Here is a 72,089-nt window from a genome sequence, read left to right as displayed (position 1 = left end):
GGCTCCTGCCAGTTCATGACTGCTTCTACTTTAGCGGGATCTACTTGGATACCACGCTCGCTTACCACATGTCCAAGAAACTGGACTTCTCGAAGCCAAAATTCACACTTCGAAAATTTGGCATAAAGCTTCTCTTGATGCAGAAGTTTGAGAATACAACGAAGGTGTTTCTCATGGTCAGTGATGTATTGTAAAATACATCGGTATTCGCGTCGGTTTTAGTCGTTAGTTAGTTAGTTTTAGTGTCGTTTTAGTTTAGAATGTACATACTATTGATCTAAGTTGTGTTTCCAGGTCTTTACAGCCAAAAGGAGTGAAAACGAGCAGAATCTGGAATGGCGAAAGGCTGGCACGGAAACCGAGGAAGTCGGGAGCTGAAACGAAGAAAATTGGCAATTCTGGAGCTTCCAGGCGACCCGCGTTGACTAAACGAGCATTCCCAAGCGGGCCGCCTTGACTTAATGAAGAATCAGGGTTATTTCATTTCTCTCGCGCCCCGCTTAAACTTAGACATAAACTTGAGGCGGGCCGCGAGTGTCTTGTAAAACAATTCGAGTGTTTAAAGCTTAGGCGACCCGCATAAGATCAAGTTAATATTCCACGCGGGCCGCCTAAAGTTGTTCTGTCGGCAGACTTGCGAGGATTGCATGGCAAGTTAGGGTTTTCGGTTATAAAGACACATGTTCGCATCAGCAGCGGATTATTGACGAACTAGGGCATCTTTGGGGCTGTTTTGGCTGCTGATTGAAGGCTGTGATCGTGTCGGAGGCATACCGGAAGCTAGGAATCATCGGGAAAGCATTCTTGAGCATTCAGGAGTGAAGATTCGGGTTTTATACATCTATTTCTTGCATTCTTTGTTTGTTTAGACTTTATTAACGATGAATTCAGTTGATACTTTGATTTTGACTTTGTTTCTGATTATGTTTTCCGGCTAAAACTCATAAACTACCTAGGCGATGACTATGGCATAATGAAGATTGGATTTTTATATGATTTTTGATGTGGTTGTGATTTTTCTTGCATTGTAAACACTATGTTAGTTTGTCTTGGTGCGTTTGTATGCTTGTGATTTCTTAGTTAATCGTTTATTTGTTCCATTCAATTCTTGGTGACGGTCTTTATCACGTAATAGAGTTGAATTAGGGTTTTTGACTTAGGTGAGTGTCTATATCACATAATAGGTCATTAATTCTCTAGGGTGAAAAGTGCACTAGTAACCTTAGGAACAATATTCGGTAATTAATTAAAATCAAGTGTGCTGCTAGACTCGTCGCGGAAAGGCTCGAGGATATTGGTAGGTCTAGGAGTAGTTAAAAGGAATTAACCACCCATTGTCTATCAAGCCAAGTTTAAACCCATAGTTGCTTTAGACGTTCGCGCGGCAAAGTAGAGCGTCTTACATAAGCACTTTCAAGAAACTAGAGGACGGACAAGAAATCTAGAAAACCGGTAGTTTAACAACCTCTAGGGAATCTTAGTGTGCTCTTGAGAGGGATTAGGGGTCCTTAGATTTCCCTAGAGGTGAGAATTTTAAGATCCCGGTTTCACACCACATCATTATCATTTAGAAATCCATTCCGAGTTTAGCCTGCGTCTAGCCTAGGTAGTCTTCATTCTCACTGATCAGACCCTTTGCTTGTGTTCGTGTCTTGCTTGCTAGTAGTATTTTATTATTTTATTTAGGATTTTTAGAAACCCCCCCAAATTAATAAACAATTTAGTATGTCGTGTCAGTCCGAGTCTAGATAGAGTCGTAGCGTAGTCAATAGAGTCTTGTGGGTTCGATACTCGGAATTACTTTAGCTTTACTACATTCGATCGGTTCACTTGCCGATTGTGTGTTTAGGGTTTAGGTCGAGTCTTAGTTTTATAAATTTAAAGCTTAGAGAGTCTAGAATTAGGGTATTTTAGTTAGTTTTATTTGACCCATTTTCAGCACATCAAGTTTTTGGCGCCGTTGCCGGGGACTCTTGGCGATTGCGCTGATTACTTTGTTTGGACTTACTTGACATATTACGTGCTATTTTGTTTCTTTGTTTGAGTCGTAGGTGTCTAAGTATTTTTAGTGTCTTTTTATAGTTAGTCGAGTCGTTTAGTAGAGTCTTCTTACTTGTTTGTTTTCGGTTTTTGCAGTGGATGCCCCATACGCGCTCGCAGGGACCGCCGCCGTTGCCGCTTGCACTCAGGTCTTCCTTCTCGTCATCTACGTCTGAGGTACGTGCTTCTAGCTCTACTTCATTTTCTCAGTCCACCCCATTTTTCGATCTTACACCAAAATCTTCACCCCACAATTCCCCACCACCCACCCGCCCACCTAGTCCACCACCCGTAGCTCACATGGCCCGTAGGACAGTTTACGACCAGGCTACCACCGGCTTCGCCGGTGGTAATTCCCCCATCACCCTTCCTGAGATCCCGAACGATCGGTCTTGGCAGATACCATCCTACATTATGACCGCCATCACAAATTCCTGCCAGTTCCATGGTCGTGACGACGAGGATGCCCCCGCCCATATCAATCGCATCACTCGTCTCTGCAGCACTTTCTCCATTGAGGGTGTCAATCTTGATGCTAGGTATCTTCAGGTTTTTCCGTTCTCACTTGCTGGACGCGCAGCCGTCTGGTTCGATTCCCAGCCTGCTGGCACTTTCCGTACTTGGGCAGGCCTTCGCGATGCATTCTTAGCCAAGTATTTTCCGCCAGCCAAGGCATCTCGCCTTCGTGACCAGATTCATTCATTTCGCATGGAGCCAGATGAGCCGTATCATTTGGCTTGGGAGCGTTTTCAGACCCTGATTTCCCGTTGTTCTCAGCATGGTCTATCTGATTGGGCGTTAGTGGAGAAGTTCTACAATGGACTTACTCCAGAGATTAGGGCTCGTTTCGACACCTCAGCAGGAGGTCAGCTCATGGGGAAGAAGACAGTTGCAGAGTGCAACGATTTGTTTGAGAGTTTTGCCCACTCCGATATGGACTACAGCACTACCAGCAGGACTTCCATTCCTGTGCGTACCACCTCGGCCGGTCGAGGGGTAAACCAAGTTAGCTTGGATTCATCGGTAGCTGCTGCAGTCGAGAGAGCGAAAGAGGAGATTAGGCAGGAGATGAGGCAGGAGTTGAGTGAGATAAAGAAGAAAGTCGATAGGTGTGAAGTTTGCCGAGGAGGTCACGACACCATAGATTGCCCCACGCTCACTCTTGAGCAAGTAGAGTATATAGCTGGTCAGCCTAGGGGTCCCACGAATCCGTTCAATAATTCTAGTTCCAACTGGCGAGGTAGTGGTAATTCGAGTGGGTATCGTTCGTCTGGAAACCCTCCTGGGTTTTCTGGTCAGTATCAGAGTAGAGGGCCCGGTATTTACACGCAGTCTAGTTCAGGGCAGTTTAGTGGGTCGGGGTCTAGTGGTCAGTTTTCGAATAGGGGACCGCCTCAGGAGAGTCAGGGTGGTGCGAAAGCCCCTGAGGTTAGCACGAGTAGGTTAGAGGAGATGTTTGCTCAGATGATGACGCGTAGCGATGCATTCATGAAAAATCAGGAGCAAATCAATAAGAATAATGATCTTCAGTTCAAAAATCAGCAGGCCGCCCTCCTCGACCTTCAGAGGACAGTAGGCGGAATTGCTCAGCAGTTACAGGAGCACCCACCGGGTCAGTTTTCGGGAAACACTTTCCCGAATCCAGCGAATCAGTCAGCAAAGGCAATTACGACCCGTAGTGGGAGGAGTGTAGGAGAGGTAGCTAGAGAGAGAGAGGTCGAAGAGGTAGAGGAAGAGGTTGATGAGGAGATTGAGATGGAGGCTCCAGGCAAGGTGCACACGAGGCTAGCCCCAGCAAGTACAGCACACGCCGAGGAGTCGCCAGTAGAGCAGAGAGTGGAGAGACAGCCGACGAGAGGTCGGCCGGCACCCGTGATTGATCATTCCCGCCTTCCATTTCCCGCCCGTGCCAGGCAGCAGAAATATGCTCAGGAATACGGGAAATTCCTTGAGATGTTTACTCAGTTGAAGATAAATCTTCCGTTCATCGAGGCGCTTCAGTCTATGCCTAAATACGCGAAATTTCTTAAGGATCTTTTGAAGCGTAAGGAGAGAATCGGTGAGCTTTCGAATATTCCACTGACAGGGGGTTGTTCTGCGGTAGTCTTGAATAAACTACCAGAGAAGTTGACTGACCCCGGCACATTCACGATTCCATGTTTCTTCGGGGGAGCCGCTACTCCTTCTCACGCCTTAGCCGATTTAGGAGCCAGCATCAATCTGATGCCATTCTCGTTGTATGAGCGTCTTGGTCTAGGAGAGCTTACCCCCACGCGCATGTCATTGTCCTTGGCTGACCGATCGGTCAAGTATCCTCGGGGGGTAGTAGAGAATTTGTTGGTGAAGGTCGATAGGTTTGTGTTCCCAGTAGACTTCGTTGTGCTTGATATGGAGGCCGACGAGAGAGTTCCTATTATTCTTGGCCGTCCATTCCTTCGAACCGCAAAGGCGATCATTGACGTCTTTGACGGTAAGATTTCTCTTCGTGCGGGTGACGAGGTTGTCACATTTGAGATCGATAGAGCGATGCAGCATCCTAGTTGTGGAGATGATGTTAGTGGGCCGTGTCATTCCGTCTATTTTCTTAATTCATTCATGTCTTGTGTCGACACGTGCTTCGAGTACATTAGTGGAGCCGATCTGGTAGGTGAGGGAGTTGTTGACGAGCATTCTAAGGATGAGGTAGACGAGGTAGAGGAGGAGTGTTTAGATGAGAGCGATGAGGTTAGTGCTGAGCCATTAGGGCTAGATGCGATTAGTGATGAGAGTACTCCGGTAGAGATTCCACCGCCCTTAGAACTTAAGGTTCTTCCATCCCATCTCGAGTACGCGTTCTTAGGAGAGAAGCCGGATATGCCTGTCATCATTTCGTCGAAGTTGACAGAGGATGAGAAGTCGAGGCTGATTGAGGTGCTTAGAGAGCACAGTGATGCGATTGCATGGAGGCTATCCGACATCAAGGGCATCAGCCCTACCTTTTGCACGCATCGCATTCTGATGGAGGACGTCTTCAAGCCTGTAGTACAGCCACAGCGTCGGTTGAATCCGAACATGCAGTAGGTAGTGAAGAAGGAGGTGATGAAGTTGTTAGCGTCTGGGTTGATCTACCCCATTTCTGACTCAGCTTGGGTGAGTCCTACGCAGGTTGTCCCGAAGAAAGGGGGGATGACGGTTGTTCTGAATTCAAAGAATGAGCTTATTCCGTCTCGCACTGTTACGGGTTGGCGTGTATGCATTGACTATCAAAAGTTAAATGACGCCACTCGTAAAGATCATTTTCCGCTCCCATTCATTGATCAGATGCTTGAGCGTCTCGCGGGTCAGCAGTTCTATTGCTTTCTCGACGGGTTTTCGGGTTATTTCCAGATTCCTATTGCACCAGAGGATCAGGAGAAAACCACTTTTACATGTCCATATGGCACCTATGCGTACCGACGCATGCCGTTTGGATTATGTAACGCTCCTGCTACATTTCAGCGTTGTATGATCGCGATCTTTCAGGATATGGTCGAGAGTTCGATGGAGGTGTTTATGGATGATTTCTCAGTGTACGGTAATTCTTTCGATCAGTGTCTAGTGAATCTTGAGAGGATGTTGAAGAGATGTGTAGAGACGAAGTTGATGCTGAACTGGGAGAAGTGTCACTTCATGGTGACCGAGGGGATTGTGCTAGGGCACAAGATTTCGCGAGCAGGTATTGAGGTTGATAGAGCGAAGATAGATACGATTAGCCAGCTTCCTCCGCCGACTAGTGTCAAGTCGGTTCGTAGTTTTCTCGGTCATGCGGGATTTTATAGGCGCTTCATTAGGGATTTTTCCAAAATCACTCGCCCCATGACACGATTGTTGGAGAAGGACGTTCCTTTCGTCTTTGACGAGGAGTGCCTTCGAGCGTTTGAGTTTCTGAAGGAGAGGTTAGTGAGTGCACCGATCCTCGTATCGCCTGATTGGAGCTTACCATTCGAGCTGATGTGCGATGCGAGTGACTACGCAGTTGGTGCGGTATTAGGGCAGCGACGGGAGAAGCATTTTCACCCGATTTACTACGCGAGTAAAACGCTGAATGATGCCCAGGAGAATTATACCACTACGGAGAAGGAGTTGTTGGCGGTGGTGTTCGCGTTCGATAAATTCCGATCATATCTCGTTCTTTCGAAAACCGTCGTGTTCACTGATCATTCTGCTCTTCGCCACTTGTTTCAGAAGAAGGACGCGAAGCCGCGTCTCATACGATGGATTCTGCTTCTTTCCGAGTTCGACATTGAAATTAGGGATAAGAAGGGGGCAGAAAATGTGGCGGCAGACCACTTGTCTCGCTTAGAGGATCCGAAGCATGAGGAGATTCGTGAGGAGGCGATAGGAGATAGATTCCCTCACGAGTCCATTGATGCTGTCACGGCAGGAGCCGTAGACCTCCCGTGGTTTAGCGATATCGCCAATTATTTGGCCGACGGGTTTGTGATGGAGAGTTGGAGCTTGCAGGAGAAGCGCAAGCTGACGAGGGACGCTAGGAAGTACATTTGGGACGATCCCTATCTCTTCAGGATAGGCGGTGATAGAGTCTTGAGGAGATGTGTGAGTAGAGAAGAGGGCGAGAGTATCCTGAGGCACGTGCACGAGGGATTGACTGGCGGACACCATGGCGCGCATGCGACCGCGCAAAAGGTGTTTGATTGTGGTTTTTATTGGCCGACAGTAGTAGATGATGCGGCCGAGTTTGTGAGGAAGTGTGACCGGTGTCAGCGAACCGGTAACATCTCATCCAAGGATGAGATGCCCCAGAATCCCATTCAAGTGTTAGAAGTCTTTGACGTTTGGGGCATCGATTTCATGGGACCATTTCCATCTTCGAGTGGAAATCGGTACATCCTTGTTGCGATTGATTACGTTTCGAAGTGGGTGGAAGCTCAAGCTTCGCCCACTAATGACGCACGAGTGGTGGTGAGGTTCTTGAAGAAGTTGTTTACGCGATTTGGTACGCCTAGAGCCATTATTAGTGATCGCGGCACGCATTTTTGCAATGCGGTTATGGAGAAGGCGTTGGAGAGATACGGGGTTACGCACCGCTTGTCTACCGCGTATCACCCACAAACGAGCGGTCAAGTGGAGAATGCAAATCGGGGAGTGAAGCGAATTTTAGAGAAGACGGTAGGGAAGAGTAGGCAAGATTGGTCCGACAAGTTGGACGATGCGTTATGGGCTTTCCGAACCGCCTACAAGACGCCATTAGGGACGACACCGTTTATGGTCGTCTACGGGAAAGCGTGCCACTTACCGGTCGAGTTAGAGCATCGGGCTCTTTGGGCGCTCAAAACGGTGAATTTAGATTTGACCGAGGCCGCTAGGAGACGGTTTTTCCAACTCCATGAGTTAGAGGCGCTTCGTGACGCCGCGTATGATCGTTCTTGGAGTATCAAGGAGAAGTCGAAAGCGTTGCATGATAGGAAGTTGCGGAAGTTGAAGGAGTTTAAAGTGGGCGATCGGGTGCTATTATTCAACTCAAGGTTGAAATTGATCGCCGGGAAGTTGAAGTCGAGGTGGTCCGGGCCGTACGTCGTGAAGGAGGTTTTCCCGTATGGTACCATTGAGTTGTTTGATGAGGAGAGTTCGCATGTGTGGAAGGTAAACGGGCATAGGTTGAAGCATTACATAGGAGGCCCCATCGATACCACCGAAGAGGAAACCGTTCCTCTTTCGGACCCGCCTAGCACCGCCACGTAGGTTCTTGAGTGAAAACTCAAGTGTAGAGTTTGTATATTGCGTCGTTATCCGTGTCGTGTCTTTAGTTTAGTTTTTGTGCGTTTTTGCGTCATTTGTGTCGTTTTGTGTGTCTTTGCGTCGTGTGTGTGTTTTGAGTGTTTTTGCAGGATTCATCGCCTTTATCGGAGCCGACGTCGATCAACCAACAGTGATGCAGGTACGTTTAACGCTAAAAACTCGGAAATTAACGCAGGGGGTAAAATGGGAATTAAAGAAAATAATTTGTAGTTGAAACATGCTGTTACTGTTAACAAAAGTGCAGTTCTGCACTGTCCAAGCGGCCCGCGTAGGGTTATTCCCTAGTTCACACGGGTCGCCTGGACTTATAAAGAACTTCAGCATCATCAAACGCTCGCGACCCGCCTTTACTTTCCATTATCTTTCACGCGGGTCGCCTGGTGGTTAAAAGATTTAAAAAAAATAATAAAGATGAAGCGACCCGCTTCATATTTGCTTCACACTTCATGCGGGTCGCGTACATCATCTCAGTCGGTTCCCTTTCAAAACCCCCAAAATGCATCATTTGAAACCCTAACTCTTTTGCCCTTCCCCTCCGGCGAATCCCACTTCCATAACCACCATCTCCACCACCGTTTTCCACCATCCCCACCGATTATCTCCGCCACAGCCATCACTACCACCATCCATCCATCCACCTGCCACCCGTCTCAACCACCCACTACCGCCATTTCTACCACCGATTTCCACCACCCTCACCTCCTACACCCCATCACCACCATAACCACCGTTCAGCCACCACCTGTTGCACCGACCGCCGTCAACTGTCCACCGCACACAACCCATCCTGTTGACTCCCCCTAGCACACTACTGTTCACTCGGTTCGGCAAAAAGGTATGATTTCTGTATTACTTATGTGTCGAGTCAGTGTTTTGAGTCGGGTCCGTAGTAAGTCCGATGTTTGGAGTCGAGTTCAGTTTAGTTTTTGAGTCAGGTCAGTAAGTTTTAAAGTTAGGTCAATAGGTTCTAAGTCTGGGTCTAATTTTGTTAGTGTCGTTTTGTCGTTTTCGTAAGTAATTATGGGTCGGGTCCGTGTGTGTTGGTATGTTCAGGTCACGCAGCCTGGGTTGGTTTGTTATGAGGGATTGCTTGCTTGTTTTGAGAGGCGTGCGCGTCGGGTATGATAGATAGATATAAGGGGGGTGGTTTTGTCCGCGGATTGTGCGATCACATTATTAGGCGCGGACAGTTGTTTTAAGATAAGTGTGGGGAGGTTTTTCGCGCCATATCATATAAAAGTACCATTTTCACCCATTTTGCGCGAATGGCCTCCATTGCTTCCACGCTTCGAGGTTAGTCTTGATTTCTCGGCACTTAGGATTGCTCGGGGGCGAGCAAGGTGCCGGGAGGGGGTAATTGTTGTAAATTTTTGTAAATGAGTCATGAAGTGTCGTAGCGTCTAGTTTCGCGTCAGTTAGGGTCCTTTACTTGTTTCGAGTCATAGTCGCGTCTTTTTAGTTTCGTGTCGTGCGCGTACTATCGCATCGCTTGATTTTAGGCCACGTCGCCCGTACTCAATCTCCATTCGGGCGAGGTTGGCCTAGTTTCGAGTTGTTGTGTGATATGCACTTGTATCGAACGACGGCCGCGAACGAAATGCTATACGGTCGTCGCCCGATTGTACAATATTTTAATATTATTTTTATGAAAAAAAAAAAAAAAAAATTCAAAAAGAACAAAAATAGTTTGTGATTACTAACGGTTCACCTGCTTTGCGTGTTTGTTTGACTCTTTGTGAACAGGATGTCAGGTGAAGGAACGTCGTCAGGCACCAAGCGCAAGAGGCGCACTACTCGTTCGCAGACGGCTGCATCGGAGCAGCCGGGTACTCCAGTGCTTCGGGAGATTAGGTATAGGGATGCTGGGACCCCACATGGACAGAGTGATAGGTTGGTTCAGAGTCCGTTGTTGCGGTTTGAGGTAGGATCGTACGAGTTTATGAAATTTGAGGCGCTGAAGAATGTGAGGTTGTTAGAAAGTAAGCGGGTTGACTGGGAGTTACTTAGGAGGTTAGGGCAGGTTGAGAGAGTTCAGGAGTTGCTGGGTGATAAGTTTAGGTGGGCAGTGGAGTGTGAGTGGCCACAGTATTTAGAGCTGACTATGGAGTTTCACTCCACGTTTATTTATAGGCACCCAGGGGGGTTTGATCAGTCAGATGTAGTGTCGTTTGCATTAGGTAAACAGGTTTACAATATGAGCCTGATTCAGTTTGCAGAGGCGACAGGGTTGTATTCAGCTGAGGAGGTTGGGTCAGCTGAGTTTAGGAGTTTACTGAGGCAGGTGATGAGGGACCCAGCGGAGGCGTGTGTTGTGAAGGAGGATTTAGCACGTTTCTGGCACACCACTGCTATTTCACCGTTTTCTAGCAATTTGGTGGCGTCGGACATTAGGGATCCAGTTTATAGGTTCGTGCATAAGATTCTATGTTCTACGCTGATAGGAAAGCACGAGGGAGATAAGGTGAACCAGCACAGTTTGTTCTGCTTGATGTGCATTGTTGAGAGGCGGCCAGCCAATTTAGCTAGTATTCTGGCGTGGTCTTTGGCGAGGCCGAAAAAGGGGGGTAGTACGGCCAGGTTGTATGGTGGGCCGTATATCACTTTGTTGGCCGCCAATTTAGGAGTGTTTGCTAGGTTTCCAGCTGATAGGATGACTGCGGGCCCCGCTCCATCTCTTGTGGAGTTGAGGAGCCTACAGCTAGCCGGGATTGTCACATTCATTGAGCCGCTAGCGTGGACAGAGGTTTTGCCAGCACCACCGTCTCCGGATCCGACTGCCGAGGAGGCAGCGACCACTACGATTCCGGAGCGGTACCAGGTGCCACTTCAGCGACATCAGCTCCCAGCTAGGGAGTATCCATTCAGGCAGCCGCGGTCGGAGCCGCTTACGTTAGAGGGTTTGTATGATAGGGTCGAGCAGGTGAGACATGAGATGCAGCTGGGTTTTCAGGGTCTGTATGACCACTTTCAGTTACAGCTACCACCAGCACTGCAGCCACAGCAGGGGGGTCCCGCTGGTGGAGAGGAGGAGCAGGATAGTGGAGATGCATGAGGATGAGCAGCAGTGATAGCAGCGGTTATATCTTTTGTTTTATTTTTATGCTGTTTTAATCCTCGATAGTCGGTTTGTATAATACGATATATTTGGTTGGTGGGGTTTTTGGGTTGGATGATACTTGTTGGTTGATGCTTGATTGTATATATTATTTTGGGTTTGGTATGTTTGATTTGTTAGGTTGTTTTGCCGCTTCCGTTCGCGTGTCCGAGTTAGTACAGTTTGCTGAGCGCGTTATGGATTGGAGGGCATGTGTGGTATCGACTGGCATATTGACAGTCTCACATATGATTCAGCTAAGTCGTTCCACTTGTATACTTGTATATTATTTTATTATATTTTTGGTTTGGGTTTTTAGGAGTCCGGTTTCCATCCTTGCATTAGGGACAATGCAACATTCAAGTGTGGGGATGGGAACTTGTAGTTAGTGAGTCATAAAAAAAAAAAAATCCAAAAAAATTAAAAAAATAGAAAAATGTCTTTTGAAATAAGAAGTTTGCAAAATAAAAACGGAAAATGATAGAAAAGTCGGGTTTTTGATCGGGTTCAAATAATAATAATATGAGATAAAATATTCGTGCTTGTGTCTAGTTTGGGATGCGCGGGTAGGCTTGATTCGGTTTCGGGTTCCTTTGATATTAATTATACCTAATTGTCGGTCTACTAGTGGGTTCTCATCTAGGGAAAGTGAGGAAATTGAAACCGCCAATAATAGTATAAGGGATGCCGTTATAAGCTAAGATCGTTAGAGTTTTTGGTCATTATCTCGTCGAAAAAAAAAATAATAATAATAAATAAATAAGCGAGCTAGAAACTAAATGAAAGTAGCCATTCTATGTAATCTGTGGTTGGGGATAGCGACTCTACAGCCGGAATACCGCTAGAATGTGTGAAATCGACCTTGCAAAATAAAAAGTACCGAGGCCTATGTAATCTGTGGTTGGGGATAGCGACTCTACAGCCGGAATACCTCTAGGATTAGGGAAAGCAACGTCTACGCTCGTAAATGAAAAAAAAATGAAAAAAAAATGAAAAAAAAATGGAAAAATAGATTTGATTTTAAACTCTCTTGATCTTGGTATAAGGCGGTTAGGAAATAACCCAGTGGTGGTTCCTTTTGTCCTATAAGCTTGAGGGGGGAGTAGGTGGACTTGCAATTCGTAGCGTGAGACCCTAGGTGGATTGACCGAACTTGAACTTAAATTGCATGATAAGGGCTTGAAACCGGGTTGGGTTTAAGAGGATCATTATACTTGCAATCGCGGCTAACACGAGTATCGATTTAATAAAATAATCTAAGCTTTTGTCCCGATCGACTATCTTGACTATGATTCCGTTTGCATTATTCTTTTTCGAGGACGAAAAAAAAAGATAAGTGTGGGGATATTTGATGTATTGTAAAATACATCGGTATTCGCGTCGGTTTTAGTCGTTAGTTAGTTAGTTTTAGTGTCGTTTTAGTTTAGAATGTACATACTATTGATCTAAGTTGTGTTTCCAGGTCTTTACAGCCAAAAGGAGTGAAAACGAGCAGAATCTGGAATGGCGAAAGGCTGGCACGGAAACCGAGGAAGTCGGGAGCTGAAACGAAGAAAATTGGCAATTCTGGAGCTTCCAGGCGACCCGCGTTGACTAAACGAGCATTCCCAAGCGGGCCGCCTTGACTTAATGAAGAATCAGGGTTATTTCATTTCTCTCGCGCCCCGCTTAAACTTAGACATAAACTTGAGGCGGGCCGCGAGTGTCTTGTAAAACAATTCGAGTGTTTAAAGCTTAGGCGACCCGCATAAGATCAAGTTAATATTCCACGCGGGCCGCCTAAAGTTGTTCTGTCGGCAGACTTGCGAGGATTGCATGGCAAGTTAGGGTTTTCGGTTATAAAGACACATGTTCGCATCAGCAGCGGATTATTGACGAACTAGGGCATCTTTGGGGCTGTTTTGGCTGCTGATTGAAGGCTGTGATCGTGTCGGAGGCATACCGGAAGCTAGGAATCATCGGGAAAGCATTCTTGAGCATTCGGGAGTGAAGATTCGGGTTTTATACACCTATTTCTTGCATTCTTTGTTTGTTTAGACTTTATTAACGATGAATTCAGTTGATACTTTGATTTTGACTTTGTTTCTGATTATGTTTTCCGGCTAAAACTCATAAACTACCTAGGCGATGACTATGGCATAATGAAGATTGGATTTTTATATGATTTTTGATGTGGTTGTGATTTTTCTTGCATTGTAAACACTATGTTAGTTTGTCTTGGTGCGTTTGTATGCTTGTGATTTCTTAGTTAATCGTTTATTTGTTCCATTCAATTCTTGGTGACGGTCTTTATCACGTAATAGAGTTGAATTAGGGTTTTTGACTTAGGTGAGTGTCTATATCACATAATAGGTCATTAATTCTCTAGGGTGAAAAGTGCACTAGTAACCTTAGGAACAATATTCGGTAATTAATTAAAATCAAGTGTGCTGCTAGACTCGTCGCGGAAAGGCTCGAGGATATTGGTAGGTCTAGGAGTAGTTAAAAGGAATTAACCACCCATTGTCTATCAAGCCAAGTTTAAACCCATAGTTGCTTTAGACGTTCGCGCGGCAAAGTAGAGCGTCTTACATAAGCACTTTCAAGAAACTAGAGGACGGACAAGAAATCTAGAAAACCGGTAGTTTAACAACCTCTAGGGAATCTTAGTGTGCTCTTGAGAGGGATTAGGGGTCCTTAGATTTCCCTAGAGGTGAGAATTTTAAGATCCCGGTTTCACACCACATCATTATCATTTAGAAATCCATTCCGAGTTTAGCCTGCGTCTAGCCTAGGTAGTCTTCATTCTCACTGATCAGACCCTTTGCTTGTGTTCGTGTCTTGCTTGCTAGTAGTATTTTATTATTTTATTTAGGATTTTTAGAAACCCCCCCAAATTAATAAACAATTTAGTATGTCGTGTCAGTCCGAGTCTAGATAGAGTCGTAGCGTAGTCAATAGAGTCTTGTGGGTTCGATACTCGGACTTACTTTAGCTTTACTACATTCGATCGGTTCACTTGCCGATTGTGTGTTTAGGGTTTAGGTCGAGTCTTAGTTTTATAAATTTAAAGCTTAGAGAGTCTAGAATTAGGGTATTTTAGTTAGTTTTATTTGACCCATTTTCAGCACATCATCAGCTTGGCTCTTCGAGTAGATAAGGATGTCGTCAATAAAGACGATGACGAATTTATCTAGATAAGGCTTGCAGATGCGATTCATGAGATCCATGAATGCGGCTGGTGCGTTAGTGAGCCCAAATGGCATCACTAGGAACTCGTAATGTCCATAACGAGTCCTAAACGCTGTCTTGTGCACATCTTCATCCTTGACCTTTAACTGATGATAACCTAATCTCAGGTCAATCTTTGAGAAATAACTTGCTCCTTGCAACTGATCGAACAGATCGTCGAACCTGGGTAACGGATACCTATTCTTGATAGTGACTTTGTTAAGCTCACGGTAATCGATGCACAGACGCATCGATCCATCCTTCTTTTTAACGAACAAGATTGGCGCTCCCCAAGGAGACGAGCTAGGTCTAATAAAACCTTTAGCTAACAAATCATCCAACTGCGTCCTCAACTCCTTCATCTCCGTTGGTGCCAATCTATATGGTGTTCTTGCTACAGGCGCAGCACCTGGAATGATGTCTATCCGAAACTCCACTTGCCTATCCGGTGGCAAACCGGGTAGTTCTTCAGGAAATACTTCAGGGTATTCTGAGATAACAGGGATATCTTCAATCTTCGGCTTCGGCTCATCAATGGTAACTTGTGCCATATAAATGACACATCCCTTCTGCATGCACCTGGATGCCTTGAGCATGGACACTTGCTCAGGCAATCCATGCTGGGTATCTCCTTGAATAGTAAGTGACTCACCAGACGGAGTCTTCACTACTACTTGCTTTCTGTTGCACACAATCTGGGCTTGGTTTTGCGCTAACCAATCCATGCCTATCACTATATCGAATCCAGCTAGCTTAAAGGGAAGCAAGGATAACGGGAAAGAATGATTCCTAATGGATATAACACATCCATCTAGAACAGTCGAGGCGGTTTCTATGGTTCCATCGGCTAATTCCACCTCATATTTCACACTTAGGGTCTTAACAGGAAGGTTCAACAATTTACAGAACTTATCATCTACAAACGACTTATCAGCTCCTGAATCAAACAAGACTCTAGCAAAAACATCATTTACAAGAAACGTACCTGTAATGACGTTGTCGTCAAGAACTGCCTCCTTGGCGTCCATTCTGAAGACTCTCGCATTAGTCTTCTTCCCATCATCAGCTTTCTTCGCATTCTTTGGGCAGTTGGGCCGAATGTGCCCTTTCTCGTTGCAACCAAAACAAGTTGCATCCTTCATCTTCTTGCAATCTAAGGCCTTATGGTCTGTGGACTTGCAGATTCCACATCGCTTTTCTTGAGACTGGGATTTCGTCTCCAAACGACATTTCCCAAAATGGTGTCTCTTGCAGGTCTTGCATCTGGGTCTCTCACCCGATTGATGATCTCCTTTCTTAGATCCCGACCCTTTCCTATGGTCGTTGTTTCCTCTGTGTCGTTTCTCAGATCTTCGTGAGGTGTCATCCTCACGTTTCCTTTTGTTTTCCTCTGAGCTCTTCATAGCTCTCAATCTGACTACATCTTGAGTGAGGGAGAGGGATAGATCAGCTACGGATCTAAATGTCGTAGGCCTTGAAGCCTTAACACTCGCCTTTATCTCCGGTGCCAAGCCCCCAATAAAACGGGCGATCCTTCGTGGCTCAGGGGTCACCAAATACGGCACCAATCGAGATAAGGTGTTGAATGTAGTAAGATACGCTTGACAATCAAGGTTTTTCATCACTAGGGATACAAAATCCGACTCAATTCTTTCGACCTCATGCTGCGGGCAGAAAATCTCTTTGATCAGTGCTACAAACTGATCCCAGGTCATGCTATACAGAGCGGCCTTACCGGCAGCTTGCAGAAGTGACTTCCACCATGCTAACGCATCTCCCTTGAACGACTGGGACACGTACTTCACAACGTCCCTATCAGCACACCCGCTGATGTCAACAACTGTATCCATCTCATTAATCCACGTCATGCAATCAACTGCTCCTTTTTCCCCAGTAAAATCCCTGGGTTTGCATGAAACGAAATACTTGTACGTACAGGACTTGCTGTGCGTATCATGCTTCAGCTTGACTTCTTGCTTAGGAATACTGCTGTGGTTGGAGGAGTGATTATCCTCCTCATCCTTCTTCGGCTCACTCTTTTTAGAAGGTGGCTTACTATGAGCCTCAGAATGAGTCTTGGGCTTTACGTGCGATACTGTTCGGGTCCTACTCCGAGTACCGCTAGATTCCCTGAATTGCCTATCCATAGCTTTGGCAACAGCGTTATCTATCAGTGCTTGCAATTCTTCACCAGTGACGTGAATCCTGGTATTATCTGGGTGTTCTCCAGAATGACTGTTGGTCTCCTCCGATTTGGCCATGTAGCTTTAAGCTACATAAAAGGACAAGGTCTTATTTAGAAACCTAACAATATTATCGTTCTAGACGATTTATTAACCATGGTATTAAGAACCATAATAGTTAATTTATTTAATTTCATTCAGGGCTTTTATTAGCAACTATATTATGGAATGAAATGTATATTGGCACAATAGGCCTAGTCACTTCGGACAATTACTAAATTATAAATTTAGATTTTTATAGGATTAGAAATTGTATAATTAAACAAATAATCTTTTACTAGGCAGGGAGTCATAAACCACAACTGCCACTATATGACATAGTCATTACCCGTAGCTATCAAGTCATTACCAGACTTGTATACAGATATAATCTGTAGATAATTTATTAAAAAGGGTGGCTTGTGTGATTCTACAGATCACGTTTAGCCAGGAATGTTAACATGTTTACAGATGTTAACAGAGATTTGAATCTTTTCAACCAGGTTTTACCATATTGGCCAGGTCTGTTAATAAGACATTCAAGCTAGGTTTTACCTTACTAAGATTCTTATTAGAATGGCAAATCAAATAAAAATTGATATTTTCCATTTATTTGAATATTATATTCATGCACATAAATAAAACGAGAAATTCAAATTAACCATTTTAAATTTTAAATAAAGTAACTAGTACATCTTTGCCCTAAACGGGACTTTAATTCAAATAACGTGAATAACATGCCCGCGCAGGGGCTAAACCAATAACAACAACAACAAATAAAACAAAGCAAACCCACGCAGGGGTTAACAGAACAACATACCCACGCAGGGGTAGAATAAGAGAAATATACCCACGCAGGGGTAGAATACAGGAATAAATGTCCACGCAGGGATATGAGTAAAAGAGCTAACAACACAGGATTCAATAATCCTTCTTACTCTTACCCTTAATCAAGTCAACCATCTTCTTGAACATACCGCGGTTGTGTCGGCGATCATTTTGCAATTCCCGTCGCACGTCATGTATCCCTTGCAGGATTTCTTGGACTTGCGGTGGCGACATCATCGGCGCCGGCGGCGGTGGCTGTGGAGGCTGCGGCTGCTGGTATCCCTGCGGTGGGAATCCAAAAGCTGATTGTCCCGTAACCCAGGGACCTCCAAAAGTACTCTCCTGATTGAGAGGGTTGTAGCCTGAAGCTAACCAGTAGGGATCTCCCGTATAATCATAACCGGGAGGAAAAGTCGGCTCGAAAGGGTTGAACTGTGCTGCGCTAGCATACGCAGGGATGGGCTCTCCAAAGTTCTGCGGCGGTAGTGGTGCAATAGTCGCAGAAGTAACCTCTGAGACGGGATGCTGAGACTCTCCCATCTCTGACTCCTCGTGGAGCGGCGAGTAGCGGCCGCTACCTGAATGTCGAGGGGTGGCAATGCGAATCCCTCCTCGCGTAGACATACGCGCGTTCCTCCTTGGCCTCTGAGGCGGAGGAGGCAAAACCGGTGGTGGTGGTGGCGACGGAGTAACCACGTCGCGCCAAAAGGCCTCAAATGGGTCCTGCTGCAAAGGCGGCTGCTGAAGCTGCTGCTGCTGAGAGTGGTGCTGAGAGTGCACGGGAGAACCGTGATAAGACTGGTGCATGGGAGAGTTGTGATGGCTGGGGGTGTAAAACCAATCGTGCTGCTTAAACCTCTCCTCGTAGCTGTCAACACCATTGAATGGTGATCCCCTGTATGGTGACCCATCCGATATCTCAATGGGATGGTTAGGCGTGCCGGACGGTGGCAGGGAAGGGTCAGTGTCCTCGTCGACCTCCATCTCGTTACCACCAGAGAAGTGGTCTTCAGGTCCTAGTGGGTTATGACCCACTGGTTCATCCAAGTAAGCATCAGGGTTGTATAGGCCCTGATAAGCTGGTGCTGGGTAGTGATGAGGTGGCTGGTGTAATGGAATGAAAGATCCATGGGAGTCATGGGGCCCATTTTCAGAATGTGGCCCAAAGGAGTGAGGTAGGGATGGCGAGGTGCTCAAAGATACCGAGTGCCTGGCTGGCTCGGCGAATGATCTCCAAAGATCATGGGCTACAGTGTTGTGCGAAGCTGATGGGGCTCGCCTGTGTGAGGGTCCTGCCTCGTGGTCATGTGATGTGGCGAATCCTCCTCGTCCTCGCATACGTGGCGGCATGATGAACCTGTCAAAAATTAAACAAGTTGCACAACAAAATATATAAGACAAAGCTAATAATAAAAATAAAGATAAAATAAACGAAATGTCGAACATTTCCTAAGTTCTTTGTCTAGACTCGAAAATCGAGGATTGTGCAATTGTGTAACTGAGATTAAACACAAAGGACTAGTGTTTAATTCACTCAGCGTTGGCTCTGATACCAACCTGTCACACCCCGATCTCCACGTGTCACCGGTGGGCCCGGTGTGGGGTACAGTGACGTGGTTGGCATCGTCATAGACAAACAACACAATATAATAATGCACAGCGGAAGCAGAATAGATACATTTCAACTTTAATTAAATGTAATAATAACATCATAAGTAGTTGAAACGAATCCACAGGCGGATCAAATAAAAATAAGATAAAATTGTTCAACAGTTTATTTTGTCGTCCGAGCTTGCGAGACTATAGTGGATGCTCTTAGGAAACAGCCAGCCTAGTTCGTATAGTACCTGCACTTAACCTTTTGGGAAAATACGTCAGTTTACACTGGTAAATACAAATCGACTGACTCATTTTGAAAATGATTGAAAATTGATTTAAATGCACATGGCATAAATATTTTTATTAACTTGGGATAATTATGCAATATAAACTTGTGAACGAATTACATGTTACTCGTACATTTGGTGGCCCGGGATCTGCTGTCCGGGCTAAAGATTAAATGACACACCACATTAAAGAGTTATACACGCCGGGTGTACGCCTACACCCCGTGCTCTGGTCGTGGCCATCTCGTAAGATAATGCCAAGGATATCCGGGACACGGTCAATAACCCCCCAAAGCCTAAAGTAAGAACAAGACTGTTTAAACGAGTCGCACAAACTATTCAAGACTGTACACCCATAGGGTGCAGGATTTGTGTGCTCGATCAAGCGGTATTTTAAATACCGTACCCCAAGCCCGTATAGGGAAACTAAGTCAAAATGTATTTACCTGAGCAAGTATGAATCACAAATGGTAAGTGTAGGTAGCTTTTACTGGGCCTCCTAATCTGGAACAAAGGTTTATAATAACCTATTAGATTCCTAACGGGTCTTTTATTTAAGCTTAAGCTTTGACCGGTTAGTTTTAAGGATGATACGGTACAAGCGCACGATTAAGCGAAAGACCGGATAGAATGTGATTTAGACCCGACAAGTTTGAATAATTGTGTAATATGGGTATACTAAATACATTCTGGATTTTGAGACAAAAATGATAACGTTTGACCCGTTTCGGTCAATTTACGCAAACTAGTTACGTAAACCGAACCGAATGCTAAAAGAGCGTTACGGGTAGCCAAAAGAGTCAAATGCAAGTTCCCTGAGATAATATGCTTTAAATATGATATAATATCAGTAAGTTATGTTCTATTATGCCCCGAATAATTTCAAACTCAATTTATGCCTTAGAAGGGCATTTTGGTCATCTAAAAGATTATAAAAGAGTCAATTTAGAAATCTGAGTTTCGGGTCTGGTTTATACAGTAAATATACTTCATTTAACATATTATAACAGTAGGGTATGACCCATATACCAAACTTATCATTTAAAAATCAAACTATGCACCGTAGGGGTATTTTAGTAATTTCACAAGGGCTAAAACTGCCAAAACTGGAAATCTGAGTTCAAACATTTATACTTACTGTTATTATATGAAAATATACTAATTACATCAGTAGGTATGAGTTTTATATGTTTAAAATGAGTATAACACTTACTATGCGTTAGAAATGCTAAAAATGCGATCTAGGGCCGTTTCCGGGTTTCCAAAAGAAAGCTGAGATTTTTATATTTCCAGAATGCTCAAAATAATTTATTTAACATATAAAATCAGTGGAAAAAGGTTTCGGGTCAAAAGGATGTATAAAACTCATTTTATGGCTTAAACGGTCAAAACCGGCATTAACCGAATCGACTAAGCGATCTAAGATACGATCAGCCAAAAATTAAATAAAAATCATCAAAAATCCCAAAATATTATATAACATCAGTGGGTAAAAAGTTTTGTATCAAAACGTGGCCTGAAATAGGTTATACGCGAAATGCGCCGTTTATGTAACTTTAAGATATAGTTTTACGATATCGGCCATAACTCAAAATCTGGACCACTAACTGATCTCAAATTTTCGGTGCAAGTTTATATATTAGAAATAAAGATTTCTACTCTTTTACTTTTCCAAAAAAACATGTTTTATATCAAAAAGGGCAAAATAGTCAACTTTAAGCATAAATCGGAAACATGCAAATGAATCGGCTAAACATAGACTCAAGCAATAAAAATTCCAGAAAGTTTAACCAAAATAAAAATGGTCAAAAATACTCTCTAATACAGATCTCAAACATGCATGTACGAATCCGAATCGATAGTCTACGAAAAAGTCGTTTTACAAGACTTTCGGTTCCGATTCGTATTTATACTAAAGATTGTCGAGTTGATGATGATAAAACACATTCTTATATCCATTATAAGTTATTTTTGATGATAAAACGGATTGCATGTCATCTACATTACCATTTAAGCTTATTTTTGCAAAAACAACTTCTGTTGACTTTTTAGAAACAAGTTTGACTCGACAATTAGCATGCATAAAGTGGGAATCAGAGAATACCCATTTGAGGGTTTGTTTCCCACATAAATACCAACATATTTGTGGTTTCAATTTGAGAAATGACTGAGTAAAACTCGTTTAATCGAAAAGTCAAAGTATAAGAACAACAGTTTGACTTTTAGCAATTAATCTATGCTAGAACGAATTAGAGGTTGATATAACGGATTACCAAGGTCCTAATGAAGCTTAGCTAACGCTTGGAGGTAGCCTTGTCGTTCAGATTTGCTCCAGAAAGTCTTGAGAGTGTTCTTGAGAGTTGAGAGCTTCTTGATCACAATGCAAATGCCCAAGAAAGGAGCTTTTGATCTGATTTAAAGATGAATTCAGAGGTTGGAGGTAGCACACTGTTGCACTAGGCATGCATGGGATTTAATTGGAGCAAAAGGAGGTGATGGCAGCTGTTATGCACTTCAAATTCAGACCCAAAATGCAATTTTCATGAATTCTGGACCTGGGCAGGCCTCGCGTCACGCCTAGGGTCCTAGGTGTGACACCTAGCCCCATCTGATCCTCAAATCTCTTTAATATTGAAGTTTTGGTCCTTGGTCTTCGTATACGAGGTTTCGGCTAGTTATTTTGACTCGTAAACCCCCAAACTTGGTTTTTAAGAACCTTGGGACATTTACCAACATGGTAATGTCCTCGGATAACTTTGCGCTCAACCGAAAAGCCATGAAATTCGACGTTGACGCTTTTAGTCCTTCAAGTACGGTTTTGGCCATAACTTTCTCATACGTTAACGAAACTTCACGAAATTTTTACCATACCTTCTAATGAGTATATTTTAGCATTAAAAAGCTTCGGGTCTGCCAAAAGTTCACTCAGAGGTATAAATTCAACATGTTGACACTTTTGGCCCCTCTAGTTTGTAATTCCTCACTTTTGTGCAATTTCCGCGTCGTATGATCCATGAACCATCCGTTTAAGGTTATAAACATTATGTAGGGTTATCATAGAGTCTATTTATCCATTGTTGACACTTTGGACCCTTACGTTCCATAGTTTTCACTGTTTGTCACTTTTAGTCCCTCTAAAGTTTGTTTTCACATTCCGGAACCTTATGACACATGTCAAGACATTATTGGACGAAATTTTTCGAGGTGTTACACTTACTGTGTTATAAATACATAATGATTTTTTTGTCACCGCTGATTGTGTGTTTTTTTAAAGGTATAACATGATGTTTGTCCCTTTCACTGGGATTGATAATCATAATAGGAACGTGACACTTGGTGCTGCAATTCTCGGTTCTGAAACGGCAGAGACGTATAGCTGGTTACTTAGGGCGATCAAGAACGCATATGGGTACGCGCCTCCTGTAATCGTTACTGACCAAGACCCTACGATGAAAAGGGCTATAGCTGATGTTTGGCCTGAGTCGAGGCATCGTTTATGTATGTGGCATATCATGGATAAACTCACCACAAAGGTCTGGTTTTTATATGGCAGGGTTTTATTTTTCTTATATGTGTGATTTGTACTGTGTTTTAACTTTTTTTTTGTCATTCACGATACAATGTTCCCTTTAGGTCGAGGCTGCCCTATGTTCAAATACAGATTTCAGGAAAAGATTGTCTGCAGTTGTTTGGACTGATTCTCTATTGCCCGAAGCTTTTGAGGCTGAATGGGCAGCTATTATTCATGATTTCGGATTAATCGACCATGAATGGCTGACGTATATATATGGGCTACGTGAATCATGGATTCCAGCTTACTATCGTGAAGAAGAAATGTCTGGTCTTATGCGGACATCATCTAGGTCCGAAAGCGAGAATCACTTTTTTGGCAAGATTAGCAATCCAAAGTGCACGTTGGTTGAATTTCTTAGCCACTTTGATACGGCTATTGAAGCGCAAAGGCGCGAGCACCGAAAAAACGATCATGACACTCGATACACCAACCCTGGAGAGTGGAGTGACTTTGTTCTCGAGAAGCAAGCAGCTCAGATATATACTAGAACTTTATTTTTGGATGTTCAACTCGAGATTCAACATGCTATTCATCGTTGTACGAGTGTCAGATTAGATCACGTCGGTGATTTCATTAAGTTTTTTATAAAGGATCTCGATCAGCCATGTTCTTCGTTCTTCGAGGTTTTTGTTTGTTTTTCTTTATGTGTTCCTTTTTTTTATTATTTATTTTTATATGAACTGTGTTTTATGGATATTAAATGTTACAGGTTATGATACGCGAGGAGGATGTTACTGTTAAGTGTATCTGCAACAGGTTTGAGCAGTTTGGATTGTTGTGTAGTCACATTTTTTGCGTGTTACGGATTCTTGATATAAGGGAGTTTCCGAAACAATATATATTGAGGCGTTGGACGCGTGAAGCTGTTCCAAATAGTTCCCCCGGGTCCATTCTTACGGATGGTGGAGATCCAGATCGTAGTGAGGAGGTTAACCGTTGTGTTCGTGAGATTAGTCACGCAACTGAGTATGTCGTGAACAAGTTGATTTCAAAATTTGATAAGTTGTCTGATTTTCGTGATCATATCAAGCAGTTTATGTCAGTCGCTGATGAAGCTCAAATAAATGCACCTCCCAAGACACGACGTAATCGATTTGCTGAACTGCTAGGAGTTGCTCCAGAGAGCATGGCCACTATCCGTATTCCAGTTGGTACCAGGTTCAAGGGATGTGGTTCTCATAAACGCCTTAAATCTCAAAAGGAGCGAGCCATAAGTCAGTCTGGAAGTAAACGTCGTCAATGTTCATTATGTAAAAAATACGGTCATAACAGAGTAACGTGCTGGAAATACACCGTGGCTGGGACTGAGGCAGGTGCTTCGCAGAATGCTGCAGGTAATGAAGATACAATTCGTGAAGGAGATGCTGCTATGGTTGTTGAAGGTGATGGTCCTGGATCGAACGATGATGATGATGTGTTTTACACATCTGGAAACGATGCAGATATGGATGATGAGGACATGGCATGGTAGGATCTTTTTTATCAATATTCTAAGTCTGTTGATGAACTATTCATTTTTCAGTTTTATTTTTTATCGTATGTTTGTTTTGGATTTGGTTTTGTTGATTTTAAGACTTATTGTATTCGACATTTTATGATAATAGTTGCTTTTGTGTTTTAGTGTTAAGTTGTTTATTTAATAGCCATCTGTGTTTTATAGGATTCCTGATTTGTTCGTGGTTTTGGCATATTGTTTACTTTGTTAAAAAAGTGTTTTAAATGTGTTTTAAACTATAAAGTGCAGTTTTCAACTGTGTCTTAAGTATTCACTTTGTTCCAGAGAAACCAGCATCCTTTTAAATGTGAATGTGTTTTAGTAGCCATCTGTGTTTTATAGGATTCCTGGTTTGTTCGTGGTTTTGGCATATTGTTTACTTTGTTAACAAAGTGTTTTAAATGTGTTTTAAACTTTAAAGTGCAGTTTTTCAACTGTGTTTTAAGTATTAAGTTTGTTCCAGACAAACCAGCAGCCTTTTAAATCTGAATGTGTTTTAACATTTAATGTGGCTTATGTTCCTTATAATCCATCAGCCTGTTATATGTAATGTGTTTTCACAGATATTCGAATCTGAAGTCAATCTTTTTTATACTTGAAGGTTTTGGTAAACTGTTTAGTTTCTGTATTGATATTAAAGTGTTTTAACTTTGTTTTAAGGTATAGATACTTGATGAAATAGATAGGTTGGTTACCAGATCACATTATTGGCACTAAGTATCTAGACTGTGTTTTAAGAGGTCATACAACTGTATGTCTTTTGTAGATTGAAACAAAGTAACAATATCGTCATAAATTCACAAGGTTAAAGAGGTTCAAACTGAACATATTCTACTTTTTAAATTCATTGAGATAACTTAACAAAACGGTGAAACTGGTTTTTTAGAAAATCAGTGCACAATACGTCAACAAACTACCGCTAACAAAGTTTTTTTTCGAGAACATGTCATTTGAAGCTAGTTATCCAATCTTGCAAGGATTGCGTCATAGGCTTTTGCTTCTAGCCTCTTTTTTTCATCGGTCGTCAACTTGTTATATTTAGCAACCTCAGCTTTAACAAAACCTCTGTACTCGTTTCCTTCACTTAGGAGCATCTTCGTAATGTACTTACGCCGCAGATCATCAATTTCTTTGCACTGCTTGTATGAAATCTCACCCACATCAGTGCACTCGTTTGATAATCCGCATTCCCAACCTTTTCCAGATACGCCCTTGTATGTTTCCATATGGCGCATCAGGAAGACGCCACAATCGATTACATTATTTTTCGTACGCCATGGCATCTCCAATCGTCCCGGCTCAACTTTATCGATCACCCCGCCCGCTGGATGCCCATTTTTTCCAAGTACACTGATAAAGCATCACGCTGCACGATAAACAGTTTTAATCAGATTGTGTTTTAAACTGAATGCATTAAAATGCACAACGTAATTAACAAAGGGATAAATTTAAAGTTCTGACTCAGTGTGTTTAAAGTTCTTAATACCGTTATTATGTACAGGCAAAATACACATGTGTATTAAAGTAATACTAGTTTTGCCAACGTAGCATTCAGTAATATTGTGTTTTAATTTAATATTCTATGTTATTATGTTTGGTCATATTACACTGTGTTTTAAACTATTATTAGTCCTGATAACGTATCATTCATTTATCAACTGTGTTTTATAATATAAAGTTGAGCATCACGCTGCACGATAAACAGTTTTAATCAGATTGTGTTTTAAACTGAATGCATTAAAATGCACAACGTGATTAACAAAGGGATAAATTTAAAGTTTTGACTCAGTGTGTTTTAAGTTCTTAATACCGTTATTATGTACAGGCACAATACACATGTGTATTAAAGTAATACTAGTTTTGCCAACGTAGCATTCAGTAATATTGTGTTTTAATTTAATATTCTATGTTATTATGTTTTGTCATATTACACTGTGTTTTAAACTATTATTAGTCCTGATAACGTATCATTCATTTATCAACTGTGTTTTATAATATAAAGTTGAGCATCACGCTGCACGATAAACAGTTTTAATCAGATTGTGTTTTAAACTGAATGCATTAAAATGCACAACGTGATTAACAAAGGGATAAATTTAAAGTTCTGACTCAGTGTGTTTTAAGTTCTTAATACCGTTATTATGTACAAGCACAATACACATGTGTATTAAAGTAATACTAGTTTTGCCAATGTAGCATTCAGTAATATTGTGTTTTAATTTAATATTCTATGTTATTATGTTTTGTCATATTACACTGTGTTTTAAACTATTATTAGTCCTGATAACGTATCATTCATTTATCAACTGTGTTTTAACATAAAACTTACAATTCTCATGAAGTGGGTTTTGAGTTAATATCATTTTACTATCAATTGTGTTTTATCATCAAACTTTATTCATCTATCCGAACACTATTGTAAACATTTTTTTGCAGTTTTTAATTTTTGTGTTATAACAAAGGTGCAATCAAATGGCATGCATTTATATAACACAGGACTTTTGTAGTTTATATATAGAGGGGTGTACCAATTTTTCCGGCCGCTTTTTGTATTTCGCTTGCATTGAGACATCCTTAGTGCTGTTGTCCAAAACTTCTACCTTCATGTCCCTTAAATTAAAGCATACACAATAGAAATGAGCGTCGTGTAAGACTGGTACAAAGATGAGCGACTGTTCAGGTATCTTTTTCACATCAGCTGAAACTAAAACCGGTTCCATGTTGTCTGCGAACGTTTTTGCTCTTGATTTTGCATTTTTAATGTAGTCGTCTTCATTCTGCATTTTCAATTAACCGCATTAAACAATATTACTAAAGTTGACAACTTAAATTGCAATTCCATTATGATCGGCCTTACCAACATATTTACTGAACAGAACAGGCGTGCGATGCTCCCCTTTTGCTTGAATTTTTCCTCGTAATTCAACAAATCCGCCCACGCGCTTATTACCAATACGTGCACCTCGATTCCCGGCAATAATGATTCGAGCGGAGATCTCATCACCGGCACTCCTTTCTTAGTTCTAAACACAACATCCCTAATGCATACAAATGTGTTTTATTAAATGTGTTACAATTTATTCTTCAGAATTAGTTTCAAACTATTGTGTGAAAATATTTTTTGTAGAAACATTCTTATTTTAAAGTGCATTTTTATAACATACCACATCGAACCCCAGGCTGAGAACATGTATGAGCTGAGCGAGAGCTCAGCATTTTCAAGCTTTGCCTTAATCTCTACTGCCCGCTTCACGTAAGGAGACCTTAGAGCATCGGTCAACTCTGTTTGTCTTTCCGGTCTTACTTTCGGCTTTCCAAGGTCCAAATCGTGTAGAAGCTGCCCACGTCTAATCGTATATTCATACTCCTCCTGTGTTTTTTGGGAGATCGGTGTGACGGCGAGTGCGGTCTGTTCCATTTCTTCAACCTGAGTCTTCTGTGCGGGCAGCTCAATTACTGCAAGCTGAGTCGTCTGTGTGGTTGTCTTGTCAACCGTCTTGCATACCTCGTCTACCAATGAAGGTGTCCACTGCGACAACTGTGACATATCCAAATTCTTCTTATTTGCCTCTTTTTCCGGTGTTTTATCATCAGGAGTTTGTGGTTGTGCAGTTGTCGTGCACGTCGACCCGACCTTTTCCAGCTTATCAGTCCACAATTTGTGTACTTCTTTTATTTTCTCACTTTGGGGGTACAATTGGAAACCTTCTGTAAAAGTGTCGTTTATCCTTTTTACACATTCGTCGAATTGATTCAAGAACACTTCCAACATTCCCGCATGTACCTGAATTACATCATACACACTATATCATATTCTTATTTCTCGCATTATGCAACGTGTTTTTACCAGAGTTAAAATGTGTTTATGCCTATCATTATTTGTGGTCCTTTTTTATTTTTAATGTTATTTGTGTTTTACCTACCAGCATTGTGTTTTAGCAATCAGAGTTAAAATGTGTTTTTGCCTATCATTATTTGTGGTTCTTCAATATGTTTTACCATTCTTAAAGTGTTTTTACCATTTTGAAAAATGATAATTACCAATCATTAGTTGGTTTTTTTATTTTGTTCATCATTATTCTGTTTTACCAATTAGTAGTGTGTTTTAATAATACCAAATTCAGTTTTTTGGTATTCTGATTGTGTTTTAAGGTGTTAAGTATAAGTAATTTTTATTTAGTTTTACCTACCAGCATTGTGTTTTAGCAATCAGAATGTGTGTATTAAATGATCAGTATGTTAGTTCCAAACCTTCAATGTGTTTTACCATTCTTAAAGTGTTTTACCATTTTGAAAATGATATTTACCAATCATTATTTGGTTTTTATATTTTTTTCATCATTATTCTGTTTTACCAATTATCAGTGTGTTTTACGAATACCAAATTCTGTTTTTAGGTATTCTGATTGTGTTTTAAGATGTTAAGTTTAAGTAATTGGAAAATTAAAAGAATACCTCGTCGCTTTGTGTCGCTGGTGTCGATCCATATTGAGATGCCATAGGTGAGGTAATTCATGGCTGACTTTGTTGTGTTTGCCCCCACTCGCCTGTTTCTCTGTAGTATCTTTCTATATCAGATGTATCTATAAAAGGCACTCTTTCCTGGCCAGCTTCTTCATTCATGCATTCTGCAAAATCGGTATGGAAACCCGCATTAACCGGGATTTCTTTGACAACACGCGCATTTTCCGGGCCACTTTCATGTTCATTTTTCTTCTTCCCAGCCTCTCCGGCTTTCGGCAGCTGCTTTTCAATTTGTTTTTTTTTTCGGTAACGGTGAGACCGGAGGTTTACCATGCGTTTTACCGGCCGGCTTCACAACAGATTTTTTTCTTTTTTCCAAAACACATTTGCTAATGTGTTTTTCAGTCTTGGGTTCATCTTTCTGTTTTGTTTTCACTTCTTCTGCTTCAATTTCATCATCACACTTTTTTGAAAATGGATACCTTTGTTCCGGTTGCAACTCATACGCATCCACTAAGATTTGATCAAATCTGACCGAGTCCAACTTTATGCTTACTGCCTCGATATCGTCATCATTGATATCTTCGATGAGATGAGTTGCTCTTGGCTCACCTTCTTTGTATATCTTTTGGTCACGTATCAACACAGCCTGTAAAAAACCAATAACAAAACTGACGTCAGATGTGTTTTAAAGTTGTTGTATACATCAGGTTGTGTTTTATCACCTATAATGTTGTTTAACTATTCTTCGAATGTGTGTTTATGGTTTTTATATACATAATGGTCTTCAAAATATGTTGTGAGTATATTGGTGCATTACTATTTTTTCGAAACAACGTTAATGTGTTTTACCAGCAAACATATGTGTTTTAAAGTACATTTATTGTGTTTGACTTAGGAAATTATATATGTATTTAGAACATACCACTAGCAACGGCATTGGTCCAAGGAAGGGTTCCTTTGGTGTCCATGTTTCCACCGTTCGATCCAGACACCTGATCATGTACTCACACCAGTTAAAACTTCTAATATCCTTCCCTCGATGCAAGGCTGGTAAAAACTTCATATTAATTGATGAATTCGTAGTTGTCTCTCCGAGAAGTGTGTTGTAGAACAACAAAAAGTTCAACACAAAGATCCGTCCGCTCGCTTGTTGCCCCTGCATGTATGTTTTGAATTGAACAGGCGTCAAGCGAGCAGGAGCACTTTCGATTTGTCCTTTCCATTCTGCCACAACCTCGTGGAAATCAGCCCTTGATCTCCCAACTTCCTTTATTTTTTCATTCCCTCTTGGTACTCCGAACACATCGTGCACCAATTCCTCTGTTATTTGAATGTGGTGGCTACCGCAATTCAAGACCCGTGTTTTAGTGTCGTAGTTATTTACCAACCACCAACTCAGAGTTGAGGGAATTGGACCCATTCGAAAGCTAAGTATTGACCCGAAACCTATGTTTCTGACAGCCCCCCGTTGATTTTCGTTCAAAGATTCCATTAACTCCCCCATGTGCTTAAGAGCCAATCGCAAAGTTAGTTTCCCATCAGCCACTGGTATGTAATTCTTGACCGGTTGTGGCTTCTTGCGTGTTTTAGAGTCTTTGATTGATATAGCATATGCGGGTTGTTGTGTTTTCTCAACAACTTGTGGGCCCGCACCTGACCTTGTTTTTTTCCAAGGTGGGTTGTCAAAATCATCATCAGAATCTTCTATTGTCGTACCTGACAAAACACCAATATATGAAGCCGGTCAGCAAGTCAGTCTTTTAAGTATCTGAAATTTAGTTCTTAATTTTAAATTTACCGTGTGCTGCTTCTTTAATCGTCTTGACTGTTTGTATAATCGCAGCTTTCTTTTCTTCCGGTTTGATTCCAGCCTTTTTGTGCTTCCTTTTCTTACCGGTATCGTTTTCCTTTTTGCTTGCGTCGGCTGATTTAAAGCCCATAAAAGTTGTTAGTATTATGTTGTTGTGTTTTAAATCATCAAACATATGGTTTCACGTTTGTTCATTTAACTTACATATGGGCATTTCACGATTTTCGTTGGGTTCCGACTGTAAAACGACATTTTTATCCATTACATTCGGAAAGAGATGTGCAATGTCAGACAGAACGGTACCGACAGGCGGTTGTTGTGTGGATGATACTTTGTTGTCTATTGTTTCTTTATGTTTTTTAACACGTTCAACTGTTAGTAACAAAAAAAAAACACAACTGATCAGACAGGTAGCCATATAAGTTACCCCCCCCCCCACCCTTAACTGCCACAGCTAACCGCACCTTGTAAAGGTGATGCTTCTTCTGTGTCTGATTCATCCAGTATTATTGGCTTGTCAGGTGGGTTTCCGGGTACCCTTGAAAGCCATTTTCCTTTTATTCTCTCACTTTTTCTCCGTTTGACTGAAAACACTTGTTTAGGATTTATAAAACACAATTCCTATGCCTTAACTAATAACCTAACCTTAAAACAAAACATGTTCACCGAAAACCCACTACCAAACTGACCTTAAAACACATCTGTTTTACACACATTTCAAATAAAAAACCCATTAACAAACACAGTTTATGGATAACACATTACTAACCTAACCTTAAAACACAACATGTTAAAACCTTCCAATAAAAGACATTTTTTTCAAAACATGTACATAAAACATATTTGTTTAGGAAAAACCCACTTACAAACTGACAGTAAAACACATCTGCTTAACACCCATTTCAAGTAAATCAACATTAACAAACACAGTTTATGGAGAACCCACTACAAAACCTAACCTAAAAAACACATCATCTTACACCGTTCTCATAAAAGCCATTTGTTCAAAAAAAACAGAACATAAAACACATTTGTTCATTGAAACCCTCTATCAACCTGACCTTAAAACACATCACTTTGAAACACACTCATAAAACACATTTGGGGCAAACTCATTAACACAAAGAATTTTTAACATACAACTCACACTCACAAATTGATACTCTATACAGAGTATAAAACCTATATAAACATACCATAGCACACATAACCAAAAACAACCAACAAAAAAACACAGTCATCACCAACAATCGGAACTCATACACACATTTTTTACTCTAAAACACATACCTACGGTTCTCGCTACTACAACTTTGCTCCCGGATACTGTCTTTTCACTTTCACCGACTTCGATTTTGCTGGAATCCATCTTGTTCAAATCCTCCTTTTTTTGAATCTCTTACTTGCAAACATAAAACACTTCAATGTAGAACACTATCGAACCCTAATCGCCTTCTAAAACACAGAACACAATGTCCATTTGATCTTACGTATATAAAAGTTTGAAAATCTCTTATCTTCATCCATGATTCTAGGTATTTTTGGTATGAATTTTTACTGATTTCGTCGAGGGTTTAGAGAGAGAAAGTGAGAGAGAGGGAAATTCGCGTGTATTAAGGAGATGTGATGTGTTGACGGTTATTTTTGATTGTTTTAAAACACTGTTATGACGATTTTACCCCTCATCATTTAAAACATTCTATTAAATTTAGTGGAATATTACAAGATTGCCATTGATTTGATCTCAACCATTAAACACACTAATCCGATGGACCAGATCGCTTCCTAGACTTTCTAGGAAAAACACACTTTCCGTAGGAACCCTACTATATATATATATATATATATATATATATATATATATATATATCTTATAGTAAATTTTTGTTTATAATTTAATTTTATTAACGATATCTTTAGAAATTTGTTTTTATTAGGATTTATTTGTAAAAAAAATTAGAATTGTAATCAAACATTAAAGTTTTTATTAAGATTCTTAAATACCAATAAAATAATAACAAAAAAAGGTAGAGATAAAAGCGGATTATCAAAGAAAGAAATTATCTGTGAATACACCAATAAACCACTGCCTGAGCAAAGGTATTCCAACACAAAAGGAACGAAATTGAATTTTAGGTTAAGATTTAATTACTAATTTTTGTTGTTATTGTGTATTTGGTTGTATGAATGGACATGTTTTAGACATGTACGTTGAGAGGACATAGCCATTGCTTCATACTTGCTTTTCAAGTATGATAACTCTTTTCTACCTTTTTAGATATCCTTTTGAAGCTTGTTTATTTTCAAAGTCATTTACTCATTCTCGGTTTGATGTAAATTCATTTCAGTAGTAGCTTTGTTCAGTTCATTGTTCATGTTGGTTATAAACTTGTTAATGTTTTAAGTGATGTGTTTGTTCATTGAGTTTGTTATAAGTTTGTTGGTCCCAAAAGTTAGTTCTATGACATCAACTATTGATGAATCATCAACAAAAGCTTCATACCCCCTTACACATATCAACTTCTTTCAGAAAAACATTGAGTGCTACAATGTGATGTGTCATCAAAAGGTGGAGGGTGTCGTCCCTAACACCCCTGACGCCCCCTCTCTTCCACATCATCGCCACATTACTTTTTCCTCAACCATCCTTAACCCATTGCAACGGTTATCTTTCACATCCCTTTCATCCGACAATTGTGTAGGTTCTACAATGAGCCAAAATACTTCTACATAAACCATTGATATATGTAGTTCAATCGGCAAGCTCCATGCCACCACAAGCCGCTTCCACCACACCCACCCCTTTTGCCAAACGACTATCAAGCAAAACATATCGGATATATGAATTTTGTGTTCATACAATTAATGCCTACAAGCTTTTATATTTGTATCCAATGCCTAGGATTAGTAATTTGCAATATGGCAACTTTTTTTACAATCTACATTTCATATCCAAAAATGAAGAGAAACCAAACCACAGGATATGTCGCCAAATTAGGCGTAGAAATCGACATATGCATACCATCTATTTTCAACCTATAAATAATAATAAATAATAATTTGCATTCTCTTCAACTAACTAACGGATTGTCGTCCACATCGCCCGATTTTCATTCCAACAACCCTTTTCTTTTATTCCTTTTACCCATCAAACTATAAACAAACCCACGTCCCCTCTTTCTTTCTTCTTGAATTTCAACTTGAACTTTTAACGGTCCATTCATATATCTTTGTTGTATGATTCTTGACACCCTTTTCATTTTGCATGATTAAATCATCATTCAATCTTTTACTGATTAGTTATTTTGAAGATTTACACATTTTTAGAAAAAACAATCATCTGTGGTTGGTTCTGATATGATGAAATTGGAATCCAAACTATCAATTATTATTATCTTTTCATTCAGATCATTTATCTTTGATTCTATTTGATTTGATCCACTTTATTGGGCTGTTTATATAGATTTCAATCTTGAATGCAGCAGATTAATGTAATTGTTTGATCTTTAACGGAAAACCCATTACCAATAATGTTGTTGTTTTGCTGCAGGATTTAAACAATGGCGGATGAAGATATTCAGCCTCTTGTTTGTGATAATGGAACTGGAATGGTGAAGGTATAAAACATTTTGCCAGTTTTCTATAAAAATCTTTATCTTGTTCACGTTCGTAAACTACTCAAAATGGATTTGTTAAAGGCCACGGGCATGGGCGGTTCTTAGAAGGCCTGTTCCAGGCCACGGCCATGGCAAGTTTTTCGGCCGTAGTGCTAATTTTCCGCATTTCGATCGAAATTTTTTATATATACTATGTTCGGCCCGGGCATTTTTTACGGGCATTTTTTAGTGCCCGTGTCTTTCGGCCCTGGGACGTTCAACAGGCAAGATCCGCCACTAGCCACGGGCTTAAACAAACCCGAGCCTAAAATAAACTCGTTTGTTAAAAACAAGCCCGAACCCAAGCTTTCACTTATCAAACTTTATCAAACTTGAGTACTCTCGCGTTTTTAATATTTTAAAATATATATTTACATAATATTTATTATTATGTAAATAATTATGAAAAAATAACTAAATAATTCGTATTACAATAGATATTAAAATAGTTATAAAAGTATATATTAAATTAATGAATAAATAATAAACAAGCATAGCACGAGCTTGAAGATTATTCACAAGCCGAGCTCGAGGTTAGGCGAGCTTGGGCTCAGCTCAGCTCGTTTATACCTGTTTTGGTCATTTTTTGTTGTTTGTAGTGATTTTGTGTTTATTGTTTTCAAGGCTGGATTTGCGGGGGACGATGCCCCGAGAGCCGTTTTCCCCAGCATTGTCGGGCGCCCACGTCACACTGGAGTTATGGTGGGCATGGGACAGAAAGACGCATACGTCGGGGATGAGGCCCAGTCGAAAAGAGGTATCCTTACATTGAAATACCCGATTGAGCACGGTATTGTGAATAACTGGGACGATATGGAAAAGATTTGGCATCACACGTTCTACAACGAGCTTCGTGTTGCTCCAGAAGAACACCCTGTTCTTCTTACCGAAGCACCACTTAATCCGAAAGCCAATCGTGAAAAAATGACTCAGATTATGTTTGAGACGTTTAATGCTCCTGCCATGTATGTTGCCATTCAAGCTGTTCTTTCGCTTTACGCTAGTGGCCGTACGACTGGTTAGTCCCTCATCTACTCATTAACAAATAACTAGAAGTGTCTGTTCGACCCGTTTACTATAAACGGGTCGATCCTTGTTCTACTTTATTTCAAACAAATCAAAATAAAGAATTTAGCCAAAATTATTGTTTGGCTGATATTTGTGTATTTTGTAGGTATTGTGCTGTATTTTGTATGTATTGTGCATTTGTGCTAGAGGTGTCAATTTGACCCGTTTACTTATAAGCCGGTCCATCCTAGTTTCATTTTATTTCAAACCGGTCAAAAAAATGGCCAAAATCATGTTTTGGCTGATTTTTGTGTATTTTTCAGGTATTGTGTTGTATTTTGTTGGCATTATGCTAGATATGTCAAATCGACCCGTTTACCTATAAACGGGTCCGTCCTAGTTTTGTCTTATTTCAAACGGGTAAAATAAAAAAATTTGCCAAAATCATTTTTAAATATTATAGGTGTTGTGCTAGAGGTGTCAATTCGACCCGTTTACTTATAACGGGTTGATCCTATTTTCGTTTTTTATTTCAAAATCCTTTTTGGCTGATTTTTGTGTATTTTGTAGGTATTGTGCTGGATTCTGGAGATGGTGTGAGCCATACGGTACCCATTTACGAAGGGTATGCACTCCCGCATGCCATATTACGTTTGGACCTTGCGGGTCGTGACCTGACCGACGCATTAATGAAAATCCTCACTGAACGAGGTTATTCGTTCACGACAAGTGCTGAACGAGAAATCGTGAGAGATATGAAAGAGAAACTGGCTTACATTGCACTTGATTTCGAACAGGAGCTAGAAACTTCCAAGACTAGCTCCTCAGTCGAAAAAAGCTTCGAGTTACCCGATGGTCAGGTGATCACAATCGGTGCTGAACGGTTCAGATGTCCCGAAGTTCTTTTCCAGCCATCGATGATCGGAATGGAAGCCGCGGGTATTCACGAGACGACTTATAATTCTATAATGAAATGTGACGTGGATATTAGGAAGGATTTGTATGGAAACATTGTGCTTAGTGGCGGAACTACTATGTTCCCGGGTATTGCTGACCGGATGAGTAAGGAAATTACCGCGTTAGCCCCGAGCAGCATGAAGATTAAAGTCGTCGCGCCACCTGAAAGGAAGTATAGTGTCTGGATCGGAGGGTCGATTTTGGCATCGCTTAGCACTTTCCAGCAGGTGCGTTTTTGTTTTTGTTTTTGTTTTCTTGATTTCTTGATTTCTGGTTAATGCAAATCTAACGGTTTTTTTGAATGTGATTGTTGCAGATGTGGATCGCGAAGGCGGAATATGATGAATCTGGACCGTCGATTGTGCATAGGAAATGTTTTTAATCGCGGGAAAAGAAGTCGAAAGGATGAATGTGTACTATTCAGGAGACATTGGTTTCTGGTTATCTCTATTCATTCGGATATTCATTAGGTGAATGAGCATGAATGTTGATTCCTAGAATAATTTCACAAATCTTTGGAATGGTTAACTAGTTTTTGGAAAGACAAAACGTGTCGATGATCAACGTTATCGTTGTGTTTTTTGTTTCAATAATGTACCAACTCTGTAAGGGATTTGTTTCTATGAATGAATTACTTGTAACAATATCGGTTTACTATAAGTTTTGGGGATGTTTTATTTTCATTTTTGGATGATATATGATCTTGAGGGTACGAGTTAACCCGATCACCACCTGTTACCCAGGTGCGTGAATTCTGATACAGAATTCGTGGGTTTTCGTTAAAGCCGAAACAGATTCCGGTCAATTTAGGGTCGAACCCACGAACACGTTAGCTAAATGGGTCATGTTTGGGTTGGCCCGTTTCACCTATTTATTTTCTATGGAATCAAAAAAATTGTGTTTTCTATAATCACTAAACTTATCAGTATGTTCATATCGTGTTCAAGTTCATATGTTTGATATGATTTTCGCGTTTGTGTCATGTTGAGGTTCGTGTTGTGCTTAGGTTCATGCGGGTGGACCCACCAACCCTCAAACATAACCCGTTTAACACCCTGCAGTATACGAGTTAACAAATGGAGGAACGATTCTAACACTAAACGCATCAGGAAACATATTTAAGCATACTTTAATCTTTATCAGTAGACATAAACTAAGATATCTTTGTTATGATTATGATCCTGAAAGTAACTAAAAGAAACATAATTATGCCCAACACATCTTGAAAAAAGTACAAAAATCCAGTTCACTTTACATTATCCAACCCTTGAAATAATTGAAGCCAATAAAATCCCATTATCATTGGATTGACACTTTACCAAAAATACCATAATTGCTACAAAACAAGAAAACAATGATACTGTAAAGAGAATATAACATCTTAAAATATAAAACAAGAAGAAGATCCACCTCGAACCCCCCTCCCCCAACCCCACATTCCCCCTCTCTCTCATCAAATCTAGAATCTTTCTAGAGAGAGAAACATATTATTATTATAACAGCTTAATACACTCTCAAACAGACCCATCAAAATCTTGGAATCAAATGAGAGAAAATGAATCCAATTGGTTTGCAAAGTGGGAAGAACAACTCCCAAATCCAGAAGAACTTATATCCATATCACAAACACTAATCACACCTGATCTCGCTATGGCTTTCGATATTGGGACTTCGAACAACCCGCCTAACAACCATAATTCGGGGGAGTTTGATTCGTCTGAGCTGGGTGGTGATGAGCCAGCTCGGACGCTCAAGCGTCCCCGGTTAGTCTGGACTCCACAGCTCCACAAGCGGTTTGTGGATGCTGTTGCGCATTTGGGGATCAAGAACGCGGTCCCCAAAACGATAATGCAGCTCATGAACATTGAAGGGTTGACACGTGAGAATGTCGCGAGTCATCTGCAGAAGTACAGGCTGTATTTGAAACGTATGCAGGGTTTGTCTGCTGGTGGTAGTGGGTTTGGGTCGGGTGGAGACCCGGTGACAGATCATTTGTTCGCGAGTAGTCCGGTGCCACCTCATTTTCTCCATCAATCACATCATAACTCGGACGGTTTCTTGCAGTATATGCCGGTTGCTGCACTTCAACAGCAGCAGCAGCAGATGGCAGGGAATCATGTTCATCGACATTTCGGGTCAGCCCATTTGAGTAGACAGCCCAATCAGCATGTCCATATGGTGGGGGCTCCGGTTCGGAATGCTTATGTGGATGATTTGGATTCTGCAAATGGGAAAAAAGCTCTGACTTTGTTCCCAGTTGGGGATGATGGGTAACATCTTTATCTTTGTTATAGTCTATGAAATTGGCATATGTTCGATGTGTTGTACAATTCCTGTTTCAATGTATCATGGACTCTTGATTTGATCTTTAAAGATATAATTACATGAAGACATGTTATACTATTCTTGTATTTTTGTTATAATGTTCTTTTGATGCAATAAATCTATCAAAATATGATCATCATCCCCCAACGGATGAGTTTAGTTTATACCGGCCCGAGTCAGTTTCGGGTTGAACTCTTGAACTCCTTTAGCTAAACTAGTCCTGTCCAGTTGCCTGGTGGGTTTATGGGTTGACCTGTTTACGTTATCTTGTTTAAAATGTTTATGGGTTGACCTGTTTACGTTATCTTGTTTAAAATATGTATTTTTTATCATAACTTAAACTGACATATATTTTATGCGAAAATTAAAAAGATAAAAAAGAAAGGGGCAATTTGAAACATCCCTGCTTTTGGTATATAAATGAAATTGTTAAAATACCTAAAACTCTATATAAGGTTTGTTATATTGGGATACTTGTTATAGAAATTGAACTTTTGGATGGAATATCCCTGCTTTTGGTATACAAACTAACATTCACTTGAGACAATTTGTTTAACCCCAAACCTCCCGCCATTTTAGGAGCGGTAACCTTATCCTAAACCACCCAATGTACTTTATTATTACTACTTGTACCAGACCATAGAAGCCTTAAATACCGAAAAGAAATATATTGGAAGACTCTCTAAAACCGCTTTTATGAGCGTCACCCTTTCCTCGATAGATAGATAAAGTAAGTAATATTTGCACATTACCTCTGAATTTAAGTTTGTCATTTTTAGTAGTTGAATTTATCGAAGCACATATATTATATCTAATAATCTAAGGAAAATTAAATACATAATTTTTTTAACAAGAATGCAAAAGGTGGGCAACGATGAAACTTCTTTCAACGAAAACTTGTTAAACTTATCAAAGCTTTGGCGTTCGAGTATGATTTTCAATTAAAACTTACATGAGAATTCTTCGTAATTTGATACTTCTAAAAATATTATTGTAAATGAAAGTTCCAACCATGAGTATCTGTAATTTACAAATTTTGATATGCAGCTGGAAATTAAAAACTAAAATCTTATTGTTTACATCATCTCAATTAGTACCGGTTCTTGTTCCTTTGTTCCTATAACACTGATAGTCGTACCGATTCGGTTTGATGTACACTAGATTAGAGCCCGCGTGTACACGCGGTTTAACAAATAAAAATACTCAGAAGTTTGAACAACACTTTCCAAAGTTTTGTGCGGGTTAGCTCAAATCAATCAAGACTTGGTTTTTAGACACAAAAATGAATTCAGATCTTCACAAAACTTGATGAAAAAATCAACTTGATGAAAATATACACTTTCCAAATGCGAGCTTAGCTTAAAGTTGTCAAGAGCTCGACTTGGATCTCTTGCGTAAGATGTATATAAAAGGCAGAATTTACCTGAAGTATATTAAATAAATATTAAACATATAGTGTCAAACGAATACATAATTATGTGTACAATAAGGAATTAACCACTTACAGCTGTTGATGAAGTTGTCAAGGACTTTAACCCATACATGGGCCTCGAGCAATGTTCAAAAGTCATCAGTTGTTGATATTTGCTCAACATCCATGTACAACCATTATCTACTCGTCCACAAATCTAAAGACAAAAACAGAAGAATCTACTTTGTTGAGTTTTATAATCAATCACCTAAAAGAAAAAAAAAACTTGAACCATTTTATACAAGGAATAAACATATAAAGATGGCAAACATAATAAAAAAAACTTAAATTGATGATATAAAGTTGGGTCTCGGACCCACCGTCACGTTAGCTATATTGTCTATGAACAACACTATATAGGGGTGTGCAGGGTCAGGTTTACGCGGTTTTAGGTAAAACCATGAAACAAACCATTAGTAAGACTTTTATTACAAACAAACACAACCATTGAAACTCAGAATCAAACCAAACCATTACTAATGGTCTTATTCAGGCAAAATCGAGAACTTGCTTAAGATAAAGAGTGAATAATATCTATGCAAAACAACAATAAAAAATTATGCCTAATACAAACAAGTAGCATCAATAAAGTTTAAAATTCAAAACCCCAACCATGTATTACTAATCTTAAGAAAAACAATAAAAAAGGGCTCAGTTGAGTTTACAATAATCCAATCGTTCAGTTATATATTTATTCAACTCCATTAGTTTTATTTTCTAAATGTATATAACCAGCTGGTTGTAAAATTATATTGTCAATTTGTGTCTCGTTTTGTATATTCCACTTAGTGCAAAAGCTAGCATTATCCATCTTCAAATATGAAGCATTGCAAACATGTTAGCAAAAATAATTCGCTTGTAAATGTTGTTACAAAGTTGAGCATAATCATTTAAATGATTAAAATCCAAATATATTTTAAAGGTTTTGTATATGTCACAACTTGTTTAACAAATCGTTCGCCCAGAAGATCTTTTCATGCCAAAACCCTATTTTGGCTAATAGAAATTTCACTTATCGATGTATGACGATCTACTATCAAACCCTAATGTGACAGGATTATCAAAGTACTATTCACGCATATCTCTATATAAATGATAAACTTGAAAGTAAGACTAACAATGGAGAGATTTAGCGAAGGAAACTTCCGGCTCCGATTAGAAGACTCTACCCGATTGCTCAGGTTGAGATGACGGTGCAAGGGATTACACTTGTTGATTGTAAAAGGGAAACGTGAATGGAGAGGAGAGAAATCGGTGTGAAACAGGGGACGATTGGAAAGGAGGGGCGTAAACGTAATGGACTTATGGTTTCATCTGGGTTATAAGAAATTTATAGGATCCGTATAAATGTTTTGTGGTGCGGGTTAGATCCGCGAGTTTTTAAAGACGGGTCAATATATTTGAGCGGGGAAACCTTTGGGAGGAGAGATTTGGTGAGGACACGTGTCCCAAATCTGATTTCCTTTATTATATGTATAGATTTTCTATATGATTAACTAGGTTATCACCCGGGATTGCTTCCCGGGTTGAGAAAATTATTTATATTAGAAATTAGAAACTATTTATGACTAATGCTGCTTAAATGTATAAATAAAAAGACTAAACCATGCGGTCAACTAAAGTCCATAAGGTTTTCCAACAAATGCAGTATCAAAATATGTCGAAAACTTAACTTTTAATTTTTTAACCATTTAATTTATTGTTTTTCCACAAGAACAATGGTGTGTGTTAGGATGAGTCAAGTATGGTAATTCAAATAAGAAATAACATTAAATTGCATGTCTAGTAAATAACTAAAAGCTCAAAGGAGCCACATTTCCATCATATTCTTTTCTTGAAAGAACTTCAAGTGCAATGTAAGTTGCAGCTGACTTTGATTGGGAACGCCTAACTGATTACTGAATGCAAAAAAAAAAAAAATTAAAAAAATAATATGAATATTAACAGCCACTTATTATCCAATCTTTAAATTATGGTATGAGGACCCGTAAAAAATATGAAAACTTAGTAAATTAATTACCTTTGAATACCCAAAATCACATATTTTAAGTATTTTTAACACTAGGAGCTGCACTTCCAACAGTGTATTTTCAAGCTTAAGATATCCGTGACAAATTTCCTGCAACACAATAATCGGTGCAGAATAGAGCTAGAGGCGATACTGTTATGAACAAAGAAATAGTAGAATGGTAAACTGAACAAAAAGATTGTATAACATTGAATGACAGTAACTAACTCATGATATAAGTTGTTGAAAGTAAAATCATGCCTGAGCATATAAGAAAAGAAAACATCAAAAGAACAAATCATGACCACATTTGACTTTTAAGCATTAACTAAATAAGTTACTTTTAGAGGGGTGTTTGGGATTGCTTATTGAACTTTATTTAGTAACCCTTGTTTCATCTTTTAAGTTGAAGTAGCCCCACTACAAAGTCGGGTTCCTTCGAACCCGGAGAACCCGGTCTTGACCATTTCATTCCGCTGGAACCAAAATACATAAAATCTAGCTACAAATAGTGAAACACTTATGTTAACACCTTATCTAAAGCTAAATGTTTTAAATCAAGTTCTAAATTCAAGAAACATACCCATTGTCATCTTCTTTTTTAAAAGATCTTCAGCTCCATCTTTCTTTCTAACTCTTATTCTCATTAGACTACTCAAAAAATATCCTCATTAAAAGACCCTAAATTACCATCATCTAAAGAGAAATTATGTCTTTTACCAGATCTTTTAGACTCTGGCTCTGGCTCTGTTTCTTGATTTTATCTCCATTTTCAACTGTTTCTCAAGCTCACTCACCTGCATTTTCAAGAATCATAAAACCTAAATCAAGATTTATTGCGGCTGGACTCTATAAAAAATAAGCCAAAGATTGAGGCCCATATTTAAGGGCCCTTGATTTTTAGTGTTTAACTTCATTTAGTTCTCATGTATGATCAAGTAAAGCAAAGAATCCATATTCTTGGAAAAGTTTTCTATTCATGTCCAACATTGATTCTTGCTTCTTGTTTTTCACGTAACATGTCCAACAACTCTTTAAAAAAAATTAGCAATTTGGTAAATAATAAAATTGTTTATAATTTGATATGAAAAAAAGTAACTAAATTTTAAAGGATTACATACCAAGATTTGACCCTTTTGGGTATAGTTGAGGAACATCCTCTTCTTCTAAAGGAGGCAGCACACACCAAAACCTCACAACTCAACATCGTCATGACCATTTAGCAAGAAAATTAGTGCAAAGTTTCCAAAATAACCATTAATTACTCACCTTCTAAGTAGCCCCTCATAAGACAACCAAAGCATCTGCAAAAAGTGATTAATGCACATATTAAACAATAACAAATGTTGATGGTTGGTGAAGTAAAATATAATTTAGTGACAAATATCTATGGCACCGTTGTATTATTATTGTTTTCAATGGATGATTATCTTGCACTTTTAAAAAGTCCAAGATAAAGGTGAAGCACCTGCGAGTAAGAAACGAACCCAAACTCCCACTTATGCCTTTATTTTCTTGAATACCCATCTACGCCAAATTGATGATGGCTTTCAACCTGTTAATACAACAAATTACTCATTTTCTTGACATCTAAAACTACAACAACATTGCAACACTACCTCAAGTATGAATACAAATGTAGTATTGTTTGAACCAACATTTAAACTATCTGATCATATACATACGCCAATAAATAAAATACCAATAAGATGCATACCCCATAATCAAAATGTCTTGAACCCGACACAACATATACTTATAGCATAAACATGAATTTATTTTAGTTATTCAAATATGAATCTGATGTTCTTTTCCCCATAATCAAACACTCGATAACAAAAAAAGCAAGAACATAACCCTAAACAGCCAATTTAAAAAAAAAAACAACGCAAATTAAAGCACCAATCAAAACATAAACCTAAAGTAACAAAACCCTAAAACCCCCAAATCAAACCATAAAACAATTGTCAAAGTGTTACATACCAGGGAAAACCAAAGCAGCGATCAAAGAGGGTGTAGAGAGCAAGTAATAGAGAGAAACTTACATTGATGAGATTAGTATATTATAGGATTGATAAATCGATTGATCGGCAGGAAACGTGAAGGGGAAGATGTGTATTCGGACAGTAGGGTTTGAGAGCAGGAATTGGAAAGGGCAAAGCGTGTCTCCCTTATTAGTCGATTCAAGCACAAGCGTATGTTTTCAGAGAAAATGAGATGTAGAAGCTTCAAGCCAAAGGAACACGGAGGCTAGGGTTTCGGTGTGAAGCAGTGAAGGAAAAGAATAGAGAGAGAAAGAGGCGGTTGATAATGTTGAAAGAAGAGAAAATTGTGTTTTAAATGGGTTTTTATATTGGATCCGAATAGATGGGTAGGTTACTAAAACGATCAGGATCCGCGTGCCATTTCTTGACCCGAGCAGTTTCCCGCCAAAACCCATTGTGAGAAGCTCTAAGAAGCTGCCATATCAGCCCAAATTTTTTTCATTTATTATATATAATAGATAGGTGCATTAGTTTTGGGTATTAATTTTACCGTTACCACAACTATTGAACCTTTTAATTATATAGAAAATGTACATCAAACCGAATCGGTACTACTATCGATATTATTGGACCCCAAACTAGTATTCGTCTTTATAGTTTTAGATTGATGTAAAACATGTATCATCTTATTACTGATTTATTTATCACAATTATTGTCCGATTACTAATTTTTTTATATATAAAATTATATAGGGACCCATTTTTTCTACTCGTACAAGGCCTCTAAGTGTCCCTCGAGTTCTTAGGGATGACCATGCTAATTTTGTGAATAGAATTCCCCAATTTGATTAACTAGATGAATTGGGGAATTTTAGGAATTAGGGTTCTTGAACAATTTAGGAATTTTAACCTAGAAAGGGTTATAAACTTAAATAATACTAAATAAACCTAATTTATTGAAAATTTGATCAAAGTTGATAGTTGAAGATCATTTACATAAACACTAGTATGGTTCAACTAGTGATTATGAGTTAGGATGGTAGCAAAATAATTTAGGAGATTTAAAGTGTTTAGGATGTTAACAAAATAATTTAGGAGATTTAAAGTGTAACATGCATATTAGGTTTTTGATGAAATGAGTTACGGAAGAGGGAGGGGAGGGGAGGGGAGGGGGAGGGGGATACAATCTTATTATAATCGAGTTTTATGAAAACTAAGCGGTCAAATATGTAGAATATAAAGATAGAACCACGAACAAGATCACAAGTTAGTGTCGATCATTAAAAGTGTCACGACCCCCGACCCAGTTTCCTGGTTCGAATGCCGCGGGACAGAAACCCGTGGTATTATTATTTAATTTGGCAGCGGAAATCTTAACAGGATCATTTAAAACTGAAAATACCCGATCATTTTATTTCAAGTTCCGGGACAAACCCTGTAATTTACAATAAAGGAATTTCACTGGGAAATCCCCTGTTTACAAAAACATGTTTATTTATTTACTGAGCCACTTTAGCCAAGCTGGTAGTGCTACACGGCATTTTTTTCTTGTTCACAGTAAATTACCCGAAACATGTTTAAAAAGATTTTATCAGCGAGGAAATACTGGCGAGTCATTCAATTTGCACAAAACGACACATTGTTATAAATTACAGTACTAAGGGCGATTACATGTAACACCCGTTCTTATAAACTAAGGTTTAACGTCTCATTTAGGAAAAACAGTCAAGTAATTAAGATTACATATTGTAACACTCTGGTTACTATTTAACTTTTTTTATATATATATATAAATACCAACAATTAGATGTGTAATTAAGTTTACACATACTATGAAAATACGAGTTTATTAAAACTTTTACAAATCATAAGTTATTCAACATAAGTGATCGAGTTTGTCGTTTAAAAATTTACGACGAGGAAATGTGCGGAAGCATGTATCTTTATCGTGTTCGGTCCTTCGATGAGCTTGATCGTCTTCCGGCATCCAAAAAGAACCTACATTTCATCAACATGAAATGCTTTAGTCATACGGGAAATGTGACAATTCTAAACAAATCCGGTAATAATAATGGAAGGAAAAAGAATCCCAACGTTAAACTTTTGATCTCAAAACATGGATTTCCAACTGGCCTCCACCGTAACTTACGGTGGCACCGTAAGTTACGGTGGCCCCTGGTGTGACATGCCCCTACCGTAAATCAGTAGGGGGCTGCCGTAAAGCCTTCAGCTCCACCGTAACTTACGGTGGCACCGTAAGTTACGGTGGTCCCTGCATTCCAGCTTTCCTATTTTGCCGTTTATTTGCACGAAAACTTTCATATCTTTCAACCGCTTATCCCATCTTCACCTACGGTCAAAACCATGTAAATAATTAGTTTTGACACTTTAATAATCGAGTATAAACAAGTTCCGTGCTTAACGTAACAAAACAAGAAATTATTTTTGTTTTGTTTTCAGCCCCTTCACCCGGCCGTGTCAAAAAGTCACCCGCCCGTGTCAGTTAACATATATTTTTCACAGCCCAGCCACCCGGCCGTGTCAAAAAGTCACCCGCCCGTGTCAACTCTGCACGTCTATTTTTCATTAGTTCTTACCGAAACGGACATAACTCTCTCGTTTTTAATCCGTTTTACACGATTCTTTTTCCTACGCGTCCGTAATTTAATTCTCCATCATATGGAGTTAAAATCCGACATCCGGATTAACAAAAATTTAAGACTTTTAAGTCTTCGGCTTATTACCATTTTTACCAAATTTTGACCCGTTCATGAATTCATCTAACAAACTTGATTGTGGCCCTTGTTTCTTTCGTAAACATAATATTATGATTATTTCCTATTGTACAAGGTTCAAATCACGGGTTATTACACATTCTTAACTCGTTTCGCTAATACTTCTATTTTGACCCGTTATGGGTATTTACGCATTTTGGTCTAGAACTTGTGCTTTTCTTTTGATACTACAATATTTTCCATGTCTAATTAACTAGAAATATTCCACCACAACTATTTTGTGGTGGATTTAACATATGAACCCCTTTTTCCCAATTTTACCTATTGGTTGGTCATTTTCCGCAATTAACTATTTCTAGGCGTTCGACCCGCAATTGTTTTTGCCTAGAACTTTTATACACATCTAAGGGTTTCAAACTCATAATATAAGTTTCTAAGCAACCTCTAAGGGTTGTTTACATTGTTTACCTATTAAGGGCTCTTTGGTCACATTTAGTCCTTCATTTTGAAATGAAGGATTTCGGCTAGATGTTAGACCTTCTTGCACTTTTAACTATAAATTCACGTATGCGTACCTGGCTCGGATCATAGTATTGACCCGTTTACATACTTCTTGCTTTAAATTTTCTAATTAAAGCAACGCAACACATGTTATTTCCTGAAATCACAAAACTCAACAAGCGATCGTCAAATGTTATTGCCAAATGGTGTTATCCACACCATTTGACCCATTTAGTCTAATTGACCATTTGTCCGTGTTGAGATGGTATTTAATTACCATTTCACCCCTTTTACCTATCCCGGTTTTCTTTGAACTTGTTTTACTTAAAACCGTTTTTAATTATTCGTCATTACATGACTAATTTACCATTTTCCCCTCATTCCAACTCTCATTGAATCGCGTCGGAATATCATATACCAACCACTTAGTAGCATTCATATCATTACTTGAAATTAAGTAACTTTGCAAATAATGTAAAGGGGCGTAAGCTCTACTTACCTCGCATCCGAATACGTTTTCTTCTCGTGCTTGATTCGTTTGACCGCTTCTTTTCCAAGCCTCCACCTAGCTCGTTAGGCGACAAACTATCATTATTCACAAGGTGGTTAGATTAGTCATTTCAATTCACGACTATTCCACCTTACGTATTTAGTCAAACAAGGCAATTACGCGTTTCATTCGTAATCTCAACATATAACATTCACTTAGGCATTTTAACAAACACCTTGCGGGCATAATTTCTCACAATTTATTAACAAGCTCAATACTTGTCATTTAGCCATGGTTAACATCAACTAAGCATGTTTACATAAATTTTCACATTAACAAAAATCTGAATTTACTTCCTAGAACTCAAATTACACTAGAACCACAATTAAAATTCTAGTGTTTAACATGTTCCTACTACACCCACTTATCACCTTCAATGGTGATTGTGAATTCACAAGAAATAAGCATGATTTCAACATGTGATTGACTAGGGTTTTACTCCTAGACATTATATCATCCCTATTCTATCAAATTAACAAACATGCATCATCAAATTTCAGATTTCCCAAATTCATGAGAATTTCAAGTAGAGGATTTTCATGAATTTTCACATACCTTATGATCTCCTTTCAATGGGGATCACGAATATGCTCGATTTTCGTTTTGGACTCGATTTGATCCTTCAATTGGTGGTTTTTGATGTGAACTAGGGTTTTGGGGAGCTTGAAGTCGCCCCTGCCTTCTGATCGAACCCAACAACACAAACAAGTGTTGTGTTTTAATTTTTTTTTTTTTTGTTTTATTATTACTAGTTTTCACTTACACAACTTTAGTCCCTCAAGTTTCATTTTTCTTTTGTTTTAACATTTTAACTACTCATAAGTTGTCATTTAACTAGGTTAATGCCAATCCTGGTTAGTATATTTTACCAATTTTATTTGTAACTAAATACAAATTTAAAAATGTGTATTTTCGGGATGTTACACCCTTCTTATTTTAAATCCACAATCCCTCTTATTAACTAAACCATACATTTCTAGTTAACTTAGCGGGTTTCGGGGATATTTACGACTAAGTTTATTTTAGGTCCCGTTAACTCAGACCTTTTATAAACTTTATTTATCCATAGACCTTTATTTATCTTTTTATTAAATATTAGGTTTATTTACTTAAGATTCCTAATATTCACCGGGTAAATTTTATTACTAATGGTACTTTACCCGTCTTTTAGTATTAACGGGGTTTGATTACCAAACCCGTTTTCGGGGTGTTACAAGTCTACCCCCCTTAAAGAGGTTTCGTCCTCGAAACCTTTTTCCTTCATAATTTATAGAGTTTAACTCCATGCATATGCTCTCAATAATCAATTGAGCATTGCTCATATTTTAATCGATTGTTAGTATTACCAAAAAATTATGGTAATACCTTTTTGGTTACAAAACATCTACCTTTTTGGTAATACCTTTTTGGTTACAAAACATCTACGTGCCCCATTTGACATAATGCAACTTGAAATAACGTAATTTCGTTATTTCTACTAGTTTAGTTAATTTAGCGATATCCATATTATCGAACCCTTTGTGAATCAGTTTCCTTGACCTGTTTAAAGGTCTTTAGTGAAATCTTTCACTTTTTAACTACAATTTCTTTTGTTTTCAAGTTCATTTATTCGGTTCAGTTATACCGAATCCTCTGCTTATACGCAACCAAATTTGTTTAAATGACCTTAACCGGTCTCACTAACTAGAATTATTAGTCCGGTTACTCTTTACCGCTCGCTTGGTTATATTGTGATTCTACTTCACATTGTATTTCTTGACCCTGATCGGGTCACATCATGTTTAATTTATATCAACCTTTCATTTCTCGAAAATATCTCTTTTCGAATATATCGTCTTGCGCCTATCCGTGTCAAGACTTGTATCTTTTAATATTAACCTTTTCTTAACTTCTCTCATAATACTTATATATTTGTTAAACGTCATTTCTTACTAAAACTAAATTTTAGTTTAATGTTTTCTCTTCACCTTGCCTTATATCCTTTTATTACTCCTAGGAATTTTAAGTCCGAGGATTCATTCTTTTCCGATATTATTTAATTCGTGGAATTAAAATCAGTTCCCACACTTAACTCACCGACCCATAGGTTCTTTTACTCAGCCTTGTAGGCTATTCCTTTAGATTTTTGCACCTTTTTAAGGCGAGGCCCTTATGATCCCTTTTTGCTTCAATTCATGACTCGTGGGTCATTTTGGCCCCGTAGACCTTTACACTAATTAATATCCCGTAGGTTATGATGATCCCGTAGATCATCTTTTATTCTAGTCTTTGTTCAAATGTGTATACGTTTATATACGCATATGGCGTTAAGGCACCCCTTTTTATGTTTATAATTATTCACCTTTACTTTTTGGATTTCATTTGACCTTGACCGTAGTCTAAGGCTACATTGTTTTCTTTCGAATCATCTTTCCGACTTCTCGACTTCCAACTTCGATTTACACGTCGGTTTTTCCATACACTTACCGTTACCCGGTTCATACTTATACCCCTTTACGTCCCATTACCCGGGTTCTTTTATTTTAATGTTTTTAACATTTTTTTTTGTTTCGCTAGTTTGCGTTTTTGCTATGTATATTCCTTTATGAGCCATCACGTAGGTTCATTAATGTTTCGCGCTTCCATTATTCGGTTTGCGCTTACTTGCACTACCAAGTTTTTATACTTTATTTATCTCGTTTGACTTGTTCGTGTGAAATTTCATCACTTGTGAACATCAAACTCTGTTCTTTATTCGACCCGTTCAACTTTAAAATAGTTGAGCGTAGTTATTAACATTTCTGTTTGCAAATTCTCATTGTCTTTTAGTCATGACTCATATTCCGAGTCTTTTGACTTTCTGTTTCGCGTTCCCCTCTCTTGGTTTACGCATTCTTTCCAAATCCTACCCATTCATCGGGTATCCTTACCGTAATCCTTTTCAAGTAACCATTTCTATATGGTTTTAGACGTTATTTTAATTTAATTGGTCGTCTTAGCGAGACCCATCGCTTTTATTCAATCAAGTCCTTTATTCTTTATTCAATTCGTTTGACTTATCCATGTGAATTTCATCACCTGTGACAGTCAAACTTTTATCCTTATACGTTAGCATTCCTATTAGTCGGTCTGTATTTCCATTTACTTTAATCTTTGTCCCTTCTCTCGGGCTCGTTATTCTAACGTAACACGCTCCCGTCATCCGACTTGCGTTTACGTTTGCTATCAAACATCTTATTTGTTTGATTCATTTGGGTACCTCTTTAATTCGTCCCATTCACCCCGTCCCTACTACATCGAATGTAAGTATGTCCATCATAAAAAGTTCATGACATCATGTGTTCACTGCTTACTTGGCCAGAGTAAGCGATCAACACATGACACACATGACCTTTTCATAATTTCCGCACTACACCCCATGTAAGTGACGCCTCTAATCTTTCTATATTCTGGACTTTCATTGGCAACCATTTATTTAGTTACCATTTAACAGTTATTTGATTTACATGTTTTATTCATGAACATATACAATGTGTTTTTTTTTCAAACTAATATATAATCACATTTGTTAATGTGATTGCTACTTTTCTCAATAGTATTAAATTGAGAGTTTCCCACTTGGATAATTACCCCAATCCAAGTTTCCATATGAACAAATCTTGTTACTCATTTGTTAATCATCATCGTGAATAACACATTTTCTATTAAATTTCTCTTGGAAATCAGGTTTTCTAAGTTCTATCATATGTGTATGCAACCGTCATTACTTACGTGTTTGTTGCATATTGCTACTTGTGCAATTAAATTTTTAAAAGTGTGCACCTGGTAATGCTTGCCCCGACGGGCGTTTCTTGCCTTTAACTTTGTTCGCGGTCGTTACGCGATTTAGTCCTTGGTGAGCATGCTCCTCTTGTCATACTTTGGACCGTTCTTCAATCATATCCGTAATTTGTTAAGCTCTCGCTATCCTAATATGCGAGTGTCCTTCAACTAAAACATATACAAATGTTAATAATTTCAACATTAAAGGATGCCCGTATTATAATACAAGGCTTTTCTACTATACGCATCAACGCGTGTAATTTCATTGACTATATCTATTCTATATCGATTTTATTGGTGTAACGTGTATTACACGATAACCATATGTGTTGTTCTCAACACTTTAATCATATTAAACCATTGATATACATGTACTTACCGGATTTGCGATCAAGCCTCGAACCGAACACCAATCTTTATCAAGAGCGTAAGGTTTAAGTTGGAGCATAGCTTTCCGCCATACTTGAATCTCTTAAACCAAGGCTCTGATACCAACTTGTAACACCCGTTCTTATAAACTAAGGTTTAACGTCTCATTTAGGAAAAACAGTCAAGTAATTAAGATTACATATTGTAACACTCTGGTTACTATTTAACGTTTTTTTTATATATATAAATACCAACAATTAGATGTGTAATTAAGTTTACACATACTATGAAAATACGAGTTTATTAAAACTTTTACAAATCATAAGTTATTCAACATAAGTGATCGAGTTTGTCGTTTAAAAATTTACGACGAGGAAATGTGCGGAAGCATGTATCTTTATCGTGTTCGGTCCTTCGATGAGCTTGATCGTCTTTCGGCATCCAAAAAGAACCTACATTTCATCAACATGAAATGCTTTAGTCATACGGGAAATGTGATAAGTCTAAACAAATCCGGTAATAATAATGGAAGGAAAAAGAATCCCAACGTTAAACTTTTGATCTCAAAACATGGATTTCCAACTGGCCTCCACCGTAACTTACGGTGGCACCGTAAGTTACGGTGGCCCCTGGTGTGACATGCCCCTACCGTAAATCAGTAGGGGGCTGCCGTAAAGCCTTCAGCTCCACCGTAACTTACGGTGGCACCGTAAGTTACGGTGGTCCCTGCATTCCAGCTTTCCTATTTTGCCGTTTATTTGCACGAAAACTTTCGTATCTTTCAACCGCTTATCCCATCTTCACCTACGGTCAAAACCATGTAAATAATTAGTTTTGACACTTTAATAATCGAGTATAAACAAGTTCCGTGCTTAACGTAACAAAACAAGAAATTATTTTTGTTTTGTTTTCAGCCCCTTCACCCGGCCGTGTCAAAAAGTCACCCGCCCGTGTCAGTTAACATATATTTTTCACAGCCCAGCCACCCGGCCGTGTCAAAAAGTCACCCGCCCGTGTCAACTCTGCACGTCTATTTTTCATTAGTTCTTACCGAAACGGACATAACTCTCTCGTTTTTAATCCGTTTTACACGATTCTTTTTCCTACGCGTCCATAATTTAATTCTCCATCATATGCAGTTAAAATCCGACATCCGGATTAACAAAAATTTAAGACTTTTAAGTCTTCGGCTTATTACCATTTTTACCAAATTTTGACCCGTTCATGAATTCATCTAACAAACTTGATTGTGGCCCTTGTTTCTTTCGTAAACATAATATTATGATTATTTCCTATTGTACAAGGTTCAAATCACGGGTTATTACACATTCTTAACTCGTTTCGCTAATACTTCTATTTTGACCCGTTATGGGTATTTACGCATTTTGGTCTAGAACTTGTGCTTTTCTTTTGATACTACAATATTTTCCATGTCTAATTAACTAGAAATATTCCACCACAACTATTTTGTGGTGGATTTAACATATGAACCCCTTTTTCCCAATTTTACCTATTGGTTGGTCATTTTCCGCAATTAACTATTTCTAGGCGTTCGACCCGCAATTGTTTTTGCCTAGAACTTTTATACACATCTAAGGGTTTCAAACTCATAATATAAGTTTCTAAGCAACCTCTAAGGGTTGTTTACATTGTTTACCTATTAAGGGCTCTTTGGTCACATTTAGTCCTTCATTTTGAAATGAAGGATTTCGGCTAGATGTTAGACCTTCTTGCACTTTTAACTATAAATTCACGTATGCGTACCTGGCTCGGATCATAGTATTGACCCGTTTACATACTTCCTGCTTTAAATTTTCTAATTAAAGCAACGCAACACATGTTATTTCCTGAAATCACAAAACTCAACAAGCGATCGTCAAATGTTATTGCCAAATGGTGTTATCCACACCATTTGACCCATTTAGTCTAATTGACCATTTGTCCGTGTTGAGATGGTATTTAATTACCATTTCACCCCTTTTACCTATCCCGGTTTTCTTTGAACTTGTTTTACTTAAAACCGTTTTTAATTATTCGTCATTACATGACTAATTTACCATTTTCCCCTCATTCCAACTCTCATTGAATCGCGTCGGAATATCATATACCAACCACTTAGTAGCATTCATATCATTACTTGAAATTAAGTAACTTTGCAAATAATGTAAAGGGGCGTAAGCTCTACTTACCTCGCATCCGAATACGTTTTCTTCTCGTGCTTGATTCGTTTGACCGCTTCTTTTCCAAGCCTCCACCTAGCTCGTTAGGCGACAAACTATCATTATTCACAAGGTGGTTAGATTAGTCATTTCAATTCACGACTATTCCACCTTACGTATTTAGTCAAACAAGGCAATTACGCGTTTCATTCGTAATCTCAACATATAACATTCACTTAGGCATTTTAACAAACACCTTGCGGGCATAATTTCTCACAATTTATTAACAAGCTCAATACTTGTCATTTAGCCATGGTTAACATCAACTAAGCATGTTTACATAAATTTTCACATTAACAAAAATCTGAATTTACTTCCTAGAACTCAAATTACACTAGAACCACAATTAAAATTCTAGTGTTTAACATGTTCCTACTACACCCACTTATCACCTTCAATGGTGATTGTGAATTCACAAGAAATAAGCATGATTTCAACATGTGATTGACTAGGGTTTTACTCCTAGACATTATATCATCCCTATTCTATCAAATTAACAAACATGCATCATCAAATTTCAGATTTCCCAAATTCATGAGAATTTCAAGTAGAGGATTTTCATGAATTTTCACATACCTTATGATCTCCTTTCAATGGGGATCACGAATATGCTCGATTTTCGTTTTGGACTCGATTTGATCCTTCAATTGGTGGTTTTTGATGTGAACTAGGGTTTTGGGGAGCTTGAAGTCGCCCCCTGCCTTCTGATCGAACCCAACAACACAAACAAGTGTTGTGCTTTAATTTTTTTTTGTTTTATTATTACTAGTTTTCACTTACACAACTTTAGTCCCTCAAGTTTCATTTTTCTTTTGTTTTAACATTTTAACTACTCATAAGTTGTCATTTAACTAGGTTAATGCCAATCCTGGTTAGTTTATTTTACCAATTTTATTTGTAACTAAATACAAATTTAAAAATGTGTATTTTCGGGATGTTACACCCTTCTTATTTTAAATCCACAATCCCTCTTATTAACTAAACCATACATTTCTAGTTAACTTAGCGGGTTTCGGGGATATTTACGACTAAGTTTATTTTAGGTCCCGTTAACTCAGACCTTTTATAAACTTTATTTATCCATAGACCTTTATTTATCTTTTTATTAAATATTAGGTTTATTTACTTAAGATTCCTAATATTCACCGGGTAAATTTTATTACTAATGGTACTTTACCCGTCTTTTAGTATTAACGGGGTTTGATTACCAAACCCGTTTTCGGGGTGTTACATTACAATGTTTCTATCAACCAATTACCCAACGGTATTTGTCACTCGACCGTATCTGTGACTATGGTCATATCACCCATTGACTAACCCGCTGTCCAATGGTGACTGTTATCAAGTAATGTATACAAAACCCCGCATACCAGCTGTAATTAAAGACTACAAAGACTTAATCCCTGTAATTATAACTTCGGAAATAAATAGGGTTTTGGAAAATATTTGGTAAAAAGAGAATGACTCACATTGCAAGTTTAGACGGGCAGAGTATGCCTACTGATTTAGCCTGGTAACCTAGTTTAAATATAACAATGCAAACGAAACTAGGTCAGTAACTTAATTCAACATTTACGATAACTTCACGAAATCAAAACCCTCACGACGAATGACAAAGTATAGCCCGAATTCAGGCAGCACTTAAACATCTATCGGATAGGTTTCAATCGATCGGACATTATATCGTAGCAGTGATCGAGTTATTACCCTGTTGTCGCAGCCGAGGGTTGAGACTTTGATTGTTTTGGAAAGAAACGGGTATAATTGAACGTACGTAGCTTAATTTTTCGTCGTAACAAACATTCCATGCAAGTGCCAAGCCCCTGAGTTATATACTGAATTTTGTTCTCCCCCGTGTGTCACGCCTACTGCTAGGGATCCTGGTGCGACACGCGGGGCACACCTATTTTAGCTAGGGTGGCCTCGTGTCCTCATAGCCCTGGTGAGTCAAAACAAAATGAATTTACGTGTTTTAACTAAGTTTTGATGGATAATTATCCATTAGGGGATACCCCCTTGAGTTTTAGGGGGCCCTGATCCTAGTTTTGACCGTTTAAAAATTATAGGTCGTGCCATACCAATTGGAGGTCTCAATTAAGGTTTCCTAATGAGCATTATTAAAATAAGAAATAATAATTTTGGCAAGGGTTGTTACAAAAAGATCCAAAACATCTTTGAACAGGATACAAACGAGGATCTTACAAATTTACCGACAAATGGGTCACAAGGATTGGATTATTAACCCAAGAGTTATAATTGATTTGAAAACAATTATTACAAGACATATCATATATGAGTTATGATACTTATGGGAATAAATGTCACACCCCAACCGATGACATCGGGGCATGGCACTGAGCGAAACAGATTGTCCAGAAGTTCCACAACAACAATCATTACTATTTAGTTTAAATAATACGTCCCATACCGTATCCCAAATAATAAAACAAGTTATTACAGATAAACATCTAGTCAAATATACTGTTCTGACAACTCAGATTTAAATAAAATATATATATTTGTTCAAATGCCTCTAGAGACTCGATCTGCAAGATCTACAGACAACTATGCTCTAGACGTTTATTCTAAGCTCGCCTTCCTAGCAGATAAGCATCCTAATTGCCTGTCACATACGTTAAAATAAAGTCAATACATAAAATGTAAAGGTGAGCATACAAGTTTGATAATATCATATAGAGTTCGAAATAGTTTACGCATAACCAGCACATACACAAAGGAAAACGAAGCATGTTAATTATCGACATGGATCTATCGATACCAATGACTGCGGGTTGACTGTCCGAGACAGTTCGCAATACATGTTTACCACTATAATCCATGCAAGTAATTGTCCTTAACAACCCCCGTGTGAACGGGTGCTGAGTCCAAACTATAGTACTACGTCGTTAAGGCAGGCAGACAGCATTCCACGTGTAAACATAACAACAAGCATTCATTTAGTCACGTAATACATGCAGATCGGTTAGTGTTTAAATAGTTGCGTAGTGTGTTCGATTGTGATAAGTAACGTATGTAACACCCAAAATTGCTAAAGCAAAAAGGGTTCGAGTATACTCACAGCGATTGATTGATGGATTGAAGGGAGCGCTTGAGAGTAGGGTTAGCCTGAATAGTTCGATAGTATAACGATGAGTAATGCGTAAAATGGAAACAAGTGATGATGGGTCGAACAGTCTGGTCGATCAAACGGTAGGTTCGATCGAACGGGTTGTTCGTTCGGTTAGGCAGTCCGTTCGGACAGCCTGTTCGATCGATCGGTAGGCTCGATCGGTTGGACTGTTCGAGTGGATTGTTTCTTCCTTTGTGTAGGAGGTGTTTGTGTATGATGGCTTGTCCTTTTGAAGTTTTCGTTGTAGTATTTGAGAACATTGAAGTGTTCCTACCTTTCAGGTCGATCGATCGAACGGGTCGTTCGATCGGCCGGCTTAACCAATCGGTTAGACACTTCAGTAGTAGTCCTCAGCAGGATGTCACTTGATCGAACAACATGTTCGATCAGATGGCACTCCAATACATCGAATGAGTTGCAAAATCGATTAAGGTTTGAAGCATAGTATCTCATGATCCGATGAGTAATGTTATCGAACAGCTCGTTCGATCGTACATCACTTCGTTCAATACTATACATAATGAAATTGTCATAGTGTGGGGCCATGTGCTAGCCGATCGGCTGGCCTGGTCGATCGGCTGACATGTCTGATCGGTTGGTCTGTTCGTTCGAACAGCCTGTTCGATCGTTCGAACAGTTTGTTTATGTGGAAATCGGCTAGATCCAAGTGATTCTTGGTGGATTGAGGCCAAAACATGAAGTTCTTAAAGAACACCATGATGACATCATCCTAGAATGCTTAGATCTTGATGATTTCACGGTTAGAAATCAAGATTTGAAATATAGAAGGGTGTAGGAGCATGTATTGATCATGAAAGTACAAGATTTAGGATGAAATCTTACCGGGATCGGAAGAAATCTGAGAAAAGAAGGGGAGCACGAGCTGGTCGGTCAGAGGGTTTCCAAAAGTGGAAAGAATGATAATGACAGACCTATTTATAGGCTTCCAAAAGGGGAAAGAGCTGGCCGATCGGCCAGGCATCCCGATCGGACAGCCTGCTCGATCGGACAGTCCGTCCGATCGGCTGGGCTGTTTGATCGGCTAGGAGCCTGATCGATTCACAGCCTGCTTTGAGCATTCGGTGCGACAATTTCTGATATTTCGATTTCGATTGGAGGCGATACGAGTACGATAGAGTTTCCTATTCAAATTACTTTTACTCCCAACCACTATATCTATATACAAGCATCTATATTTCACACTATCCTTCCGCTACCATTCATCATAATTGGATTTCGATTGAGTTTGATTGAGTTTTGAGTTTCGATTCGATTGATCACCATACATAACATAAAGTAAACACGCACAAGTAACACGTAAGGCACACACACACGTAATATAATCCAAATTCGCATAATTCGAGTTTCGAGTTCGATTGATGATTCGATTAGCTTGATTATTGATTGATTAACCTTATCGCATTGTTACTTCCTACTATTCACAGTCGTAAATCGTTTCGCGTCGATTAAACATTCGATTACTTCGATTCTTTTGATAAACAACACTTACTCCACATAATACAAAACATAAAATAGACTATTTATAGTCAAAGAAGTCAAACTTGACTTGGACTTTGACTTTGACATTCGAAAACACAGGGTGTTACAGCCTCCCCTTGTTTAGGGAATTTCGTCCCGAAATTAGGCTGAAAGCTGCACATCACCGTGAATGATTTTACCAAATTCTCGCTTCAGATCTTTATTTAAACAACTGCGGGTACTTAGCCTTCATGTCGCTTTCGAGTTCCCAAGTAAACTCTGCGCCACGTTTGCCTTCCCATCGGACTTTCACGATAGGGATGCGCGAGCGTCTGAGTTGCTTGGTTTGGCGATCCATGATTTCGACAGGCTTTTCCACAATATGCAGCGTTTCGTTGACTTGAAGGTCGTCGAGAGGCACAATCAGATCATGATCAGCTAGGCATTTTCAGAGATTTGACACATGGAAAGTCGAGTGGACGTTACTAAGTTCCTCCGGTAGTTCGAGTCTGTAGGCGACTTTGCCAATCCTTTCCAGAATCTTATAAGGTCCAACATATCGAGGCGCTTGTTTCCCTTTCTTGCCGAACCTGACCACACCCTTCCAAGGTGATACCTTTAGGAGTACGTAGTCGCCAACGTCAAATTCAAGGGGCTTGCGTCTTCTATCGGCGTAACTTTTCTGTCTATCCCTGGCTTTCAACAAGTTGTCTCGAATCTGGAGGATTTTGTCAGTCGTTTCTTGTTGTAATTCGGGACCGGTTAATTGCAAGTGACCGATCTCGTGCCACACAATAAGCGAACGACATCTTCTTCCATATAAGGCCTCGAATGGTGTCATTTGTATGCTGGCATGATAGCTGTTGTTGTACGAAAATTCGACTAACGGTAGGTATTTGTTCCAACTACCACCGAAGTCTATGACACACGCGCGGAGCATATCTTCAAGAGTACGGATCGTTCTTTCAGTCTGTCCGTCGGTTTGAGGTAGGAATGCGGTACTCAGGTTAAGCGTCGTACCAAGAGCTGCTTGAAACGTTTCCCACAATCGCGAAGTAAACCGAGCATCACGATCTGAAATGATGTCACGAGGCGTACCATGGTTACAAATGATCTCGTCGGTGTAGATTCGGGCTAGTCGTTTTACCTTGTAGTCTTCCCGTATTGGCAAAAAGTGGGCTGATTTGGTCAGACGATCAACTATTACCCAAATGCTGTCGTGACCTGATGGCGTGGGCGGAAGTTTGGTTATGAAATCCATAGCTATACTCTCCCACTTCCATATGGGGATTGGAGGTTGTTCGAGTAAGCCAGAGGTTCGTTGATGTTCAGCCTTAACTCTTGCACAAGTCAAGCAACTTCCAACATAAAGGGCGATATCCCGTTTCATGCTCCCACCAGTACTTGTAACGAAGGTCCTGGTACATTTTATCGGCACCGGGATGAATAGAATATCGGGATTTGTGGGCTTCGTCCATTATAATCTTTCACAAATCGGTCCGCTTAGGGATCCAAATTCGGTCCAGATAATAGAAAATCCCATTTGCTTTGCTTACAAGCTGAGCTCCATCGTGATAGATCCACTCTTTCTTCAAGGTGCGCTCGTTAAAACAAGCATGCTGGGCTTCGCGGATGAGGGTTTCAAGATCATGCTGGGCTTGGGTATTTCGAATACTGAGCAGATAACTCCGTCTGCTAAGCGCGTCGGCAACAACATTTGCCTTGCCTGGGTGGTAATGAATCTCACAGTCGTAATCGTTAAGAAGTTCTACCCATCGGCGTTGACGCATGTTAAGTTCTTTCTGATTAAAGATGTGTTGTAAACTCCTGTGATCGGTGAAGATCGTACACTTGGTACTATACAGGTAGTGTCGCCAAATCTTTAATGCAAAACAACTGCGCCTAGCTCGAGATCATGGGTTGTATAGTTCTTCTCGTGGATTTGGAGCTGACGAGATGCGTAAGCTATAACCTTGTCCCGTTGCATGAGGACACAGCCGAGACCAAGGTTGGAAGCATCACAGTAGATAATGAAATCGTTGTTTCCATCGGGCAACGTGAGAACAGGAGCATTGCAAAGCATATGCTTGAGGGTTTGAAAGGCAAACTCTTGTTCAGTTCCCCAATCAAAAGGCTTGTCTTTATGAGTAAGGGCGGTAAGCGGCACAATGATCGTAGAGAATCCTTCGATAAATCGTCAGTAATAGCCCGCTAGTCCGAGAAAAGAGTGAACTTCAGACGGGTTCTTAGGCGTAATCCAGCTCTTAACTGCTTCAACCTTCGCGGGATCGACATGAATACCTTGACTATTAACGTTGTGACCCAGAAACTGAACCTCCTCTAGCCAGAATTCACACTTGGAGAACTTGGCATAGAGTTGATTTCCCTGGAGTAGCTCGACAACCAAACGTAGATGTTGCGCATGTTCGGCTTTCGACTTATAATAGATCAAGACATCGTCGATGAACACGATGATGAAACGGTCTAGAAATGGCTTACACATGCGATTCATCAGATCCATGAAAACCGCGGGTGCGTTGGTTAAACCAAAAGGCATAACAACGAATTCATAATGGCCGTATCGAGTTCGAAAAGTGGTTTTAGGTATGTCTTCCTCTTGAATGCGCAATTGATGATAGCCCGAACGTAGATCGATCTTCGAGAAACACTTGGCACCTTGCAGCTGATCAAATAAGTCATCGATTCGAGGTAAAGGGTAACGGTTCTTGATGGTTAACTTATTCAGTTCCCGATAATCGATGCACATCCTGAGCGACCCATCCTTCTTTTTAACGAAAAGGACTGGCGCGCCCCAAGGAGAGGCGCTCGGGCGAATAAAGCCTTTTTCAAGTAACTCCTGGAGTTGGTTTGAAAGCTCTCTCATTTCGGATGGAGCAAGTCGATAAGGAGCTTTGGCTACAGGATTAGCTCCAGGAATGAGGTCGATACGAAAATCGATATCACGACGTGGCGGTAGTCCGGGAAGATCATCAGGGAACACCTGAGGAAATTCACGAACCACTGGAACATCTTTGACTTCGGCCTTTTTTTTCTTTTCCTTCTCCGCTACTACAATGTTGGCCAAGAAAGCTCTGTATTCCTTGCGGAGATACCTGCTAGCTTGGATACACGACATGAGCTTGAGACCTTTCGAAGCTGTTTCACCGTACACACATAAAAGATCACCATTTGCGAGCGAGAATCGAATCATCTTATCAAAACACACAACTTCAGCATGATTATCACGAAGAAAGACCATGCCTACTATGATGTCGAAACTTCCGAGTTTCATGGGAATAAGGTCGATTGGAAAGATGTGATTGTTGAGCTCGAGAGTACAATCACGGAGAACAGAGTTAACGGCAACAATTCTTCCTGTAGCGACTTCAACTTCGAATGACGAGGGGAGATAAGAGCGCTTACGACTAAGGAGCTTCTCGAATTCAAACGACACAAAGTAGTTATCGGCTCCAGTATCAAACAAACACAAAGCCTGGGCTTGACAGACGTTGATGTTGAAGGTTCTGGCACGGGCTGCTTGTTGCTGCTGCTGCTGTTGGGGCTCTTGCTTCACAACCCTGTTCGGGCACATGTTTGCAAAATGGTTAGGATCACCACATGCAAAATAGACTCGAGCATTGACTGCGGGTGCTTGAGCTGCGGGTTGGCCTTGAGGGGCTGGGAGTAGAGCTTGATGAGCGGCGGCAGGAGCTGCGGTGTTACGGGGACCATAGCGACAGTTCGCAGTGAAATGACCGTAGAGATTGCAGTGAGCGCAAAAACAACAGGCGATTCCCACCGGATGATGATATGAGCATATTAGGCAGAGCGGGTGGGGTCCTGTGTAAGCACGCTTTGCTGGCTGTGCATTGGTCACTGGAGCTGGCCGGTGATGAGACTACTGCTGAGCCTGTACGGCTTGCAGAGGGGCAGCAGTTGTTGTGACGGCACAGTTCTTGTTGCTGGAGCTGCTGTTGTTGTGCTTCTTCTTTCGGCGTGATGACCTGGATGGCTGAGTAGTGGAGTCGGCGGTTGGTGCAGTTGTAGCCTGATGCAGAGACTTGGATGGCTTATCCCAGAAACCAGCTTTTACCCGCTTGTCATTGATCTCGGCGGCAAGCAAGTAAGTCTCTTCAATTGATGATGTCTTGGCGGCATGAACAAAGTCGGCAACACAATCAGGTAGAGCTCGAATGTACTTCTTGATGGTCATGTCTGACGTCTTGACTTGATCGGGATAGATAATGCTAAGCTGCTTGAAGCGAGCAGTTAAAGCAGCGTCGTCCCCATCCTTCTGCTTGATGTTCCAAAACTCGTCCTCCAGCTTTTGGCGTTCATGGGGAGGGCAGAATTCGTCCATCATGATGGCCTTCAGCTCTTCCCAAGTCAGCTCATAAGCTGCATCATTCCCGCGTTTGTTTCATTCGGTCGTCCACCAGTCTAGAGCTCGGGACTGGAAGACACCGGTCGCATTGAGGGTACGGAGATTTTCAGGACAGCCGGTTTGGCGCAGAGTGACTTCAACCGAATCAAACCATTGAAACATGGCGGTAGGGCCATCTTCTCCAGTAAACTCTTTTGGTCTGCATGCCTTGAACTGTTTGAAACTGAAAACGGTCTTGTTGGCATCTTTAGGAGCATCGGTTCGCGACTCCTCAGACGATTTGCTGACGTTTTCATACACCTCGCTTACAGCTTTTGCCACTTGCTTGGCGATGATAGCAGCGAGACGCTTGTCTCTCTTTTCTTGGCGAGTATATGGGGTTCGGTGTCCAGATGACGACATGGTCTGCAATAGACATCGTCGTAGGTCTCAGACACAACAAATCGAATCTCACCTCACACGTCTACTACTCACTAAAGCTTAGGAACACGTCGAAACAGGTATCGCATAAACACATAGGCACATAACCACAGGTTCACGTAATCACAGAAGCATATAAGCACGTAGGCACGTAGATCACAGAAACACAGAAGCGCAGGAACACAGAAACATAGAAGCACATACGCATTCAGTCACAGAGGCTGTCAGAATACAGAAACCTATCATTCAAAGCTCGCGTGTCATTCGTATATATCGGTCGCGTATAGCATAACGAGTAGTATAGTATAATCGTATAGCATGTCGAGTATAGTATAAGCGTATATCGTAGCATAATGTCGTCTAGATTTGCAGCGACTTGTTAGCGTATTGAGATAGGAGAGTAATGCGAGTCGTGTGTGTTGATCGAAATGAGAGCAAAAATCGAGTGAACATCAAAATTAAACACATAAACAGGTAAACACACTTAAAACACATGAAATCGACGAATTATCAGAGTCAGCAGTTGCGGGCTCAGAATCGAAACACATAAAATCGAGAAATAGATTATCTGCGGCTACTAGACATTGACGGCCCAAAGCGACTCGACTATTCGCAGTAGACTTGTCGTCACTTTCTGACTTTCGGGATCGCGTTTCTGCCTTGATTCTTGGGCATTCAGCACGTATTCCCTAGGTCATACTTGTGAGTTCAGGTCGTTGGAGTCCATCGAGGCGTTGGTGAGATGAAATAAAAATCGGAACAAGTTGTCAAGGTTAGGGTTTCACCCCTAGCTTAGTAACTTCTTCCTTGTTTTAGTAAAAATTGAGGGGATTATACATCAAAATATGGATTTCACTCCTGATTTGGTATAATTCTCCTTGTTTGTTCTGAAAAATTAATGACAAATCATTGATGAATTGATAAAATCAGCGTTGACCAAGCAATTTAGTCGGGAGTTTGCGGTTTCCACACCTAATCCTGACTAAATCACTTGACTCTATTTGAAAATTCGAGTGCAGTGATGGCGAAGAATATTAGAACATAGCACATAGGCTTGGTCTGTTAGTTCCTAACTATAGTCTAGGTCTCTAAGACAGCGACCCGGACTAGGTCGTGTCTAGCCTAATTCCCTATAGTTATGGCTCTGATACCAATCTGTCACACCCCAACCAATGGCGGAATCATCGGGGCATGGCATTGAGCGAAACAGATTGTCCAGAAGTTTCCACAACAACTATCGTTACTATTTAGTTTAAATAATACGTCCCATACCGTATCCCAAATAATAATAAGTTATTATAGATAAACATCTAGTCAAATATACTGTTCCGACAACTCAGATTTAAATAAAATATATATATTTGTTCAAATGCCTCTAGAGACTCGATCTGCAAGATCTACAGACAACTATGCTCTAGACGCTTATTCTAAGCTCGCCTTCCTAGCAGATAAGCATCCTAATTGCCTGTCACATACGTTAAAATAAAGTCAATACATAAAATGTAAAGGTGAGCATACAAGTTTGATAATAGCATATAGAGTTCGAAATAGTTTAGGCATAACCAGCACGTACACAGAGGAAAACGAAGCATGTTAATTATCGACATGGATCTATCGATACCAATGACTGCGGGTTGACTGTCTGAGACAGTTCGCAATACATGATTACCACCGTAATCCATGCAAGTAATTGTCCTTAACAACCCCCGTGTGAACGGGTGCTGAGTCCAAACTATAGTACTACGTCGTTAAGGCAGGCAGACAGCATTCCACGTGTAAACATAACAACAAGCATTCATTTAGTCACGTAATACATGCAGATCGGTTAGTGTTTAAATAGTTGCGTAGTGTGTTCGATTGTGATTTAGATAAGTAACGTATGTAACACCCAAAATTGCTAAAGCAAAAAGGGTTCGAGTATACTCACAGCGATTGATTGATGGATTGAAGGGAGCGCTTGAGAGTAGGGTTAGCCTGAATAGTTCGATAGTATAACGATGAGTAATGCGTAAAATGGAAACAAGTGATGATGGGTCGAACAGTCTGGTCGATCAAACGGTAGGTTCGATCGAACGGGTTGTTCGTTCGGTTAGGCAGTCCGTTCGGACAGCCTGTTCGATCGATCGGTAGGCTCGATCGGTTGGACTGTTCGAGTGGATTGTTTCTTCCTTTGTGTAGGAGGTGTTTGTGTATGATGGCTTGTCCTTTTGAAGTTTTCGTTGTAGTATTTGAGAACATTGAAGTGTTCCTACCTTTCAGGTCGATCGATCGAACGGGTCGTTCGATCGGCCGGCTTAACCAATCGGTTAGACACTTCAGTAGTAGTCCTCAGCAGGATGTCACTTGATCGAACAGCATGTTCGATCGGATGGCACTCCAATACATCGAACGAGTTGCAAAATCGATTAAGGTTTGAAGCATAGTATCTCATGATCCGATGAGTAATGTTATCGAACAGCTCGTTCGATCGTACATCACTTCGTTCAATACTATACATAATGAAATTGTCATAGTGTGGGGCCATGTGCTAGCCGATCGGCTGGCCTGGTCGATCGGCTGACATGTCTGATCGGTTGGTCTGTTCGTTCGAACAGCCTGTTCGATCGGTCAGCATCCTGACCTTGTCGGCCTGTTCGTCTAACACTTGGCTGTTCTGATTGTTTGACGTTATATCGAGGTATTTTGACAACGAGCTGAACCATGACACTTTCATTCTTACTTGTTTCCTCTGCTCGGACAGGAATCACCCAAGTCCGGCCGGTGAACGGTTCGGAACGGTAGTTTAAAGTTTAACCCGAAATCGGTGAACCTTTTAGATAGAATCCTAATCTTGAACCACACAACCATTAGAATGATTAGTGAGTTGGCTCAAGCTCCGTTTCTACCGGTTTGAAGGCATTGAGTGTAAAAGAGTTGAAAGAAAGTTGGAAATCATTCTTTCAATCCTTCACATCATGTAAATGTTTAGATCTGTGATAGATCTTAGTTTGTTTATGTGGAAATCGGCTAGATCCAAGTGATTCTTGGTGGATTGAGGCCAAAACATGAAGTTCTTGAAGAACACCATGATGACATCATCCTAGAATGCTTAGATCTTGATGATTTCACGGTTAGAAATCAAGATTTGAAAGATAGAAGGGTGTAGGAGCATGTATTGATCAAGAAAGTACAAGATTTAGGATGAAATCTTACCGGGATCGGAAGAAATCTGAGAAAAGGTGGGGAGCACGAGCTGGTCGGTCAGAGGGTTTACAAAAGTGGAAAGAATGATAATGACAGGCCTATTCATAGGCTTCCAAAAGGGGAAAGAGCTGGCCGATCGGCCAGGCATCCCGATCGGACAGCCTGCTCGATCGGATAGCCCGTCCGATCGGCTGGGCTGTTCGATCGGCTAGGAGCCTGATCGATTCACAACCTGCTTTGAGCGTTTGGTGCGACGATTTCTGATATTTCAATTTCGATTGGAGGCGATACGAGTGCGATAGAGTTTCCTATTCAAATTACTTTTAATCCCAACCACTATATCTACATACAAGCATCTATATTTCACACTATCCTTTAGCTACCATTCATCATAATTCGATTTCGATTGAGTTTGATTGAGTTTCGAGTTTCGATTCGATTGATCACCACACATAACATAAAGTAAACACGCACAGGTAACACGTAAGGCACACACACACGTAATATAATCCAAATTCGCATAATTCGAGTTTCGAGTTCGATTGATGATTCGATTAGCTTGATTATTCATTGATTAACCTTATCGCATTGTTACTTCCTACTATTCACAGTCGTAAATCGTTTCGCGTCGATTAAACATTCGATTACTTCGATTCTTTTGATAAACAACACTTACTCCACATAATACAAAACATAAAATAGACTATTTACAGTTAAAGAAGTAAAACTTGACTTGGACTTTGACTTTGACATTCGAAAACACGGGGTGTTACAATAAACATTAATTAAAGATTGACTTTTAGAAAGTCAAGAAATTAACCAAGAAGCTAATCAAGTAAGGGCCATCTCCAATCAAAGGGTAAATATCCTAACTTACAACTTTCATATAGATAATAACTTGTCTTGTTTAATCGTATGTAAATGCATTAATTCATGCATGATGAAATTTGAGGAAATGGAGTTTGAAAACAAAACAAAGAGGCGGTACCTTTACTATAGATTTCGAAAAGCCATTTCACTCAAGGGCATCTTTTGTAAACTATTTAGCACCGCGAGTGTGCATATATGTTACCATTTGATAAAGAGTAGACATGATCTCAATTTGTATAATAGACAGTGTGTGAGTCTAGTTGATTTTCACGAACTCACTGTATTTACGGTAACGTATGTTTTAAACATGTATATCAAAGAATTTGTAGGCGAAACCATGTGTAGATTTGCTTTGGTTGAATAAGAAGCTTGGTTATATCTAAGAACTTCAAGGTGTTTAGACAAAAAAAAGTGTTCAAATAATGTGTTGTTTAAAGTTTCAATATAAAGCTATACTAGATTTTTGACCCGTGCCGCGCGTTACAGCGGCATCGTTGTGTTTGGCGCGTCGTTACACGTGTTACGATGATGACTTACACGTGTGATATCCGCGCGTGACGTGACTTTTTTTTTTACTTTGTCACACACGTTACGTTCGTCACATTAACGTGGTTAGGCATAGATAAAGAAGAGTATAATGTCTCGCACGTTGTGGTGTGAATTCGTAAAAGTAATTTAAACAAAAGAATTTGAAATGTTGGAGAAGATGAGGTGTGAAGTTATTAAGTAGAAATTAACGTGTAATGCTTGCGCGTGACGTGACATTTATGTGGTTATGCATAAATAAAGAAAAATACAATGTCTCGCACGTTGTGGTATCAAGTCGTAAAAGTAATTTTAAACAAAAGAATTGAAATGTTGAAGAAGATGAGGTGTGAAGTTATTAAGTTGAAAAAAATAGGACGAATCAAAGTTGTTAATTATCAAAAGTTAGGTGTTAAGGTGCCACTTACCAAAAAATGAGGGGTGAATTAGAAAATCTATAAAGTTAAAGGACAAATAGAAAATCTCTAAAGTTTGTGGTGAATTTGAAATCTTTAAAGTTGGGGATGAATTAGAAAATCTATAAAGTTTGAGGTGCATTGGAAAATCTTTAAAGTTAGGGGATGAATTAGAAAAATGCATGGTCAAAACCACCGACCATGCATTTTAAGATTATATACAATTTGTATATGGTTTTAATATTTTTGTTGTAAGAGAATTCATGGTATAATCTTCATATCCGTCTTCAACTAAAATATTAAATTTCTTTAAATTTTGTTTAACATACCAATCTCATACTCTATTCTATCTCACTTATGAACAATTATTTTATTAATTTTTAGTCTTTCTTGGCTACACACTAACATTTATAGATATGATGATTGATGGATAGAAAATACCTAAATTTAGAAATGAAGATAAAAATAAAGATAAGGACTCAAATATGAATTAGTAAAGTGATCCTATGTAATAATATATCTATACGTTATGTTTATGGTAGGTCCCGTCTAAGTGGGGCATGATAGATCAGTTTACTAACTTATCACACCCCGAAGCCATAGCGCGACACCTCAACCCCTCCCTAACCCCACCTTCATCCCCTTCTTTTCTCTCTGATCAAGTCTTATTCAACAACTCCCAACAACATACCCATCAAAAACCTTGAATTAACTTCTTGATTTGATCACTACAAATGAGAGATAATCCATCGAACTGGTTTTCAACATGGGAACAACAACTCCCAAAGCAAGAAGAACTTATACCCATATCACAAACCCTAATCACACCCAAACTCGCCAACTTTTTCAATATCCACAACCCACATAACCACACCCAACCCCACCCACAACCGAACCCAACCCCACCACAACCCATTTCAGTAGAAGTTGATTCATCTGATCCAGCTCGAACCCGCAGACGTCCTCGAATAGTCTGGACTCCACAACTCCACAAGCGGTTCGTGGATGCTGTTGCTTACTTGGGGTTCAACAACGCAGTACCTAAAACTGTAATGCAGCTCATGAATATTGACGGGTTGACCCGTGAGAACGTTGCAAGTCATCTTCAGAAGTACAGGCTTTATATAAAACGTATGGAGTCCGGTAATGTTGATCCGGTAAATGATCAGTTGTTCGCCAGTTCTCCGGTGCCACCGGTTTTACTACAACAGTCTCGTCCCAGTTCCGACAATTGTTTTCCACGTCAGCATCATGTTCCTAGCTCTATGGAATCTGCAAAGACTGCAAATGGGCAAGGATCTCTGACTTTGTTTCAGACAGGGGATTATTGAATTTTGCTAATTTTATTATCTTTGTTATTGTTTATGAAATTGGGATTTACATAGTGATTAGTTATTTAGTAGAGATATGAGTTGATGATGAGGTTTCATGGACTCTTGATTTGATCTTTGCGGATATAATTAAAGGAAAATATATTATGCTATTCTTGTGTTTTGTTATGATGATTTTGTGATGCTATAAATCTATCAAAATATGATTGTTACGGTTGGGGTTGGGGTTGGGGTGTGATCATTATGAGACGAAAACGAAAACACGACACGACTTCATAGGTTTGAGTTTTAGTAAATGGTTAGGGTTCAGGTTAAACAAACAAAAGACGTTTAGCTAAACTGGTTGTGTCGAATTGGTATGGGGGGTTATCGCGTTGACTTGTTTAATTTATGCTTCTTTAGAAAGTATATGTTGTGTCAAGACTTGAACTGATCGGATATTTTGCGCAAAATTTTAAGAGATAATTAGAATTATTAACCATCAAGTTTTATAGTTTAAACGTGATTATTCTATATGCAATTGTATTTTTTTTTTTTTTTTTGTTGTAAACTTGTAATGTTAAATGGGTTTCATTCATCTCAACCCACGAAACCCGTGTTGTGTTCAGGTTTATGTGTCTGACACAATTTTGTTTCAGTTTGACCTATCAGCCTGGGAACACAGCCCATTTAACACCCCTCATGTTATCAGCATTTAGAAGACCTAGAGTATCAAAAGCTATATCGCCATTTAACGATTGCCCAAAACTTCTTCTGGCAAATTAAAATCGATTATGGCACCCCTCGTTTATAAAGTCTTCGATTGAGGGTGATTTGGGTTGTAGCAAATATATTCTTTTTTGGTTGGACTATTGGATAAGTGATTCTCCACTTTATCTGAAATTTCCATCCGTTATTAAGTCGGCTACATCGAAGAATTGTTTCATTCAGGATCTGCATTCTTTCAAGGATGGTGTTATCGTCTGTAACTGGGCTTGTGTGCGGTCTCCTTTTTTGGCAGTGGAGATTGAAGAGCTTGGAGGTTGCTCTTCTCTTTGGTCTCAGATTGTGACTTCAAATAGCGTCGATATATGGCATTGGCTTGGTGATCCAAATGGATTATACTGTCAGATCTCTAAGATCATTATGTTGCATTCAAGGTGCAATGCATTCGAACAATGTGCTTCACTAGAATGGGTTGGTGTCCATTATAGCCAATGTCTTTGCGTGGAGGGCCGAAGTGGGTCACATTTCGGTAACGAAATTTCAGAATCTGCAGACCATATCCTTACATCTTGTAGCACTGCCAATATCATCTGGCACTTGGTGAGGCGTTGGTGCAATATCCCGCCAACATTTATATTCTCCATCCGGGACTTGCTAGACCTCCAAAAAAACCTGATGTTGAATCCGATTAGAAGAAAAGTTGTTCACACGGTTAGACTATCACCAATGCAAAGTGCTAAATGCACACATAAACATGTACAGTCAGCTACATGAGATTTTCATAAATGCACAAAAAACACTCATTTTCACTACAACCTTGTAAACATTCTTACAATACTTACATTTCTACGTCATCGCCACGTTTTACATTATATTATACATTAATCAAATTTTCTATTTTCATATTATTAAAAATATGAATAGATAAATTAAACATAATAAAATAATTAAAACACAACAACAATTAAAAATAAAACGTATTTAAACTAGAAACAAAACATTAGGTCAACTAGGAAGCTGATTTCATTACCTTACGGTTTAAGAAGGAATACGAAAACATCTTTTTTAATACCGAAGTGATTTCATTCCATTTTTTATATTGTCTATACCTTTATGATTCCTTAGACCAGTGGGGTGGTCCGTTATGGGCACTCCATCACGCGTGATGGAGATTAGCACACCGCCGCCGCCACCATTATGTATAACGCGTGAAACTTTTAACGCGTTGATAATATCACATGTTGAACAATTGAATGAATTTGAACGTTGCTCCATTTTCGACCGTTTTTCAACGGTAAATTTAATTAAAAAAAAACTCTTTAAACCTTTTATATATACTTCTCCATTTTAAACCATTTCACCCACACCAAAACACAAACACATTTCACACAATCTACATCTTTCTCAAATGGAGTTTCCTACGGATTCGACGTTTCCGATGTCTAGCGATAGCGATACCGAGTCGTCTTCCGACAATGAGACGCTAAAATATTTTGTGTCGGTGTATAACGAACTTGATACTAGTTCGCCCCGCCCAAAGAAGAAGATGGTAGACCGTGATCGACTACGTGCCAACGAAGTGTTAATGAACGATTATATTGTGGAGAACCCGCTCTACAATGCCGAAACGTTTAGAGATCGGTTTCGTTTACCAAAA

The 72,089-nt window shown here is 39.6% G+C and overlaps 3 protein-coding genes and 3 long non-coding RNA genes across 18 annotated transcripts; 3 read left to right on the top strand and 3 right to left on the bottom strand.

The window, feature by feature from the left end:
* The first annotated feature begins 33,496 nt into the window (after positions 1-33,496).
* LOC110865331 (actin) lies at positions 33,497-36,682 on the top strand. The gene is made up of 5 exons (XM_022114574.2): positions 33,497-33,639; positions 33,955-34,021; positions 34,685-35,078; positions 35,639-36,252; positions 36,342-36,682. Exons 2-5 carry the CDS (start codon positions 33,965-33,967, stop codon positions 36,405-36,407), a joined length of 1,131 nt encoding a protein of 376 aa, XP_021970266.1. The 5' UTR covers positions 33,497-33,639; positions 33,955-33,964; the 3' UTR covers positions 36,408-36,682.
* A 765-nt stretch (positions 36,683-37,447) lies between these two features.
* LOC110865332 (transcription factor MYBC1) lies at positions 37,448-38,416 on the top strand. The gene has a single exon (XM_022114575.2). The coding sequence runs from the start codon at positions 37,571-37,573 to the stop codon at positions 38,297-38,299; it is 729 nt and encodes a 242-aa protein (XP_021970267.1). The 5' UTR covers positions 37,448-37,570; the 3' UTR covers positions 38,300-38,416.
* Positions 38,417-41,477: 3,061 nt separating this feature from the next.
* Positions 41,478-44,159, bottom strand: LOC110865333. 11 transcript variants are annotated; one of them, XR_002550556.2, is made up of 8 exons: positions 43,875-44,159; positions 43,298-43,384; positions 43,099-43,133; positions 42,951-43,021; positions 42,550-42,626; positions 42,413-42,480; positions 41,842-42,331; positions 41,478-41,719 (listed from the first exon to the last, which is right to left on the bottom strand). It is a non-coding gene; the product is annotated as an uncharacterized LOC110865333 (long non-coding RNA). The 11 variants fall into 11 exon arrangements; XR_002550560.2 differs by having other exon boundaries at positions 41,842-41,982; XR_002550559.2 differs by having other exon boundaries at positions 41,842-41,940.
* A 1,465-nt stretch (positions 44,160-45,624) lies between these two features.
* LOC110865334 lies at positions 45,625-48,438 on the bottom strand. The gene is made up of 3 exons (XR_002550563.2): positions 48,156-48,438; positions 45,909-47,635; positions 45,625-45,812 (listed from the first exon to the last, which is right to left on the bottom strand). It is a non-coding gene; the product is annotated as an uncharacterized LOC110865334 (long non-coding RNA).
* Positions 48,439-52,034: 3,596 nt separating this feature from the next.
* Positions 52,035-55,035, bottom strand: LOC110865335. Of its 3 annotated transcripts, XR_002550564.2 has the most exons (4): positions 54,566-55,032; positions 53,535-54,045; positions 52,420-52,574; positions 52,035-52,222 (listed from the first exon to the last, which is right to left on the bottom strand). It is a non-coding gene; the product is annotated as an uncharacterized LOC110865335 (long non-coding RNA). The 3 variants fall into 3 exon arrangements; XR_004860694.1 differs by having other exon boundaries at positions 52,319-54,045; positions 54,566-55,035; XR_004860693.1 differs by having other exon boundaries at positions 52,420-54,045; positions 54,566-55,035.
* Positions 55,036-69,023: 13,988 nt separating this feature from the next.
* Positions 69,024-69,873, top strand: LOC110863939 (transcription factor MYBC1). The gene has a single exon (XM_022113145.2). The coding sequence runs from the start codon at positions 69,131-69,133 to the stop codon at positions 69,725-69,727; it is 597 nt and encodes a 198-aa protein (XP_021968837.1). The 5' UTR covers positions 69,024-69,130; the 3' UTR covers positions 69,728-69,873.
* Positions 69,874-72,089: the final 2,216 nt, after the last annotated feature.

Source organism: Helianthus annuus, chromosome 6 (assembly GCF_002127325.2).
Source record: "Helianthus annuus cultivar XRQ/B chromosome 6, HanXRQr2.0-SUNRISE, whole genome shotgun sequence".
Taxonomy (NCBI): Eukaryota; Viridiplantae; Streptophyta; class Magnoliopsida; order Asterales; family Asteraceae; genus Helianthus; species Helianthus annuus.
Note: the sequence above shows the minus strand (reverse complement) of the source record. Positions and strands in the feature narration are given on the sequence as shown.

Bases quoted from the DNA above. Each gene is read 5' to 3' on its own strand.
- LOC110865331 (XM_022114574.2), top strand. From the start codon at position 33,965: ATGGCGGATGAAGATATTCAGCCTCTTGTTTGTGATAATGGAACTGGA. The intron at 34,022-34,684 runs GTATAAAACATT...ATTGTTTTCAAG, and splicing joins ATGGAACTGGAATGGTGAAG to GCTGGATTTGCGGGGGACGA. The intron at 35,079-35,638 runs GTTAGTCCCTCA...TGTATTTTGTAG, and splicing joins CGCTAGTGGCCGTACGACTG to GTATTGTGCTGGATTCTGGA.
- LOC110863939 (XM_022113145.2), top strand. From the start codon at position 69,131: ATGAGAGATAATCCATCGAACTGGTTTTCAACATGGGAACAACAACTC.
- LOC110865332 (XM_022114575.2), top strand. From the start codon at position 37,571: ATGAGAGAAAATGAATCCAATTGGTTTGCAAAGTGGGAAGAACAACTC.